We start from the raw sequence: 72089 nt of genomic DNA on the forward strand, positions 1-72089 counted from the left end.
AGCACAATCTACCTTCAAGGTAGTTGATACAAAACTCAGTAGATCTCTCTCTCTCTCTCTCTTTCTCTCTCTACCTGTCTATCTATCTATCTCTCTATCTATCTATCTGTTTGTGCTTGTGCGCATGTTTGTTTCTGTGATTGGCCTTTTTTGGTTGTCCATTTCTCATACATGTGTGATTCTTTATCTGTTTCTCATCTGGTCCATCCAGTGGAGGAAAAATTAAGGACAATACAACATAAACCCGGAAAATTTTCGCAGACAAGTGATATCAAGTGGTCTTCATCTTTATCGATTTCTTTTTTTCTGTTCTTTTTTGTTTTTACCAGGTGAGGAAGGAGAAACTAGGTGACAGAATAACAGCCCTCCACCAGCTAGTTTCTCCATTTGGGAAGGTATGACATCAAACTCTGCAGTCTGCAATATAATGTTTAGAATGTGTAAGAAATAGAGAATAATACAGAGTTTTTTTATGGTGAAGCCCATAAAGTTTTTTTTTTTTTTTTTTAAATCCTAAGCTCTCTTTCTCTTTATATTTATTGTTTTTTATTTCTCGTTTTTCCATTAAAGAGGCCCTGAAGAGGACTTGGGTTTTGGTTGTTTTTGTTTCTCCCTTTTGCAGACTGACACGGCTTCGGTCTTGTTAGAAGCTATTGGGTATATTAGATTCCTTCAGAGTCAAATTGAGGTGATCTCTCTCTCTCTCTCCCCCCTTTAAATTTGCGCAAACAACCATGAATCACTGTGAGGGCATGCAGTTAAAGCTTCATTTTTCTCTGCTCTTTGGCTTCTTTTAGTTATCGAAGTTTGTATACTCAGGTTCTTAAACATATTCCCTCAATTTCTCCCCCTCGAATGCAGGCTCTCAGCTCCCCGTACTTGGGTACTGGATCAGGAAACATGGGGCAACAGCAGTCTGTAAGTAACTGTATAATACTTCGTTTTCCAAAGCATTCTCCTCTCTCTCTCTCTCTCTCTCTCGTGTAACATGCACACACGTGTTTGAGAACGTGCACGTATGCTAGTGGTTCAAAAATTAAAACGTTGGTATATATGTCGTACGCCCATTATATTCGTGCTTGTCTTCATGGATTTGCTTTCATTAATTCTGTGTATTGCTTAATTATATATTGAATTAGTATTGCATAATTTCTTGTTTAGGTTCAAGGGGAGAGGAATTGCATATTTCCTGAAGACCCTGGTCAGGTATGCTTTATTGGGTCCATTACCTCCTCAAAATTAAAGCAAATTAAATTACATATACAAGCTTGAATTTGAAAAGCTAAAATTTTATGAATTGTTTTCTTCAACAAGAAAAGGGTATCCAATGAATAAAGTTTTCACCCAACTCAGCTTTATAAGCTTTAGAAAGGTTTTCTGAGTTTAGATTAATGATAAACAGTGAAAAATATAGCTATACTATGACGATTCTGATCGGTGGTATTTTAATTTTTTGCTATTATTTTTGTATAGTTGTTGAATGATAACTGCATAAAAAGAAGAGGAACTCCTGAGCAGGTAGGTGCTCCTGCTATTAATTACTTCATAGTAACTCTTACTTAAGCAATAATCCCATCTATCATCAACTGAACTGTGATATCAATAGTAATTATATTAACTCTGTGTTGATGATGATAATGTTACAGGATTCTGAGGATGAGCCGAAGAAAGACCTGAGGAGTAGAGGGCTGTGCCTCGTACCCATTTCTTGCACTTTGCATGTTGGGAGTGACAACGGGGCGGATTATTGGGCTCCGAGTCTCGGTGGGGGATTTCGATAGGTAGTTTTAATTTGGTCTCTGCAGCCAGCACACATTAGGGCTTCGTCGTGAGGTGATGATATACCATCATGAGCAGTCAATCTGCTCAATTTAAGGCTGATTGCTCATGATGCTATGCATTAATTCTAGATTTAGAAATGAGTGTGTTATAATTAATCCAGGGTCTCGCTGTTATCTTATTACTCAGATAAGGTTTGTTCATTTTCATTCTTCATCTTCTAGTTCAATGCTTTTAATTTTCTGTATATGTGCGCAATTCTAGTAGTATTGCTGCCGTCTTAATTGCAACAACTGATCATCGGGGAGTATATTAATTTTCTGTTTTTACTGATCTTTTTTTTTTTCTTCTGAAACATGGACCCAGATGGTGGGGATTGAGTTTATACATTTTAATTCAATTCCCTACTTAATATATGTATGTGGCTGATCAAATTTCATTACTAGGATCGATCATAAGCTTCGATTGAAAAATTCCATGAGCCAAATTATATTATTAGTACTATCTACATTATTAACAGCTTCCAAACATGAGGAGTAACATGTTTCATTCTCACAAAAGTATTCGAAACCTTTGGAGCTTTCATTTCCCCTCCCAATACCCAGATAGCTCTAGCTCGGACTTGGAGTTTTCATTTGATATCTGGTGTGCTTGCATCTTACTGATGAGGAATCGCAAGGAAGTGCTATCACAACAGATGAGAAATCAATTCTTTGACCAAGATTTTTCTTTTTTTCTTGAAGCCAAATGCATGGCTAACTGCATGGCTAACTTAGGCTGCGTTTGGAAGAGGTGTAAAACATCATCATTGTAAAAATACATCGATGACGTTTTACACTGAACCGTATATATAATGACCGTTGCATTTTGAAAATCAATGTAGTTTTGACATCGATTATCGATGTAAAACTTTAAAGGTGATGAGGTTTTACATCTATTGTTGACGTAAAATTATACTCCATCCAAATGCACACAGAATTGAACCGAAGTATAGTTTTACGTTGATAATAATTACACTCTTTTACCAAATGCATACAAAAGCAAATCAATGTAAATTTTACATCGGTTCTTGATTTACATCACATCCAAATGCAGCCTTAAGTTTGGGTGCTTTATATGCATACTTTTTTTTTTCTTTTGTCTCTCAAAAAAACTGCTTTATATGCAGACGTACATGGGCTCTCCCTCCTGCTGTATTTTTTTTATTTAACTATCTTTATCAACAAAAAAAAAACAACAAAATTAGTAGGGCTCAGTGCTTTTTTGCAATATTTTCTATCTCATGAGATTTTGTTCTCTAACTTGTCCAACTTGTGATTATTCGAGTTGTCGAAAGTCCAACTAAATCAAGAAATTTGAGTCTTAGAACACTGATGACCATTTTCTTTTTCCTAATTCTAATGATCATTTTCTTTTTTTTTTCTTCTTCTGGGAGATAGAAGAACACAGCAGACAGCTTCTATGTAGATGGAAGCAAGCCAAACAGCCATTATTTCTCTAACTCCAACCACTGTAACAAACATCCAAACATGTGACCCTCAGTTTTTGGTGTTTCTATTGTACTTATGAAATTGTCCTCAAGTGGCTTAGGCGATTCCCCTTATATATGTTTCTTTCTGCCATGTCACTGCTGCCACAATCATTATTATGCATCTTAAATGAGTGACACCACCCATTGATTTCCCCATTGTACTATTCCACATGACACATGGCAATCCCAAACATGACGTCAGCATTATGTAATGTGTCCTATCCTTACCGGCCAGAAAATTCTCAATACCACCCCCACGGTTTTGGCCATATGAAAATACGTCCCCTAGGGTTTATCTTTTAAACCTCTCACCATCACTATTTGTTTGGGGTTGACTTACTTATTCCACCCCTCCACTAACTTGTCATCAGTTTTGATGGACCAAAAGTGATCACATGATATTTATGGTTATTGTTCAAAACTCTCCTTCACTTTTAGCCATTTCTCTTAAATTTTCCAGCACCCTCTGTTAGATATATACCATTAGTATTTGTTAATAAATTTTATCATTAATAAAATTTTTATTATTCTTATTTATTATGGTTCATTAATAAAATTAATAATTTTTATCAATTACTTTCATCAGAATTTTATTTGAATTCTTGTTACCTTTGCAAGAATTAACTTCTATATGATAAATTATAAATCCAACTTCAGCTCCTTCCACTGCTAAAACACTTAATTGCTACAAAAAATATCATGTCTTGTCATCCAATGATGTGGGCTTTAAGGCAACAAAAATAAAAAATTAGCTCACCATATGATCAAGATCTGAACCAATGAAAATATGTTAAAAATATTTAAAAAAAAACAAGAAAATTGTTTAAAGAATAAATTGTTCATCCATTTACAAGTTGGAAATCTCTTCGTGATGGTTAATGTGGCCCAACATTGGGTATTGAGAATAGAAGATGTATTTTCAAGTTTTTTTTTAATTTAAATAAATTAAAGGGTAAATTGCTAAAACCTCTCGTAAAATTTTTTATTATATTAATAAACCCTCTTAAAGTTTGATAAATGCAATCACCTCCCATGAACCTTTTGAAACAGTTGCAAGTAGACTCTCTATTAGAATCTTCTAACAAAAAGAACAAAAATGTCCAAAATACCCATATACTTACTTTTGACTAAAATGTTTATTTTCCAATTTTTTTCTTCATATCAATCACTACCCCAATCCCTTTTAATCTCTTTTTCAGAATTGATGCATTTACCAAATTTGCTCTTCATATCAATTGCTCAAAGGTAAAATTGCAACTTTAAACTATGTTTTTCATACCTCTTGTTAGAGGATTTTATGAAGGGGGTCTACTTGTAATTGTGTCGAGAAGTTTATGGGAGGTGATTGCAATTACCAAACTTCAAGGGAGGTTTAGGCAACGGTTAAAAATTTCAAGGGAGGTTTTAGCAATTACCATGGTTTGTTTTCCAATTATTGAACAAAAAGAGTGATTTTTGTGTATTTTCCTTAACTAGCATTGAATGAGATGTTAAATAACATTTTTTTCCATTGGATTGTTTTACAATTATGAACAAAAAGAATGGAGTTTTGTGTAATTTTTGTAATAAGCATTAAATGAGAAAGAAGAGTCATTTTCTCATAAGCATTAAATGAGAAAACAAGCTTAAATACTTACCGTTGCTAATTCTCTTATTCAAACCTTGGAAATAGGGTATTTTAGTCTAGTGAAAATTCCAGAAGCCAACCACATCTATTCATACTTTTATGGATAATATAGACAGATATACCACCCTTCCCTTTGAGTTTGTCATGAATGAAAATTGTGCGATGACAAATTTATTATACTACCCTTCTATTTTAAATTTGGGGATTCATCTCTTCATCCAAGTGATGGGCTTGGGACATTTAGGTTGGAGGAGGACAAAAGAAGAAATATAATTTTTTTTTGGTTTTTTTACATTTTTTAAACAAATATTTAATAGGAGATCAGGGTTAATTTGATCATTAAAAATAATTAATGATCTATTTGGACAATTTCTATTAATGATCACTAATGGTGAGTTGGTCACTTGAGGGAAGTTAAGTTTTAGATAACAAAAATTATCTAACAAGATAGAGGTCATTGGAGGTTTTGAAAAGTTAGGGTAAGTTTAAGAGAAATGGAGAAAGTGAAGGGGGTTTTCTAATAACAACCATATTTAAAGCCTTTTAATTAGAGGTGCTCATAAAAAACTGAAAAACCAAAATGAATCAAGAAAATTGAACAAAAAATATGGTTAATTGAACTGATTTTTTTGGTATTTTTGAAAAACCGAAGGACCGGTCCAGTTTTTGGTTAACTTAAAAAAAAAATGGCAGTTAACTAAAATGACCATTTTAAATATTTTTGTGTATATTATATATATATATATATATATATATATATTTGTAATTATCTATTTGTAATATATAATATATAATATATTTATAGAACTTATAATATATATTTATTTATACTATATATTATAAATGTAAAAATAAAAAACTGAAGAAATGAATCGATCAAAAATTGAAACCAGTCAATCGGTGATATCAGTTCAATTTCAATTCAGGGGAATTGCAAAAACAGGTGGTACTGGTTCAGTTTAAAAAAAGAGCCCACGGTTTGGTTAACTGAACTATGAGCACCCCTCTAATAAGAGTTATCGTGGGTTTGGTCGAATCAGGCTTAGGCTAGGCTTTGGGCCTATATCTTTAAATACATAATATTTGATATATATATATATATATATATATATATATATATATATATATATATATATATATATTGATTTTGTATTCTACGAGACACACATAGACATCACGAGCTGGGCTAGGCTTGAGTCAGGCAACATAACCCAGGCCCTAGCATGGAGATTTGTGGGCCGAGCTTTTGTACTGGGCTAGAAATGATCACCCTACTTTTCAAAAGCCCATTTCACCTTGTAATAGTATCTTTTTTGTATATATACAAAACTACCCTCATTTAGACTTTTAGAGTTCTTGAAAGGACAAATATTTTTGCCATAAAATGATAAGGTTAAAGTGGGAATGAAAAGTTGAAAATAAGTTCAACAAATAAAATAAGAATTTAGATTATAAAACTACGTTTAGAATGTACTAGCATCTTATTGCATAAGAGTATTCATTTTTACTCTTTCATCTTTATTTTGACAAGTGCATAGCATGTACAATTACACTGGTTAGTAGTAGTATCTTCTAATCTATTGTTTCCTTTCATTTCTATAATGTGTAGAGGTGTAAAACGGCTGTAAAGTGCGGGTAGTGCTGTGACGGTCTTTGGGCCGTGCCGCCCTCTTCAGGATAATTTAGGGGCTGGCCCGATACTGCTCACAACTCAAGTCCGTGTGGGTCGATGCCGTGCCGTGTCATGGGCCTGTGTCAGGCAGGCTGAGCCATGGGTGAGGGCCGAACCAGGTCAGATTATTTTTTTGTTTTTTGTTTTATTTTTTCTTTCTTTGTTAAGTAAAGCTGAAATATTTAATTTTCCTTTGGGAACTATTTGAAAAAATAAGAAATCTAATAAAGAAATGAAAAAAAAAACTTAATCAAATAAGAAGTCAAAGAGACAAAGACTCAAAGTGAATAACAAATTGGAAGAAAAATAGGAATTTTATTTCATTTAAATTTGAATGATACAAAGCATACAATGATTGGATGAATGGAATATGAAAATTGGAAAATGGAATAAATTAATAAAATATGAAAAATACAATATAGTTACAAATTGAAAATAAAAAATTACGTTATTAAAAAATATCAAATAAATTAAATAAAATTAAAACAAAATTTATAATAATTTGAAAAAATGCTATACAACTATTGAGTATACAAAAAATATTGACTTCATCATTTTCTCCTATTGTTCTTGACTTTGATCATTTACTTCAGATGAAACATTAAGTATAGATGAAACATTAGTTGTTGAGAGGCATTTATGTCATTCTTTCTCTCCCCTAAAACCAAAATACATAAATATCCTCCTATATAGTTGTTGGGGGTATTTCTGTAAAAAAAACCACCCAAAAAGCTGAAAACTAGATGTTGGGGACATCGAACGGGCCGAGCGTGGCCCACTACGGGCCTACGGGGGCCATGTCGACCCGTGGACCTGGAACCCTGGGCCTAGCACGACATAGACCATCCTGCCATGCCATGCCAGGCCGGTCCAAATATGCGGCCCAACCCAATTTACACCTCTAATAATGTGGGTACTTAAATTGAAATATGGAACCATGAGAGTGAATGGGAGTTAATACCTTAAATGTGGGATTTAATGAAGGGATTGAATGCATTGAATAATAATATTTAATTTACATTTTTTGCCCTCACAATAAAGAGACTGTATTTAAAAAAAAAAGGTATTTTAGTTAAGATAAATTCCAGAAACTTTAAGACTTCATATTTTTTTATAGTAGGATAGATAAATGAGGTTACTTTGGTGAATTCTAAATGCATATTTCACAGGCAAAACTGATATTTTATTATTAAGGTATTTTGATAAAATACTTATGTTTTAATTCCTTCTTGATGAACCCCCTTGTTCATGGTCAAAGCGGCATATATATATATATATATATATATATATATGTATATAGATATACATAAATTAATAGGTAAACAGGCAATGAAGTTTTCAAAGGGTTGGCATTTTTGTAAATTGAATCTTATTGTCAAAGTACAATCCAGAGACTTTTGTTTCATACATGATACATGCATGGATATAAAACCTATCGTGTTCATGAGTCATGGCAGTGTGGTGCATGGAACTGTTTGCAGGAAATGAGAGTTCATCTTGCGTCCTGAAATCTTCTACTATCATGTCTAAGTGTCTCTCCACTGCCGGTTGGGCATATACCTAAGTGGTTAATTAAACCTGAAATGTTACTGAATTCAGCACTAGTTCGAGCGGTTATGCAGAACCGACGTTCGATGAATTGTCCAATCGGAATTTCGTGCCGCAGAAGAGAGAGAGAGAGGTGGGGGAATACATCATGCGTGTTTTTAAGCGTGGATCTCTTGCCCATAAGAATTTTACCCATGTACATTGGGAATGTTTTTCTATGCATAATAATATGTGGGAGGATGAGATATTCTCCATGTGTGGTTGCGATATTATATGGATAGATGTAAATAGAGTTTCTGTGGGCAGGAGATCAGGATTTAATTTAGGCTTCTTTCATAGATAGGCACCGGATTCCTGCCGGTGCCCACTACTCTCTACCCACACTCTACCCGCTTAAATTGCTGCCACACATTACCATCTTAAATTATGAGATGTGTGACTGCAATTTACGATGAATAAAAAAACGAGTAGGAAATTTGAGTTTGAATAGATGATTAAATTACGGAGATAATAGAATTACTGGATGAGATGTCTTAATTCCTTGTGTTTATAATTGTGAAAATACGGATTTACGCATAACATTTTATGGTGGGTAGCTCATGAGAGAAATCTTGTTCTTGAAATAATACCTTGTCTGGGTATCAGTATTATGATTATCATTGCCTCGGATGGCTTATATATATACAAGGGATGCTTGGTTAGACCATGAAGATGGAAATTGATGAGAGAACTAGGACATTTTTGGAGCAACATTTGTGGGAGTTGTATGTGGAATTGTAGATTATTTGATAATACTAGCTACGTGGCTGCAAGGAGTGAAATGTGGAGGCTTGGGACTTTAAGAGAGCTGTGCTTATAGTGGACATACGTGCCCGTGCTGATCTTGGCATGAGTTTTATACATGGTTTTGAAAATCGGATTGGACTGGTTGACTCAAAAATCGATCAAGCAATCAGTTCTGTTTTATCTTAAAACTGATTTTGGGTAAAAAAATTGTTGATTTGGTCAATGATTCATTAGTCTATTTGGTCTAACTATTGAACCTAATAACAATTTTTACTTATTTTTAAATCAAAATAAGCCATCCATTCGAACCAAATGATTAAACCATTTGACCCAAAATCTATCGCAAAAACAGTTTCGTGTTTGATCCATTTTTAAAACCTTAACTTTATAACAATGAAATGTGAAAACTGGGAAATAACAAGGTGGATGCATATTAAACGACTTACATCTAGAGGCTATAATTCGAGCATGCATATTAAATACACCACCACAAAAAATCCAATTTATGTAACATGGGAAAAACAACATCCATCAATTTCAGGGAAGAGTCACAGTATAACCGCTTTATAGATGGCCATCAACCAATCCAAATCTCCTCCCCACAAAGAATCTTATCCACACCACATTATAGTTATGCATTGGAATATCCCCATGAATCGTAATATATGCAAATATTAGAGAGACACACTTGGTTAATTAATTTATCAATACGCACTTGACCATCTCTAAAAATTATATCATTTCTGTCCATCTAGAAAACATAATTAAAGACACTACCCTCCAATACAGTGTTTTCAAGTTGTCATTGACCCGGTTGGTTTAATCATTTCAACCGTCACCCAGTCAAGATTCCAGGTCCAGTTTAGTTAAGACCCATCAAATGGTCAAAAATCATTGACTTGGTCAAGAACCATTCAATTTGGCCAATTCAACCATTGACCCATTCGATCCGATCACTGGGTTGTAGGTTGTACACTCAATGTATGCAAACTTTCGGAGGCCATAACTTTGCACTCCGATGTCCGATTGGGTATTTTTTTTTTATTTTGAATAATTTTTTGAGATCTATGTGTCTCAAGGGTCGTAGGTGCCTTGCCCCTCTATTTTTTCGAAAAAAAAACATTTTTTAACCTCAAATAACATATCTAAAACATAGTTATACATTATTTATTGATAAAATATATATATTTATACACACACACACATATATATATATATACCGGTTGAACCGATGACCCGTAACCCAGAGGCAAAAACAATACAGCCTCCGGGTCAGTTTTTAAAATATTGCTCATATCTATCTATTGTTTATCATATAAAAAGAAGGAGTTTAACGCTCTCCCTCTTTTTGTCAATGGTCAACTTTTTATTTCCTTAAAGAACCCTTCTATATTTGTTAATACCCACTTTGTTATCCTCCACATTTTTTTTGTGGAAAAACTTCATTAGCAATAGAAATAAGATCCAAACAAAGGTCCAAGGGACAACGAAAAGAAAGAAGCAAACACTACTGATTATCATCATTGAAGTTTGGTAATGGGAAAAGAACTGATGCTTCTGCTGCAAGTTTCTTTTTCATCCAAGATGGCGGAGCAAAAAGGAGGCCGACTTCTCTTGAATAAGCACGGGCAACTAGTTCATGGGCTACGGAGTTATTGAAATTCCTTGGCCGACCTTTCCTCATTCATCTCTTTTATTTCTCTTTCTACATACATGTGTATCCACATGCCACAACAATTCGAAATTTACAAGGGTTTTTTTTTAGGCTGCATTTGTTTTAGGTGTAAATTCAGTTTTACAACGATGAAAAATGTGAATTAGTTTATTTGTCGATAGAAATTGGGATTGGTAGGTTTTAAAAATTTACACCGATTATATTGGGTTGTCAAGATATAAATTCAGTGAAATGAGAGACCTACTGATGAAACCTGAGATGGGAGTTACTGTAGTCGATACAGAAGTAGGAGGGAAGCAGAGAAAGAAGAGGAGAAGAGAGAAAGAGAGAGTGAAATGCATTAGAATCTGGTCTCCATCCAATTGGTTATGGAGTCGGATTATGCATTAGAATCTGGCCTAACACTTACTAATCTTTTAATGAGACCCACAAATCTTTTGTATGGAATGCATAGATGCCTAGATACGATAATTGGATGGGTCCATTAATGCATTCATCTAATTATTAAACGTGTGATACATCTCAGTGTCCAGATTTTAGTTTATGTAATTTTCATGTATTTTGTAATCATTGTCTATCTCGCTCACACACATGTATTTTATTGATGCGGATTTAACTCCATCCAATTAAATTAAAATTTGAATTTGATTATATTATAATATATTGATTTATATATATATATATATAATTTATTTTTTCCCTACCTTTAAAAAATGAAGTGAAGTTAGATTAAATTTGAATTCGACTGGAGATTTTCATATCTTATTGGATTTCAGATGAGACTTAGATTTGAATTTTATTTTTCATTAATTGGATCCATGTGAACTAACTTTTTAATCTAGATTAGAAAATGAAAATTAATTTCCTACCTATTAGAAAATGTTCCTTCTTGATCCATTAGAATTCACCTAAATTTTGGACTTTAAGCAGTCCTCACATTGGGATTAATTATTGGTTAATAATCAATTTACTTTTCAAATATGAGAATCTTTTCTGCATTTTCTTTTGATGAAAAAAATAATAATTTTGTTTAATATTACATGAGAAGCTGGTTAAAACCTAGAATCTAAAAAGAGATAAATCCTCAAAATAAGGAATGCCAATGCTGCACAAAAACATTATTACTAGTATAGAACTCAAGACGATATCCATATATAGGGGGGTAGAGAATATATGTAGAGCATCCTCAACTAGATGATCACAAAAAACACATTTACTTAACATTAAAACCCCACCTATTCAAAACAGAGCTACCAACAACTAAATTCCAACTTGATAAAACATTTTCAGGAAAGCCTAAAACAGATTCCTCCAGGAAAAAGAATCACTAGACTTACAATAAGGAAATAAATGTTTATCCTCAAGATATCTTGCTTTTAGCAATTTAACCCACAAGGCATTAGAGGAATTTAAAAAAGCCAAACTAATTTTCATTCGAAAGCTTTATTAATTAACTCCCTTTTTCGTATCCAACTGATTGGACCAAGAGGCTAGATCTGACCATTGCCATTGGATTGTTAAGGCTCAGTTTGGAAAGAATATAAATATAAATATGTACGGTACAAATACATATAAAATACAAGGTTTAGCACTGTACATATTTTTATTTGTACTCCTTCCAAACTGAGCCTACACAAAGTACTTGGTGAGCCAATTAGGTGTAATGAAGAATTTATTTTGTCCTCGTGATGCCAAGCTTACAATGGAGATCGTAAGCCCTAAGATTAATGTGAGAGAGATTTATGTTAGGCGTTTCCAGTGCAATTTCATTTGAATTTGTGCAAAGTAAGGAAGTGAAAATGAGTTAGAGTCCAATTTTGGTTTAATTTTGTTATAGGTTTCGTTTTATTCTATTTGATTGTAGTGCAAGTAAAATGAAAACAAGAGCAGAATAATTTAAAACCTGAGGCAATAAATAAACCAAAATTTTTCAGTTAAAAATGAAAAATTGAACAAAAAATTTTGATGTCGATTTTTTTTTTATTTTAGGGAATTTTGGTATAGCTAATTTGGTTATTGGTTTTAGTTTTTAAAATAAAAAATTGGTTAATCAGCTTTTATATCAGAAAAAACTTGGAATCAATCAATTGGTATCATAAAAGAAGTGACCAATTAGGTGGTGTTCATCAAAATTCACAGAGTGCTTCTTCTGATACCAAGTCTTTCTAATATCATAGATTTTTTCCATTTCAAAATATCTATATCTATATATTAAAATGGAATATGACAAGCTGACACTTTCTGGTTTTTTGGTTATTTTTCAGAAGCACTTATCTTTTTTTCTATTTCTTTTTTAATTTTTCATTTTAAAACTGAACAAAATAACTCAAGTGGCCATTAAGTTTCAAGATTTTATCTTATCTCATTAATTCATCATTAACTCCCTCTCCTCTTTCTTATTAACTCTTTTAATTATCTCCTCATTAATTATGCCATTAACTCTCTCCTTCAATAACTCATGTCATTAATTCTGTCTCCTCTTTATTGATCCATTAAAATGCTTAAAATTCATTAACTTTATCTATATCTATATCCATTTCAATTTAAATATAATTTTATATACATTAGATATATTCATATTAAATTATAATTATCAATAAAAATAATTTTATTGGAATGGAGATATTCAATGATATATTATTAGGTTAAATAATCTACTTCAATTTAAAAGATAATTAATTTTTAATTATTTAATTCACTCAACAAATAAAACCAATGTTTTAAAAATCAACTTGGAAGCTGAATAGTTTTTGCTTTATGTCATGAGTTAATGGTTCAAATGCCTAGGTTGGACAAATCGGAAATTTAGTATATTAGGGTTCTATCTCCTTTTATGATAAAAGAGAGTGCTAAAGCTAGGTGGTTGTTGGCTAAGAAAAGAAGGAAAGAAAGAAATAAAGAAAGAAAGAAGAAAGGAGGGGATGTTCACATGCGACAATAACCTCTTTCTCCGATCTTAGATTTGAGGTCTCGTTGCTCTCTTTCTCTGATCTCATTAACTTTATCTATATCTATATCCATTTCAATTTAACTATAATTTTATATCCATTAGATATATTCATATTAAATTATAATTATCAATAAAAATAATTATATTGGAATGGAGATATTCAATGATATATTATTAGGTTAAATAATCTACTTCAATTTAAAAGAGAATTGATTTTTAATTATTTAATTCACTCAACAAATAAACCAATGTTTTAAAAATCAACTTGGAAGCTGAATAGTTTTTGCTTTAGGTCACGAGTTAATGGTTCAACTGCCTAGGTTGGACAAATTGGAAATTTAGTATATTAGGATTCTATCTCCTTTTATGATAAAAGAGAGAGCTAAAGCTAGGTGGTTGTTGGCTGAGAAAAGAAGGAAAGAAAGAAAGAAAGAAAGAAAGAAAGAAAGAAAGAAAGAAAGAAGAAAGGGGGACGTTCACATGTGACGATGACAACGATGGCGATGGCGACAATAATCTCTTTCTCCGATCTTAGATTTGAGGTCTTGTTTTTCTCTTTCTCTGATCTCATATATGAGATCTCACCTCTCTCTCTTTCTCTCTCCCTCCCTCCCTCCCTCCCTCCCTCCCTCTCTCTCTCTCTCTCTCTCTCACTCTCACACACACAGTTTAGTGATCTCAGATATGAGATTGTGTTTTGGTCTCTCCCCTATCTCTTAATATCTTTTTTTCTTCTTTGTTAATAATCTTTAAAAAAATAAATATTTTTTATTAAACTATAAATGGTTGATCGGGTTGAATGGTTTAGTGGTTTGCTTGTCTGGGTCAATGGTTCTTTGACTAATTCAATGTTTCTTTTTTCAAAAAAAAGTAGTATAGTCTAAAAACTAGCCTAGATATATGATTGGTTCCTAGGTCAAACGCTTCGATGGTTTAGTTTGGTTTATAAAGCAGTGCCAATGACTAGATCAAAAGGGTTAATTGTTCATCTACCTAGGTTGAACAAGTTTTAACAAAATCAACAGTTTTTGACAAAAATAATAGGTTTTAGGAAACCCAAAATTAGAAATAGGGTTGAGTGATGGTTAAAATGGTTTAACTGTTTGAGTCAATGATGAGTTGAAAACATTGAATAAGACACCATAAAATTATAATCCATTTGTGTTCCATTTAAAATAATAAAATTAATTAACCATAGTAAAAATAATTTATAAACTACTTAATTAAGATAAAAATAACTATTAATTATTATTATTGATAATTTTTTATTAATATAATAAAAACATAAAATAATAAAATGTATTAAGATAAAACTAATATCCATTTAAGAGTATTATAAAATTAATACAAAATTAACTAACAATTAATTTTTACTAATGAACTTAAATTCAATTGAAAAATAAAAATGTAATATAATTAATTAAGTTTATTAAGGATTAATAAAAAGAAAAAATAATAAATAATAAAAATTTAGTAACCTTAAATATAGTTTAATTAATTTAAAATCAACTCAAATTATATTAAAAATAGAAAAAAATTATAAAAACCTCATTGGGTTTTCTAACAATCCCATGAACCTCCCCTATACATGTTTTGACCTTAACAAAAGCCTCCCATATTGTTTTGAAAAAAAGGTGTAGATATTTTCCTTATGTTAGCATTGGAAATCGAAAATGTTGGTGTAATACATTAATTTTCTTTTAATACCAAATTTATCTTTAACAAACTTTATTCAGAAATAATTATAAACCAAAAAATATTTTTACCTAAAAATAATTTCAAACCATAAAATTCTAAAAAGTAATAAAAAATATAGTATTAAAATACAAAAAACAATATAGATTTATCTAGAGTATAGAAAATTAGCCACTCTCACTTAAATGGAACTTGAATTGTGATCGAATAAATTAAAGATAACCCAAAAACATGCTTGAATTGGACTCAATTAAGCACTGTTAAATTGAAAATGTCAGAAAACTTCTCTCTAAATTCTTAATAAAAATTCATGCGATGCACTGTACTAAGGAGTATCATATGAAATTATATTTTATTTAACAGAAAATCAAACCAATCTTTATTTCGATTTGTAATTGAATAAAGCGAATGCTCATTTGGTGATTGATCACAAAATGCACATTTTAGGGGATGTTTGGAACTGTGGTCGTTTTTCAAAGAAACGGTGCTACGTCGGATCCACACAGGCGCTTCAATAAACGTTCATATATCTCATTGTTTGGTTCAACCAATTATTAAAAAATGGGCATGTCTCGAAAATCGAGATCTCACCGATGGATAAAATGCCAAATTACCATTTCCCCTAACGGTTGACTGATCTGTATCCTATGTGATGTTTATCTGTCGGTACATACATAAAAAACGGTAATAAAAATCATCTTACCAGTGTTGTTCACCGCCTACTTGATAGAAGCGTCTTTTTTTTTTTTCTGAAAAACGGATCTTGAAAGCATTGCGTTTTTTCTTAAAAATCGGTCCTAAAAAGCGCAATAAAAATCATCTTACCAGTGTTGCTCACTACCCACATGATAGAAGCGTTTTTTTTTTTTTTTTTTTCTGAAAAACGAGTCTTGAAAGCATGGCGTTTTTTCTTGAAAATCGGTTCCAAAAAGCACAATAAAAATTATCTTACCAGTGTTGCTCACTACCTAGACGACAAAAGCGTTTTTATTTTTTTTTTTATTTTCTGAAAAACGGGTCTTGAAAGCATGACGTCCCAAAAAGCACCTACGCTTGAGGTGTCTGTCAAGGACATGCATTGTCAATCACTTCTTCACATATTCCCCGCCAAAGAAAACCAATACAGTCGTTGCAATCTCTTAGCCACCTGTCTGGAATTCACTGTCGCCATTGCTGCACGAATTCAAGCTCCCTTCTTTCTCCTTTGTCATTTTAATTGCTGTTATAACTTCCATTCTCATCGTCCATATCTTGATATATACAATACATTTATATCTCAATTTGCTCTCCTTCGTCTTCTTCGGCTTACGAGAGTGTGATTCTCAATGGAGCTTAACGTGACTACTCTGCGGAACAATCATAATGGATTTCATTTGATCCCGTCACGGTTAGGGTTTCAAGTGGCTATTTCGGATTCGATCTCTCTAAATCCTGCTGTGAAGAGAGTAAGACTTTCCCAGGTTCGGAATGATTCTTACTATGGAGCTCGGTTGTCTTCTTCGAAGTTAGGGTTTCGGACTAAGTATTGCGTTCTTGCTGCGGATTCGATGTCGTATGGAGAGAGTTACGGTTCTTCTTTGATGGAAGAAAAACAAGAAACAGAGAGTCGAGCTTCCTTGAATCCTGTTTATAAGCCGACGCCTCTTAACAGAGAGCTTCGAACTCCTCACAGCGGGTAATTCATCTTACCTGACTACTCAGAGTGCATAGGCGTAGATATTAAGTTAATATTACGAATGTTAGTGTGTTTCAGTTGTCTATAATTAACGATTTATGGGAATTGCTGGTTCTTTTTTTAGGTATCACTTTGATGGAAGCGCGAGGCGTTTTTTTGAAGGGTGGTACTTCAAGGTGTCGATTCCTGAACGAAGGCAAAGTTTCTGCTTTATGTATTCTGTGGAGAATCCTGCATTTCGTAAAAAACTGGGACCATTGGAAGAGGCTGCTTATGGCCGTCGATTTACTGGAGTTGGGGCTCAAATTCTTGGTGCAGATGATAAGTACATTTGCCAATACTCTCAAGAGTCCCAATACTTTTGGGGAAGTATGTTCTGAAATTATTGTCTTCGTTCTTTTGAAATTTGAACCCTGATTACCCAGACTTCACAGGTTTAGATGTAACCTTATTTTACTGAAATGCTGAAGCTTTCATGTGTTGATGGTTTGAAGTTCCTTGTTGAGCTGGCTTCTTGTGCAAATAGATAGTTTCATATTTTATCATAATAATGGAATCGCCATAGGAGTTCTGAGAGCTTATACACATCCAAACAAACACATGTACACACACGCATAATTATACAAAATGAGTAAGAAATTTCTTCTAGGTAGGATCATCTGCTCTCCTTCTACTGCCCCTTTATTCTTACCCCCTTGCTTAAAATGCTCCTTTGTTGTGCAACAAGACATCCAATTGTACAATAAAAGCCACGGAGACAACAAATTTATAGTTTAGGGTGTCACCATACTAACATAACCGTATATTATGCTTGTAATGCACATTTTTGGTTATCTTGGTCAGTAAGCATTTTACAATGGTTCTATAATAGGAACTAGTCTGGGGCATCGAGACAACTCAGCCAAGTCAGAATAGATTGTGCCTTCAAACATTTTATGTTATTTCATTTTCTTTTTAAACGTGACTGCATTTCTGTATTGGACATTTTAAGTTAGCACTGATTTTCTATTTTCTTTACTTGCATGTTTTTGTAAGATTATCATGTAATATCATTCTCTTCTTACACAATGAGCATAAAATTAGAAGATCTGCAATTCACATTTTTCTGTTCCTTCTAGGATTTTTCATAATTCTTATTCGCTCAACCTAGAGTTCCACCAGAATCAAATTAATTTGTTGGATCCATTTATTCTACTTCTATTCAGTTAGCTTACCTATATATGGTGGAAGAGATTTATTGGAGATATCCTGCCCTTCTTTGGAGAAACAATTCTTAGTTTTCTTTTCATATTCAATTTTATGTGATGCAAATGCTTATTTTTTGATAAATTCTTTTGTATTTAAAGAATATATTTTTCAAATTTTTTGACGAATTATGTCTCAATGCATAGGTAGGCATGAGCTAATGTTGGGCAACACCTTTACAGTGGGGAAAAACTTGCCCCCTCCAAATAAGGAGACTCCTCCTCAGGTCCATGTGCTTTCTTTGGATTAAAACCATTTAGCATATAAAATACTGTAATAATTTTGATAATGGTTCATATAAAAGGGTAACTTCGACTTACAATAGTTGCTGCATATTTTCCACCTTTCGTTGCTTGGATTCCATGTTACTGAAACAAATTTGCATTGATGTACCTATTGCTAGTGCAAGCGGGCAACACCAATAATGCCCAACTGATTTGCACAAATTAACTTTAGTGTCTGTACCTGTAGGATGTTGCAGTCATTTTTTTTTCTCTGCATGTTACTATATTGGCCTGTATAGGCATTTCCAAGATTGCCAGTGGCTACTCACTTTTCTTCAATTTCCTATTGTTTCTCGAAGACTGTCCTGAATTCCATACTTGATTTTGAAATGTCTTGCAAAAAGTTGAATTATACTCTTTATGTGATATTGAATGCTGTAATCTTAACAAAACATGTTCTCTTTCCCAAGGAATTTCATGGGCGTGTGTTGGAAGGATTCCAAGTTACACCACTTTGGCATCAAGGGTTCATTCGTGATGATGGCAGGTACATGTTTTATTCCATTATTTTCAGGATCTATGATCTGATATAACTGGACATAAACAGATAAGATCAATATGTTTGATGTTCTTTGCTTCTTCAGTAAGTTAAATATTTACAAAATTACAGTTAATGGTTTGCAAAGGATTCAACTAATACAATAATAAGTACATTACTGAACTTTTCTATTACATATATAACAGGGAAAAAAGTTGATCTAATTGTAAACAGTTCATGAAAGTGATTATGCAGAGGCCCCAACAGAAAGGACAACCATTCTACATAATAATTGACTACAAAGGAGAGTTGCTACATAATTAGGGGTGTCAATTGGACTGGATTCGGTCCAATCCGCTCAAGTCCAATGTGAGTCCAGTACAAATGGACCGGGTCCAATCCAATCCAATGAATATTTTGGACCATTGTGGGCCGGTCCAATTCAATGTCTGGACTGTCCAATCTTCTCAATTTTGTTTTAATTTAGATTGCTTCCAACCCAAACCTGCTCCATTGATGTTCTTATCTTCTATCAATGGACCAGATATTGGTTCGATCCAACCCAATCCAATATAAATTCATTACAGATGGACCAGGTCCAATCAAATCCAATAATTACTTTGGACCATTAAGTCTGGACTGGTCCAATTCAATGTGTCTTGTTGGTCCATCCAATCCGTCCAAATTGATTTTGGTTTGGATGGGTCCAACCCAAAATTGGCCCGTTGACATCCCTATACATAATTTTTTGAGAAAAGGTAAAGTATAACTGCATTAATCAAAAGATCCTTTGTACAGTGAGAAGCTGTACAAAAACTAAACATAAGGACCTCAAAAAAGTACAACCAGACATTCATATACATAATGATATTTGTTCAACAACTGGCCTTCTAGAATAGAAGGATAGAGACAAAGCTGATTAGATCACATATAAATAGAAAAAAACCCAGTTGTCTAACTGACGTCTTAATTGGCGTCTAAACTTAGTGTTGCTTATGCGGTGCATAATGATATTAACTGTCATTCCATATGGCCTCTTCTTTTAACTGATTATCTTAGGCATTTGAGGAGTATGTCTATAAACATGTAATGTATCTCCATTCTCCAATTCTTGATGTTATTTTGCATTGGCTCAAAGAGTCAACAAAATTCTCAATATTGAGCTTTTGTCTTTTTAATGGGCTAGAAACTTCAGAATCAAAAAAAATTGTTTGGAATTGAGATTCCTTGTGCTAAGGATTTGTTTTTTATGTTTAATGGTGAAGGCTGCACTGTTAGTATACTTTCAATATGGCAAAAGGTGTAATTTAAGGAAATTTGGTTTTCTTTTCTTTATTATTGTATTGTTATGCTTTTCCTATAAAATGTTGAAATCTTTACTTTCATACCACTAGAAATTATACTTGGCCTGATCATTCCTTCATCAACAACTTGACTTAGTTTTGGATGACAGATCAACTTATGTGCAGACAGTAACAACTGCACGTTGGGAGTACAGTACTCGTCCTGTTTATGGCTGGGGTGACGTTGGCTCTAAACAGAACTCCACAGCAGGCTGGCTTGCAGCTTTCCCTGTATTTGAACCCCACTGGCAAATATGCATGGCAGGTGGACTGTCAACAGGTATATGCCATCTTCCTTGCTTTCTGCAGTAATACATTAGTTTGAGTGGTGAAGTATTTGCTTTCCTGGATGCCATTATGTGAGATTGGGTATACTGTTGTTGAACTTGAATCTATTATCTCTTACATTAAAGTCTTTCTGGGTTAAAATCATTATCCTGATTGTCCTCCTCCTCCTCATTATCATCCAAGTCTTATCCCAACTATATGGGGTCGTCTACATGAATCCTGTTTCACCATTCTGTTCTGTTTAATTGTATATCGATTGTTAAATTGTTATCCTGATTGTCCTGCTTGTTTTACTTTGTCATGCCATTTTTTAGCTACAGCAGCATCCAGTATCATATTCTGTAGAGGTATTCAAAAGGATAGAACTGTATATGCTTATCATTAAAATGCTAAAGTGATATAGGAAAGCATTATTTCCACTATGTTGTCTGCATTCATGCCTGGACAAAGCTTTCCAAACAGAACTTCAATTGTATGGAGTGCAAGTAATATATTGAGGTAAGCGTAAAGGTCTGCAGAACACAAGCAATGTGGTGCAAAAGAACCCTTGAACTGACACCCCTGAATAAAAATTTATATTATTGCTGGCAGAATGTTATGTATACTTAATTTAATTTATTATTGTTTTGATCAGCAACAGAAATTAGTTTCATTAGTTGAGAATTTAAATTGTCACATATGATATTGGAGATTAATCCAACAACCCATTCACTGTATCTAGCAAGGATCAAAATATTGATATGACCAATACCCAAAGTTGGGCATTGGTGCGTATCGATATCATCGATACTCTATACTTTTTTTTTTTTTTTTAAATTTTATAACGCTTAGAGGGGTGCCTTTGATACTTGGGACATTTTAATTTTTTTTTGTATCGGTGTATCCATGTATATTGGAGTCCACTGATACAGATACAATAGGGGGCGTATGGTGTATCGTATCACCATTTTAATCCTTGGTATCTAGTCCATTACAATTCTGCTGAAAAAGTTGTTCCCTATAACCCCTTGCTTCGCTAGGATATCAGCCAAAATATTTGCTGTTCTTTTCACCGATTGGAAGGTAGCTTCCACCTCGTTAGCTAATCTTTTCATCTCCTTTTAAGTTTGCCTAAACATCCAAGCATGCAGGTTGTTGCATCTCATCCAAGAGATGGCTAGCTTTGAGTCCCCTTCAACCTCTACCTGCTTCAGTCCAAGCTATTTAGCTGACTTCTGCCATTGCAAGAGAGATAAAACCTCAGCTTTTAGTGAGTCCCCATGTTCAATTGGTCCTGAGTATATTGCTACCACCACACTTTCATTTCTAAAGACTCCCCCAATTCCTGAAGGTCCAGGGTTACCTACAGAGCTTCCATAAAAATTCAGGGCCCATTTGGTTTGCAGTCGGAATTGGAAACATAATGGTTTATTCCTCTCCACCTGTTTTGTTCAGACGGGAATTGGAAGCAGCTGGAATGGATTCTCATTCCCAAGGGAGGGAAGCGAATGGCCATTCCCTCAAATGAAGGAATGGGAATGGAATTCCAATTCTGTCCAACCAAACGGTTGGGATCAGAATGGACCATTCCAATTCTGATTCCAGACCCTATTCCAATGAACCAAATGGATCCTCAGTTTTACATTGTTATGTGAAGGAGGTTTCCACTCCGACACAACTATGTCTTTCACAATTCTGGATTTTGTCACCACTTCCCATGATCTCAGGATGTCATTCACCTAGAAGGCTTTGAAAGCTTCCAATGTTCTTACCCAATGTGCCACCTTATACTGTTTATTATGTCTTCTCTTGTGCTGTATCTCTCCTTTAATATCCGCTTATTCCTTTCTTCCAAGATAGTCCACACCAAAACTGCTCTCATTGCCCTCTACATTAGTCTTCCTCTCTTTTAGGTTGTCTCATGAAGCCAGGGCTGAATGGAGTGGCCACATCTTGAGGAGGTTCCCACCTGCAACCAAAGTGGGAGCAAAAGTACCTCCAAAAACAACTCACAAAAGGACAGGAGATTATTATTAATATAAGAGTTATGTGTTTCTAATTTGACATGGATCTATAACAGAGAACTTGATCTAACCATCTGTGATAAAATATGCAGAACACTAATAAAATTAAATTTGATAGCTCTGTTACAATGTTTGATTAGATGACCAGATTATTAATGTTTTATCAAGATATTCAATTAATTATTAACTGAAACTACTATTTATGCAACAATAGATGTCCAAGGAGGCATATTACTCAAAACACAGTCATTTATGCAGAATTTGCTAAATTATTTTAAATACCATATGCAAATAAGACACAAGTAGCAGACACATGTTGGGTTATAATCTCTGTTTGACTACTAATGCATACAAATATAAGTAGTTCATTATAACAAGTTTTCTAAATAATATAAATCAAAACCTGACATAAAGGAAAATAAATTAATTAATCTGGTACAATTTACCTTAATTATCCTTCCTGCTTGGAAGCAACAGTGGCCATAGACAGAATAGTAAATACGTGAATGTTGTAAAGAATTTCAAGATTCTGGACATGGTATCTCAGCCAGTATATGTCCACACTGCTTGATCTTGCTTTATAAAAAGGCATTTTGTACACATTATTTAAAAAGCCATATGTTTTGCCTTTTATTAGGGGCCATTTGACAGCTGAAGTGGCTGAACTGAAAAGCTTATTGCTTTGTCTTTTAGTGAATAAGATTTTAAGGAGGTTGGGGTCTCCTTAATGGCTACCCTTGAATATTTTATCCACTAAAAGACAAAGCAATAAGTCATTCAGTTCAGAAACTTCAGCTGAACTGAAGTATTATTGGCTGTTAAAGGTTTTAATATTTTTAATGTTCAACATGCCTCATAAATATGTTTTGTTTTGGCTATGTGGAAAACGTTTTCTGAGCTCAAATTTTCCCTGTTGGTAGAGGATAGCTAGAGGAACCTATGGGGCCATGTTTAGCCCTAGATCAATTTGCCATGTGGAAAATTCCTTGGTCATTCAGATTTCTTCACTAACGACTCAACTCAACTAGCAGACCCTCTCCCATATATAAATGTGCATGCACGTGAAATTCTTTTTCTTTCACTTCAATTATATCTATTTCATCTAGAATTCCATGTACTCATTTTAAATATGGAAGCCTAAAAAATTTTGTATATATTCCCAAGTTGTACATAGCTCCTCAAACTTTGAATTTATTCCCAGGTTGGATAGAGTGGGATGGGGAACGATTTGAATTTGAAAATGCACCTTCTTACTCTGAAAAGAATTGGGGTGCAGCCTTTCCAAGGAAATGGTTTTGGGTAAGGATTTTTTTGTCTTATGGAATACAATTTTTTTTCATTAATTGGAAATTGGTTGGGTTGTGTAGACATTTCGTTCCTGTGGTGTATATAAACTTACTCTTCATAGCTGCTTTATATTTGTTTTTGGGTTTTGTCTTCTCAAAATTGTTCTACAGCTTCTGTTTCTTAAAGGAGCTGATAAAATTGACTTTAATGTTTGAAATTTGTTTGTTCACAGGCTTGTCTTGGTTATTTGTTACTATTAGCAGTATTACTTTTCTTTCTTTTTATGCCCATAACAAGTAGAAAACTAGTAACACCAAAACCAAAAATCCTCCATTATCAGTTTCTGTATTACATGTATTTACAGTCACAAAGGTGCAAAAAGTGCCTGATTTTAGTTTGGGATGCCTTTTTCATCATTTTCATCATATGCAGGTAATCTATTGGTAAGCATCTAAACTGGTATAGGGCCAACAGAAAACACCAAGAAAAATAATATGAAAATATAACCTGTGGCATTATGGACCGAGGTTATTTAGTTCTTTTTCACAATGTCTTGTCACTCTTCCCTAACTAAATTATATATTGCCACTTTTATATGGATATACTAAAGCAAGATTATGCTGGTTGCAAGGATTTCAGCATCATTTATACTGACTTATAAGCTTGGAAGCAAGATGAGTATCCTTTCTTTTCGCTACATAATGATTATTTGTTTTATGATACCCACTTATGTCTACCAAATACCTCTTTACGAGACTTTGTTATTTGGGAGTTACATGCTAGAGGTATAACAGGTTTTTGGTAGAGATAACTGATAAGATTGTTGCTATGGTGGAAGATGGGTTTTATTAGCCTAATTTGAAGAATGATGTTGCTTATATAATAAAGTAATGCAGGACATGCCAATTTGCCTAAGGTCAAAAGTAGAACACAGGGCTATATACACCCCTACTTATTCCTCATGAACCATGGCAAGATTTATCCTTGGATTTTGTCCTTGGATTGCCCAAGACTACTAGGGGTCACGATACAATCTATTTGTGGTGGATCGTTTCTCCAAGATGGCTCATTTCTTACCTTGCAAGAAAACACATCACATATTGCTACTATATTTTTTAAAGAAGTGGTTTGACTTCTTGGAGTGGCCTTCTACTATTGTATCAAATTGGGACACCAAGTGTATGAGTTATGTTTGGAAGACACTAGAAATTACTCAATACTCAGCTGCAATTCTCTACATTGTTTCACCCCTAAATAGATGGTCAAACTGAGGTAGTGAATAGAAGCTTGGGAGATCTTTTATGGTGTCTAGTTAGTGATCTTACTTCTAGATGGGAACTAGTGCTTCCAATAGCTGAGTTTGTTTATAACAGCTCAGTAAATAGATCCACAGGAAGAAGTCCATTTGAAGTGGTGATTGTATTCAGCCTAAGCGACCAATTGACTTAGTTACCTTACCACTAGATACACGTACTAGCATTGAAGCAGAAGCATTTGCTCGGCACATAAGAGAGATACATGGTGATGTTAGGAGAAAAATTGCATTGAGCAATGATTTATACAAGGCTAGAGTTGATATTCATTGAGCAAATTATCAAGAGGGAGACTTGGTTATGGTACATTTACGACCAGAGCATTTTCCTAAAGATGTGTATAAAAAGCTCCACTCCAAGAGTGCAGGTCCTTACAAAATCATCAAGAAGATAAGTTCTAATACCTATGTTCTAGAGTTGCCGGATGATATGGGAATTAGTCTTATCTTCAATGTTGAGGAATTGACTCCTTACCATGGACATGTGGATTCTTTTAAGACTCCTATACCTAAGTTTCCAACTATTGCATCTCCAAATGGCATTCTAGAGGATCACTGTTGAAGACCTTCATCGTCTCAACCCAGATCTTTATGAAAGATACCATGCTTTTAGCTTGCCGGGGTCGAGTTCTTTCAAGCTAGGGAGAGATGATAGGAATCGATCAGCACTCTTGAAGACTTATTCTAGAAAGAAGAAGGCCTTACAACAGGTCCTGATATGGCATAGTGATGGTACTTGGGATTTGGACTGAATTGGACACCAAGGGTATTTTTGTTATTTTATAATTTTTTTGTAGGGTCCAATTATAGGGTTTGATCGTCTATTTATAGCTTGCTTATGTTTAAAATTTCAGAGTCATTGCATAGGTAGGATTAGAGTTATTGAGCCTTCTTTGAATTGAAACAGGATATGGCAGCTTAGTTTGAGTCCTACTAGTATTATTGAGTTTAACATTTTGACTCCTAGGATTATTATGAGTTTAGAGTCTATAAATATGTATGAACGCTTTACACAAAGAGAATGAAGTTTATTGATTTTTCTTCAGCTTATGCTAATTATGGTGAGTGATTCTAATGCCCTAGAGTGATTCCAGGCACCTCGTGAGTGATTCCGGGTACTTTCTCTTTTCTTTCTATTCCTCTTTTCTTTCTTATTCCTTCAAGAAGTCATTACATCCATCAACAACCATAAATTTCTGATCAAAGAAGACCATTCAACATTCTCTAAGGACTAGAATTGAGCTGGTCCTACATTAGTGTGGAAGACTATCCCTGCTGCGGTAATTGAATCTATTTGGGCAGAGAGAAACTACAGACTATTTGTAATAGGAGGAACTCTGAAGATCTTATCTGATTTGTAGTGGGTAAATTGGGTCTTGGCCTCCTGGGTTTTGGTCAAAAAGGAGTTTAAGCATCAGAATAATTTTCTGTCACAAAGGATTTGTAGTGTGGCTCCTTTCCTGGGGTGGGGTTTGTGTGTGTATGCTCCTGCCATTTGGGCCTGTTGTGCCTGTTGTGCCTTGTTGTTCTTGTTCTTGCAATAAATTTTTTACCTTACCAGTGGAGTTTTCGGTCTTTTCATCATTCCTCTTTTGGTTAATAAGGTTGCAGTAACAATGTCATAAGAGTCTTACTGTAGTTTGCAGATATTAGTATTTTTTCACAAAATTTACAATTGGTAACAATACTAGGTGATGATGATAATTTGCTTAAGGAGATCAACAAGTGCATGTATTGAAATAGTGGATGGAGTACTTATATTTGTATCATTTTACACTATGCAAAACAAACAAATGCACTCATGTTCTGTTAATTATTTATATGTTGGCAATGAAGGCTATGCATGTTTTAGCTGCGTGTTTGTCTGTTAAGTCTTTAAGCCTTTTCATTAACCTTTTTTTGTCATGAAAGCCTTTCTATTAAACTTGTAACTGGGAGTTAATAGTTGGGAGATTATTTCAGGTTCAATGTAATGTTTTTCAAGGTGCAAGTGGAGAAGTTGCTCTAACTGCTGCTGGTGGGCTGAGAGAACTCCCTGGATTGGCTGATACCTTTGAAAATGCTGCATTGGTATGCTCTCTACCATAACTACATTTTTGTTTATCAATAACAGAAATTTTCATTAGAAATATTTAAAAAATTACAAGATAGGGGGAGGTATACTTTCTTAACTCTTCATAGACAAAAAAAAAAAGAAAAAAAAACTATTACAATTGAGCCCAAAACAAACTGGTTCCTCCCCACCCCTTGTTTTACTAAGACATCATCAAAACCACTTGCTACCTGTTGGAATGTTTACTTTACATTTACGTTTTCATTCTGCTTAGTTAGGGTCAGTTTGGTCTGGTTAAAATAGCTTTTTTTTTTTTTTATCTCTGTTTATGTACTTTAACTACAGCAGTGGCATAAGGGTCTTTTCCCTTTTAATTATGGTTGCCCTATATATAATAACGTAAGCTGGCACCGCTAGACAGATTAGAACTCTCCAAACACTTCTTCTTCTCCTCTCCCTTCTTTCTTCTCTCTCTCTCTCTTCTCTTCTTCCTTATTTCTCCATTTTTTCTTTGCTAATATGGTATCAGAGCGGTTCTACTGGGTTAGAGAGCAGATTGAACAAGTTCTTTCTTCTTTATCTTGCTGTCTTCTCCAAACTGAGATCAGAGAAGTTGACCTACGACTAGTACAAGTTTATTTTACCTTTTTTTTTTTTTTTCTTTTCTCTTGGTCATATACCAAGAAAAACCTTATGAAACAAGACTGCTGAAGGCTGTTAGAGGAATTGTGAGGTACAAACCTCTTTTCTGTGGATCGTGTGATCCTGTACCTGAGAACGGGATACCTGTAGGTCACGAATGACCTATTTTTCCCTGTTTTTGGTGTGACTACACAGTTTTATGATCTCTCCTGGTAGTTGGTGTGTTTAGATGGTCTTGAAATTGGTGGACTGTGACTGTTAAACCTGTGTAGTGCTGAAATCAACCTTTTTTTTGGAGAATTGGAGCTGGTCTATGTTCAGATTGTGTCTAGACCGGAGTGTGTGCATGTGGACTGCATCTCTGGTGTGTTTCTGGGACTTTTGTGGGGTGTCATGAGGGATCTTAAGGTGTGTGTTGAAACTAAATAGTGTTTTGAATCATGTCCTCTGAGAATTCTGCAACTTCTGGGGTTTTAGGAGGTCAAAACGGAATGAGTGGGGGGATGGATATGAGTTTCTCCATGGCTGTAATTCCCTTTGATGGACTAAACTACCTTGAACGGTCTAGGGGAATTAAACTCTACATTACTGCTAGGGGGAAATAGGGTATATTAATGATAAAGTGAAGGAACCAAAGACTAGAAGTGCTGAATATGATAGGTGGAACCAAGAAAATAGTATGGTGATGTCGTGACTCTTGGTTTCCATGCTGCCACAAGTAAGAAAGACCTTTGTGTGGGCTGAAACAACTTGTGAAATATGGGAATAAGCAAAATCTACTTATTCGGAGCAGAGACATTATGCAAAGGTATACCAATTGCAAGCTGAATCCTTCACTTGCAAGCAGGGGGAGAGAAGTCTCTCAGTGTACTACTCAGATCTGACATCAATCTAGAAGGAACTGGATCATTATCAAAATGTGAATTGGAAGTGTGATGAAGATGCAAAGGCCTATAAATCACTTGTCTCCCAACAATGAGTATTTGCTTTTCTTTTGGGGCTGAATCCTACATATGAGTCTATTAGGGTACAAATCTTGGGAAGTAAGGACTTTCCTTCAGTTCAAGAGGTTTATGCCTTAGTTTAGTTTGAGGAGAGTAGAAGAAGTGTGATTATTGTGCAGAGGGGGAGCAGGTTGCACTAGCAGTTCGAGGAGGTACAAATTCAAATGTCGGAGGTTCTTTTAAGAAGGGTGATTCACAAAAGAGAGTGGACGACAAAGACAAGCTTTGGTGCACTCACTGTTAGAAGTCCAGGCACACTAGAGACACATGTTGGGACCTCCATGGCAAGCCTAAATGGACTCAAGAATTGAGTAAGAAATCAGCATTTGATCAGAGTATAAATCCAGCCCAGCAAAATCAAAAGAAATATAACTCAGCAAATGTGGCATCTCAAGAGACTAGTCCCATGGTACCTTGGGAGCGACACTGGTTCTGATCCCAAGGAAGAGATTATCAACTCTTTTTGTGACCATTTGGAGTTATATGGTAGAACACTTCGCCAAATGGATTCTGGTGGCCCTACTCCTACCTTCTTTGCGTCTATATTAGGTAACACTACCACTGCTTTCCATGTGTCATCTCATACACCTGACTCCTCCTGGATAATTGACTCTAGAGCCTCAAACCACATGACTAGTAAGTCAACTTTATTTCAGGCATATAACCTCCTCTCTGGAGAGATAAGGTGAGACTGGCTAATGGATCATTCTCCACCATAGCCAGTCAAGAAACCATCTCCCTTCCTTTTGGTCTTACCCTTTCTAATGTGTTGCATGTTCCTAAATTACCTATCAATTTACTTTCCATTAGCAGTATTACTCACTCCTTCAATTGTTTAGTGACCTTCTTTCATTCTTTGCGTGTGTTTCAGGATTTGGCCTTGGGGAAGGAGATTGGTAGGGGAAAAATGGTGGATGGTTTCTACGTGTTAGAGAATAAAACCGGTCTTATGGCTATAGAGTCTTTAAGTTCATCTAGTGAGAGCCACGCCTACTTATGGCATAGTCGTCTTGGTCATCTTTCTTTTGAGTCATTAAAACTTATGTTTCCAGAGTTATTTAAGTCTGTCTATTAGTGAGTTACAATTCCGACATGTCAATTGAGCAAACATTGTAGAAATTCTTTCCCTTTAAGAAATAAAATATTTGAATTTCTATTTCATATTGTCTATTCTGATGTTTGGGGCCTTGTTACTCTACCTTTTGAGATTTGATATAAGTATTTCATTACTTTGATTGGTGACTACTCTAGATATACATGGGTTTATCCTATGTGATCTAGAGATGAAGTGCCAAAGATTGTGAAAGATTTTCAATGCATTATTTTTACTCAATTCCAAATTGAGGTTCATATTTTCCAGTCGGACAATGCAAATGAGTACTTCCATAGTAATTTCACGGAGTTCTTTGCTTCGTGTGGATCTCTTCATCGAAGCACTTGCGGTAGGATACCCTAGCAAAATGGTGTCGTTGAAAGAAAAAATCATCTTCTTGAAGTGGCTCGTGGTTTATTACTCCATATGCATGTTCTGAAACACTTTTGTATGGATGTCGTTGTGTGTGTTGCATATATCATCAACCATATACCATCTCGGTTACTAGAGTATAAGGCCCCACATCAACTGTTGTTTCCTATGATTGTTCTATCCCCTATTCCAATGCGTGTCTTTGGGTGTCGTTGCTTTGTTTATGACTTGTCTCCTACTTGCAGTAAGCTCGATCCTCGTGCCATTCCTTGTGTTTTTCTTAGTTACCCTTCATCTCAAAAGGGCTATTGATGCTATGATCCTGTTTCACGCTAGTATTATGTCTCCATGGATATGTCCTTTGAGAGTCAACATTTTTTCTCGGTTTCTCTTCAGGGGGAGAGTGGTGTTGAGGAGAAACACACCAAAGTTCAATTACCTCATCTTCCCGATCCTCCTCCATTTCGTGTCTTTCTTTGTCGCCATAAGATCCAATAAAATTCAAGAGCTGTGGATATTTGTTCCAGTTAACTGGTATAGTGATTCTAACACCCTTTCCTTCATGAATCCAATAAAATTCAAGATATGTGTAGTTATTTGTTCCAGTTATAGTAGTGTCAGTTTGTTAATTCAGTTATTTATTTCAGCTTTTATTTACTTTATTTATTATGTAAGTACTAAGGGCAGATGTGTCTTTTCCATTATGTACTAAACATAACCTATAAATAATAAGAAAGTGGCGGCGGCAGATCAGTAAGAATCTGTCCCTCCTTTCAATCACTTGTGTTCTCCTGTTTCTCTTCTATTCTCTCTCCTTTTCTCTCACTTTTCTTCTGTTTTGTAAACCTAAAACCTATTAGGATTCAAGACTGATTACAATCTTGATCTTCTACTTGGTATCAGAGCCTATCTAGGGCTTCTCATGTGTGTCTAGTCCAACCGACCACATGAGGACTAGCTAGGGCTGGAAGCTTTGAAGAAGTATTCGGTGGCTGAATCTTGGAGATTACCAGGAGAGGTTCGCAGTAGTTGAAGACTTGCCGCGGCTTGCAGAGAGTTGGTAATCAGGAAGAAGCAGCGAAGGTTAGGGTTCAGGTAACCCTAGAAGACAGTAAAAGGTTAGGGTTCAGGTAACCCTAGAAGACAGTAAACCGAGGTACATAAGTAAGTTTTTTTTTTATTTTTTTATTTTTTTTATTGAGTTTCAGAGACTGCAATCAGTCGAGATAGGTTGGACCTATCTAGAAGTAGGGGCCGAACTATGTTCAAGTTTGTTTCTAGGGTTTGACTTGTTAAGTCTGTTTCTAGGGTTTGACTGTTGGGCCGAACCCCTTCCCTCTCAGAGGTGACTAGTTTTTAGGGTTTCATATTGCCCTACGACAAGTCCCACTTGTGCGGACTGCTTGGAGAGTGCAACTGAGCATTTATTTCAGACCCACAGTTGAAACCCTAATTTTGCTCTCGCAGTAGTGGGCCCCACAGTAGTGATTTCAGAAAATAGCATCTCAGATTGACAGGCTGCCTGGTACTGTGCATGCCGATTGATTTCAGATCAGATTTGAGTTGTTTCCTTGCCTATACTGTGATAGGCGATTGAGTTTAGATCAGTTTTGGGTTGGTTTCAGATCAGATTTCGGATCAGATCAGATTTCAGATCAGATCAGATTTGTGTTGGTTTCGGATCAGTTTTCAGACCTGCTTGTTTGACTCTGTTTTCTGGTATAGTGATTCTAACAGTTTGTAGCCACTAAATCTTGATCAAAGATGGAGTTTAAGGGTCAGGGAGAAAGTAGTTTTGGAAACCACAGTTATGGTAGTGTATCTGAAACCGGGTTTTAGATTACAACTATGAGATTTGATGGGTCAAATTATTTGGAGTGGGCTCAATCAGCCATGATGGCTATTGGAGGAAGGGGAAAACTGGGTTACCTCTTGGGAGATGTGAAAGAACCTTCCAAGGAGGACCCAACATACACCAAGTGGGTTCAAGAGAACTATTTGGTTATGGCGTGGCTGTGTAATTCTATGCAGCCACATATCAACCGAAATTACTTGTGGGCAAAGATAGCCAAAGAGATATGAGATGTTGTGAAAGAAACCTATTCCCAACCCCTTAATGTTGCTAGAGCCTATGAACTGAAGTGTGAGGTGAACAACCTTAAACAAGGAGAGAAGCCAGTTTCTGTCTACTTCTCTACCTTGAAATCCTTGTGGCATGAGATTGACCATCTAGAGACCCTTGAGTGGGAGAGTCCCAAAGATGCACAAACTCACAGAAAACAAGTCGAGACGAATAAGGTATTTGAATTTCTGGCTGGTTTGAATTCAAAATATGACATTGTGCGACAACAGATATTGACAAGAGATATACTCCCTGGTGCATAGTGAAGAGACCAGGAGGAAAGTCATGATGCAACCTCAGCCCTCTTTCCCAGCCTTGACAGCTATTAAACTTAAGCCAGGGGGTGACTTAGAAAGGGACCGGAAGAAGGAAGATAAACGGGATCTGGTATGTGAACATTGCAAGAAACCCAAGCACACAAAAGATATTTGTTGGAAGCTACATCCTCACTTGGTCCCAACAAAACTAAGAAATAAGAAGGGTAATGCTCGTGTAGCCGTGAACACTGATTCAGCATCCTCATCAGGCACATCCCTAGAGACTTTAGCTGCTGTTCGGGCTGCCCTCATACAGTTGGAAAAGGAAGTTGGGAGTTCAGCTCAGCCATCTCAGTCACCATCAGCTCCTGCCACATCTACATTTGCACATTCAGGTACTCGAGCCTCAGCTTACCATGCTTCAGCTCCAGGTAATACTGACCACTACTGGGTAATAGATTCAGGTGCATCTGACCATATGACTAGCTTGCCATCTTTGTTCACTTCTTATCACTTGTCCTTTGGCCGAGATAGAGTATCCATTGCTGATGGCTCTCTTGTTCCCATTTCGGGCAAGGGGGACATCAAGCTATCGGATACTATCTCTTTATCGTCTGTCTTGCATGTTCCTAAGCTTGATACTAACCTGCTTTCAGTTAGTAGTATTACCAAACACATGAACTGTTCAGTAACCTTTTTCCCTGACTGATGTGTTTTTCAGGATTTGGAGACGAGGAAGGTGATTGGGATTGGCCGTGAGATGAACGGGATCTATCTGCTTGGAGAGAGTTCTCGTCGGGAGGAGTCAGTGGATAAGAAGTCTTTTGTTTCCCAATCTGTGGGTTCGGTTATGCTTTGGCATAACCGATTAGGTCATTTGTCTTTTAAGTCTTTGAAGAGTTTGGTTCCTGCTTTATTTGAGTCTGTTGAGTTATCAAAGTTGAGGTGTGAGAGTTGTGAGTTTGCCAAACATTGTAGAACCTCTTATTCTTTAAGTAATAAAAAGAGTAATTCCTCTTTTGATATTGTGCATACTGATGTTTGGGGGCCATATCATACCTCTTCTATGGGTGGGTACAGATATTTTCTACTGTTTGTTGATGACCATACCCGTTTTTCTTGGGTCTATCTTATGCGTTTTAGGGATGAGGTTCCTGCTCTGACCCAAAACTTCCATCAGGTGGTTCTCACTCAGTTTGGGATCAAAATCAAAGTCCTTAGATCTGATAATGCAAAGGAATACTTTGCTCAGCCATCGACCTCTTACCTTCTTAGCCATGGAGTTATTCACCAGAGCACTTGCCCTTGTACACCATAGCAGAACGGTGTTGCCGAAAGGAAGAATAGGCATATCTTGGAGGTGGCTAGAAGCATTATGTTTACCTCCAATGTACCTATTCGCTTCTGGGTGATGCTATCCTCACGGCAGTTTATCTCATTAATCGAGTTCCTTCCCGGGTTCTTGATATGAGAACCCCCTTTTCCCTTCTATACCCAGATGAGGAGTTGTTCATTGTTCCCCTTAAAACCTTTGGTTGTACCTGTTTCGTTCAGCTTCTCGGGCCTCATCATTCCAAGTTTGAACCTAAGGCCTCCAAATGCATTTTCCTTGGTTATGCACAAACTTAGAAGGGTTATTGTTGCTATGATCCGGTTTTAGGGAAACGGTTTGTCTCCATGGATGTCACCTTGTTTGAGGAGACACCCTATTATCCTAGGGTTTCTCCTCAGGGGGAGAGCAGTGAGAGTGGGGCTGTTTTGAGTTTCTTTCCTCAGGGGGAGAGCAGTGAGAGTGGAAGTGGGGTTGTTCCTTTACCTATTCCACTAGATAATGAAGGTGGTAGTGGTGAGGGTGGTCAGAGGGAGCCGGAGTTGCGAGTCCATCACAAGCGATGCAGGCAGGTTGATCCTAGTCATCGGCAGTCCCGGCCAGCTCCAGTTCCTTCTGCGGCTCCAGATCCAGAGCCTACTGAGATACCTCTCACTGTTGCCACTTCCCCTCTTGTGGATGACCTTGATCTCCCTATTGCCATTCGCAAAGGAAAACGACATTGCACCACTTCTATAGCTCACCGCATCTCACAGTTCTTATCCTATGATCGTTTGTCTCCATCTTACCGGTCCTATCTCACTTCCATTGCCGATGTCCCTATTCCAAGAACAGTGCAAGAAGCCTTATCAGTTCCAGAATGGAAAGATGCAATGCAAGTCGAAATGGATGCCCTGTTGAAGAATAATACTTGGGCACTGGTTGACCCACCAAAAGGAAAGAAACCAGTGGGATGCAGATGGGTGTTCACTGTGAAGCATAATGCTAATGGCTTTATTGAAAGGTACAAAGCCCGGCTAGTTGCAAAGGGGTTCACTCAGACTTATGGTATAGACTACTTGGAGACCTTTGCCCCAGTAGCCAAGATGACCACCATCCGAGTTCTGTTATCCCTTGCAACAAATCATTCTTGGCCCCTGTTTCAGATGGATGTTAAAAATGCCTTTCTGAATGGAGACTTACAGGAAGAGGTTTACATGCAGTTGCCTCCTGGATTCTATGATACAGAGACAGGTAAGAAGGTTTGTCGACTGAACAAGGCATTGTATGGTTTGAAGCAGTCACCTAGAGCCTGGTTTGATAGGTTCAGATTAGCCCTTGGAAAGTTTGGTTATGTACAGGCCCAGTCAGATCATACACTATTCATCAAGAGGGTGGAGTCCTCTCTGACACTAGTTGCAGTATATGTTGATGATATTGTGGTGACAGGAAATGATAGTCATGAGATTGAGTCCCTCAAACTCCTTCATCAAGAGTTTGAGGTGAAAGATCTTGGTGCACTACGGTACTTTTTGGGTATTGAGGTTGCTAGATCCAAGCAGGGGATTTTTATCTCTCAGAGAAAATATGTTCTAGATCTGTTGGCGGAAACTGAAAAGTTGGGTGTTAAGTTGGCTGATACACCCATCGAACAAAATCACAAGATTAGTGCAGAGGGCGGGGAGCCTCTTGAAGACAAAGTTATGTTCCAACGGTTGGTTGGAAAGCTTCTATATCTCTTTCTCACTCGGCCGGATATCAGCTATGCAGTTAGTGTTGTTAGCCAATACATGCACTCCCCTAGCCTTCTCATCTTCTTGCGGCAGAGAGAATATTAGCATACTTGAAGAGATGCCCGGGTAGAGGTATACTGCTCAAGAACAATAATCACATGAGGGTGGAAGTCTATACAGATGCCGATTGGGCTGGGAGTGTTGATGACAGAATGTCTACCTCTGGATATTGTGCCCTTGTGGGAGGTAACCTTGTCTCTTGGAGGAATAAGAAGCAGAGTGTTGTTTCCCGCTCCAGTGCTGAAGCGGAATACAGGTCAATGGCTAATGAAGTGGCTGAAATCTTATGGCTGAGGTCACTACTTGAAGAGTTGGGTATTGACTATGAAAAGCCCTTAATGCTGTGTTGTGATAATCAGGCAGCTATTAATATAGCCCACAACCTAGTGCAGCATGACAGAACTAAACATATCGAAGTTGATCGACATTTTGTGCGAGAAAGGGTCACATCACAAGAAGTGTGTCTACCGTACATCACATCTAATATGCAGCTTGCGGATATCCTCACCAAGGCCGTACCAAGGCAGAAGTTAGAGACAGACCTATCTAAGTTGGGAATGATAGATATCTACTCCCAACTTGAGGGGGAGTGTAGAGAACACTGATGTGGGCCCCACTATGTTCGTAGGACAGCATGTGTAGTTATTTGTTCCAGTTATAGTAGTGTCAGTTTGTTAATTCAGTTGTTATTTATTTCAGCTTTTATTTACTTTATTTATTATGTAAGTACTAAGGGCAGATGTGTCCTTTCCATTATGTACTAAACATAACCTATAAATAATAAGAAAGTGGCGGCGGCAGATCAATAAGAATCTGTCCCTCCTTTCAACCACTTGTGTTCTCCTGTTTCTCTTCTATTCTCTCTCCTTTTCTCTCACTTTTCTTCTGTTTTGTAAACCTAAAACCTATTAGGATTCAAGACTGATTACAGTCTTGATCTTCTACTACAGTTAAGCATAGGGCTGATGGTACGATAGAAAGGTACAAAGCCAGGTTGGTGGCCATTATACAGGTATATGGAGTAGACTATGCAGAGACCTTTGCTCCAGTAGCCAAGATGAATTCTATCAAAATCCTCCTTTCACTGACAACTAATCTTGACTGAGAACTTCACCAGTTGGACATAAAAAATGCATTCTTGAATGGTGACCTAGAGGAGGTGTACATGACTCAACCTCTGGGTTTTTGTGCCAAAGGTAGTGAGCAGAAGGTGTGTAGGTCAAAAAAATCATTATATGGGTTGAAACAATCACATTGGGCCTGGTTTGGTAAGATTCACTTAGTTGTACACCAAATGGGGTTCAGACAATGCCAATCAAATAATACTCTGTTTGTGAAGAAGGGTGAAGGAAAGATTGTAGCTTTAATTGTGTATGTTGATGACATAGTGATCATAGGAGATTGGAAGATTGTAATATAGAAACTGAACAAATTCTTAGCCACTCAATTCAAGATGAAAGATCTAGGTCCCTTACGTTATTTCCTTGGGATTGAAGTCGCCCGCTCTCAAATGGGCTTATTTATTTCTCAAAGGAAATATGTACTAGATCTATTAGAGGATACAAGCAAGTTAGGGGTGAAGTCAATTGATTCACCCATTGAACCTAACCATCAATTGGGAGACAGTCAGGGGGAGGTTTTGAAAGATGTGAAGAAGTTCCAAAGACTTGTAGGGAGACTCTTATATTTGTCTATGACCAGGCTTGATATTGCCTATGTAGTGGGTTAGTCAGTTCATGCATAATCCTAAGACAACTCACTTTGAAGTTGCAGAAAAGATCCTTAGATACCTTGAGAAGTTCCCAAGAGCTAGTTTGCTATTCTAGAAACATGGGCATTTGAAGGTTGAAGTGTATACAAATGCTGACTGGGCAGGGGCAGTCAATGACAGAAAGTCTACCAATGGGTATTGTACCTTTGTAGGAGGAAACTTGGTCACTTGAAGACGGAAGAAGCAAAGTGTGGTGGCTAGGTCTAGTGTTGAAGCGGAATACAAAGCTATGTCTCATAGGGTTGTTGAAATCATGTGGATAAAAAACCTGTTAGGTGAACTGGGTCTTGTAGTTAACAAACCTTGGGGTGAGCATTCGGTTTTTTCGGTTCAAAACCGAACCGAAAAAACCAAAATTTTAAAAACTGATCTAGTGAAATGAAAAACTGAAACCGAAACCGAAATGTACTAAAACCGATTAAACCGAACCAAATTTTTTTATCGGTTATTCCGGATATTTCAGTTAAAACCGAAATAATGGACATGAGCATGAAGCACTTATGTGCTATGTGAAACTGATAGAGGTATCAAAATTCAAAATCACTTAAAAGTTAAAACCAAAATTGTCACTGTAATGTTATCAAAAGCTCCACCACTTCTATCCTCGGATTTCTAAACACAAATAAAAAGTCCGTTACAAAGAAACTTTGCAATCAAAAAGTTAAAACTGACGGGCTCTGCTGAGATACTCTTGACCTATACTAATATTACAAATCATTTGAAAAGAAAATACTGAGTTCTAGCCTTCTAGGTTCTATCAAAAACAGAGAAGAAGAAGATTTATTTACCTGTAACCAAATATGAACACAACAATAAGTCCTGAAAGTGAAGTATGGACTCTGGAGTTTGGACTGAAGTCTGAAATCGATAGGAGTGAGTTTAGTGACGAACTAACGATTGGACTAACAGTCTATCTCTACCACACTGGGGACTGTGCACTTGGAGTCTTGGACAATAGGACTAAAGTCTGGATTTGAACTCTGGACTGAAGTTGTCGGCTCATTGCTGGCTCGCTGCCTCTCTGTCTCTCTGGAGTCTCTGAAATCCTAAGTCTCAAAGGCCAAAGGTAAACTCAGAAATCAAAAGTCACAAAGTTCAGAACAGTAAAACTAGAAGGAAGAAGTGAAGAAGAAGAACTACTGTTTTGCTGATTGGTTTCTACGAAAAGGGAGGGAGGGCTGCAGGCTGCCTATTCGTATTCCCTCTTTTATTGGATTTATTTAATTGTTTAATAAATTTGGGCTTTTGGAAAACATAGATGCAACAGGGACCACAATTGTATTGTGTCCCATCGAATGACCCAATGATATAGTGTTTCAAAACTAAATCGGTTTTTTCGGTTAACATAAGCTGGTGCTGCTAGACAGATTAGAACTCTCCAAACACATCCTCTTCTCTTCTCCCTTCTTTCTTCTCTCTCTCTCTCTCTCTCTCTCTTCTCTTCTTCCTTATTTCTCCTTTTTTTCTCTGCTAATATAACCCAACTGAACTACACTTCCATATCTTGAGTCATTCACTTGAATCTCTTTCTTTCATTATTGAAAGTCCATAAACCTTTATCTTCCTTTTGCAACCACTCCAATACCAGCTTTGAACCACCTTCTACAATTTAGCTTTCTCACATTCAGATCTTTTGCCTTTTGCAGTCCTTCCATGACAGCCATAACTTCAGCCCTTAGGGAGTCACCTATTCCAATTGGGCCTGAATATAGACCAATGATCTTGCCTTCACTGTCCCTAAACACCCCTCCAGTATCAGATTGGCCTGGATTCCCTACACTACTCTCATAACGCATAAGGGAATGGTAACCATGGTTTTATTTAAAATAAAAAACCAAGTCTTGGCTAGGTCCCTAAATTTATATACCATTCAGCATGCTTATTAATTGAAAGAATGACAATTCTCTTTATTGGAAACATTAAATTTTCTCTAAAAACGTGGAAAAGATAAAAATTATTTTAAACATATTAATTTCAATATTTCAAAAATAATACTAATATAATAAGTATTTAATAGAGCAATTTCATATTCATTAGCAACAAAAGAAGGATATAATTTTATATGATAAAAATTTAAGATAGAAAGATTATTATCAAATTTTAGAGTTTAATCCTTGATCTGAAAGGTAATCATGGTGGGGGATAAGGAAACAAACAACCAAATAGAAAAAGAAGGTAAGGGAATGGAGTTCGTGCAGGCAGGTCAGTGGAGGAGATCCTTGAAGATAGAAGCAAAAAATTTCCTGTTCAAAGAGATGAGAATCAAGGGGAAGGTAAGCTTGAAGGTAAGGGAAGCGAAAAAGGGTACAATATTGCTGGAAGGATTAGAAGTAATCGAGTGGCTAAGAGAGTTCATAGCTGGAGCCTGTTCAAATGGTAAGCAGATAAACTGGCAGGATTTTAGTACATTAGAAGGGAGAAGATATATTGAATGTAAGAGGAATGGAAACGACTTCTTCATTGCTTTGCCTGAATTTTTTGGTAAGGGACGAAGGCAACTGGTGTGTCTACCAGCAGGAAAACAGAGGCAAGGATGGGGGGAAGTTGACTGGTTGCTCAAAGAGTAGCAAATGATAAAAAAGCCTCCATAAGGGAGGAGAAGGCATATCTCAGCAACAACAATGTAGAACAAGGGCCAGTGGTCATGGCAAAAACAAAAGGCCAATGCAGAATGGTGGGAGGTCTAGAGAGAGAAAAGTGGGATAGTAAGTTTGTGATACAAGCCAAGGAAAAGGTTAATGATTGGAGGAGGGTAGCTGACTTATTGGCAACCAGGTTGAAGCTGAAGAGTGTCTTATAGTAACCCCCTTCGATAACTGTAAAGCCCTCCTAGATCCAGTAGAGAATGAATTGGAAATATCTGAAAGAATGGTAGGATCCATCTAATGGACGCCATAAAGGTTGCGGAATGGGTGGGGCGAATTTCAAAAATTTCCTACCTTCTCCCAACTGGGAATCATATTCCCTGAATTTAGAATACAATATTCAAGGATCTACTTGAACCCTAATCAAACCAGATCTGTACCAAAAGATAAATGGGAAGATTATACCTGATCCGGAGAAGCAGTATCTCCCAAAGTTGGTGTTCACGCCCAAAGAATGCTCCAAGATCTGTCCCTGCTGAAGATGACACAGCTGTGGATGGAACAGAACCAGCAGGGTGCGTCCTACACACTGGATCCTTCACAAGAATCCCCTGGATGTACTAAACACTGAATTCTTTCAGTCTTTCTTGCAAGACTGATGTCAAGAACTGGTTTCTTGACTTTCTTTTCTGCAAAGATCGAATCTTGCAACAATGCAGATGGCGGCGGCAGGAGGAGATTTTCCAGAAACGAAAAGGCTGAACTGTTTTCTTTTCTGGAGAGAATGAGATCTAATCTCAATTCGCAGGAACCTTTCTTGCTTACCAGAACCTCTTGGATCGAAATCTGATTTCCCTCTCTTGGTTCATTCGAAAATCTCCTCTCTTTTCTTCTTGATTAAGAAATCTCCTAATTAGGAGTTATCCCAATCCAAATCAGTATTTGGATAGGGGATAATCTTAATCCCTTTCCCAGATAGAGTTAGCTTACTCCTGATCTTATCAGGAGGTTACCAGATTCAAATCTGATTTGAATTTGGTCTCTAAGAGTGGATAAGGCTAAGAGCCCAATCCTTTTTGCTAACTTCAATCTCAAATTCGCCCCATTGATGGGTGATCATATCAGCCCACTTCGAAATGGGCTTTTGGCCCATTAAGTATTCAGTGTTTAATTAGTTTCCAATCTTCTGCCCAGTTGGGCTTCTTTGTATGGCGTGGGACCCAAGCATTGATCTACACACCAGCCACATGGGTTCGGCCCAGCCTTTAATACAAGGCCCAACCAAATTCACTGAAAATCTCAATGAACCCCTTGAGTCCATCGTATGAACCCTATGGGCCCAACACTTACATTAAGTGGTCCCTGGGCCAAGCCATCTTATAAAAACCCAGGGACTGTGGGCAGGTGCAAGATTAGCCCATCAGGTATTATCCTAAATGGTCTTACACTTAACCTCTCAGCCCTTAATGATCAAGCACTGCCCGACAAGAGAGGACCTCTCCCTCGGCTGCAAGGAACAGTGCCGCACTCTCCTCTCACATGGATCCCGGGAATTAAAACCATTTGCAAACATTTTGAAACCGTACATATATATGTAAATATATTAATTTTGCAAAAACAAAATTCCAACGATTGAAATCAACTGCCGGCAGTTTGGTTTCCATCAGAGAGAGTGCATTCCCGATCATTACCCTTTGTCCGACAAAGTGGCCGATTCTGTCACTATGACCACCCACTCAGATGAATTCTCAAACTGCCCCAACATACCCAGGTTTTGATCCCCACTAAGGATCTCACTGATTGGCATATCAAAGGCAGCCTGATCCAGCACCTAGTGAAGTGTCATAATCGAGTCTAGGGGTCAGGTGTAACTTTCCAGTTTTGCCCATCTATCTCCAAGGTCCAGGGCAAGACTGGAAATCTGGTCCGGTTCAAGGATTCAAGTAATCCCATGCTGTATGTGCCTCGGGTCTTACCCTGATGGCTGAGACAGGCCATCCCAACACTTGGTGGCACACCAGTATCAGCCTTGGCAGGATAAATCTCCCCAGACTTATCCAACGGCTGTGAACATTTAAAACTAACATGAGTCTCTAAAAATGTCCAGTTTTAGGGTTTTACACAGAATTAAACCAAACAACATGAATCAAACATGCACTTTATTTATTTCCACTAAATAACAAAAGTACATCAAAATGATTGAAGCTAAGGGCATACAAAACTGTCTAACAATATCAGCTATCAATATTCAGGCTGATTTCGGATCAGTCACAGTCTTTAAATGGAATCCAACATCCAACTCCAATGATTTCTTTGTCGAAGAAGGTGTGGTGGTGTGTGTAATAGCTGATGTGATTAGTAGGATCATTACTAAGGATGACAGTGAAGATGCCATTAGGGGTTGGAGAATAGGGAGACACCAAGTCCCCGTCACCCACTTTTCAGTTTGCAGATGACCTAATGATCTTTTGTGAAGGAGGTTTTAGCGAAAAGGTAGCAAACCTAAAGGAGCTAATCAAAGGATTTGAAAGTATTTCTAATTTGAGAATAAATTTGGAAAAGAGCTGCATAGCGGGTATAAATTTGGAGGTAGGGGAGGTTGAGGCTATTGCGGAGTGTCTTGAGTGTTCCACCTCTGCTTGGCCTATGTCTTACTTAGGGCTTCTTTTAGGGGCAAATCCTAGGGAGAGTAGATTTTGGACCCTAGTGATAGAAAAGTTTGAGAAGAGATTAGCCTCATGGAAGAGGAATTGTCTCTTTAGGAGGGAGAATTACCCTAATAAGAGCTACCTTGGCTAACTTACCTACCTATTTTTTGTCTGTACTTGGGATACCAATTAGGGAAGCTAGGAAACTGGAGAAGTTGATGAGAGATTTCTTATGGGAGTCGGGAGAAAAAAAAAAGATCACTTGGTTTATTGGGAAATTGTGTGCAAAAGTAAAGAAGAGGGGGGGTTGGGACTTGGGAGGGTAACTGGAAAAAATCAAGCTCTGTTGGGGAAATGGTTGTGGCAATGTCCATTGGAAAGAGAGAGATTGTGGCATGAGGTGGTGGGAAGCATTCATGGGAGGTTAGAGAATGGATGGGATGCTGGTGTATCAAGGAAGGCTAACCTAGCAGCACCTTGGAAGGCCATTCACAACACCCTTCCTCAATTCCTCAATTTTATCAGGTATGAAGTTTGTTCTGGCAACGTTGTTCATTTTTGGGAGGATATTTGGGTAGGAGACACACCTTTAAAGGATCTGTTCCCTTTACTATTTTCTGTTTCTTTGTTCAAAGAAGAGGTGGTCCCAAAATTTGTCTCACCTTTGGGAACACTCTTAGATCTTACTTGGGATTTTGGGTTTCGTAGAGGACTTAGGGATGATGAAATTGAATATCTTTCTGTCTTGCTTGGTTGTCTTAATCAGGTTTGTTTGGATCCCTCCAAGCCAGATAAGAGGGTATGGACTCCTAGACCCAATGGAACCTTCACTTGTGCTTCTTTCTTCAGGCCCATCTCTCAACTTTCTACTCACCAATCCTTTCCGTCAAAAGAAATTTGGTGCAGGTCAGTTCCCCCAAAAATTATGGTGTTTTGTTGGAAAGTATTCCATAGGAAAGTAAACACTCTAGATAACCTACAAAAGAGAAGACCTTTTCTTTGTATTTCTCCTAATTGGTGTATCCTCCGTAGAGCTCACAGTGAGGATTGTTACCACCTATTAATATCTTGTCCCTTTTTTTGCAGACCTTTGGGCTTGGCTACTTTCGTTGTTTGGGAGTAGTTGGAGTCTACCGGCAGAAGTTCACATGCTCTTCAACCATTCTACCTTTTATTGGCCTACAAAAATAGGGAGAATTATGTGGGGATGTGCTCGTGCTGCCTTGATTTGGACTCTTTGGGAAGAAAGGAATGCTAGAATTTTTCAAGAAAAGGAAAGGAGCAGTCAGGAGTTGAAAGACTGTGTACTGAATAGGACAATACCTTGGCTGAAGACCTTGGAAATCTTTTATCAATTCTCCTTTAATGACCTTTGGAGAAATTGGTCAGCAGTAGCGAGGTGTTCATCCCTAAAGGACAAATCAATGACAAGCTGGTCTCCTCCATTTGAAGGCTCATTGAAGTTGAACTTTGATGGAAGTAGCATGGGTAATCCAGGATTATCCGGAATGGGGGGTGCTTTGAGAAATGAGAAGGGAGAGATTTTATTGCTCTACTTAGGTTCCTTAGGAATTGGGGACTCCATCAGGGCAGAACTATAGCTGTTGTACAAGGGGTGCAATTTGCAAACCAGCTGGGGGTACAATACCTAACAATCGAGGGGGATTCCAAAGTGGTGGTGGGTTGGTTGAAAAATCCTGAAGAGGCTATGTGGCGTTACAAGAATGAAATGAAGAAATTTAGTTGGTTGACAAGGAATATGTTGGTCACTGTACAGTGGGTGGGGAGATCAGTAAATACTTTGTCAGATGTGTTAGCCTAGCAAGGGGTAAATAGGGAAGAATTGTTTTGGGCTCAGTTGTGATTCTTGCTTTTCTTTCCTAGTTTACTTGTAAGATTCAAGGAGGGGCTGCAGCTCGCGCCTCTCCCTGGGATGTTGTATGAATTCACTCTAAATCTGCTTATGAATTAATAAATTTATTATCATTCATCAAAAAAAAAAAAATTAAGATAGAAAGTATTCTGTATATAGCATATAATAGAATGTGTTATGAATGATATTATAACAACACACCCACCTTGTCATTTTTGTCATCTAGGTGGGTGCCTAGCCACACTTAGGTGATGCCTTGACAACTATGATGCTAACATTCCTGCACTAAAGAGGAAGTTAGCAACAACCCCATTTTCAGGATAAAAATGCACAATGTTTTCCCTTTCCTTTTTCTTTGAAAGAAGTAAGGTATTATATTTCATTATAATATGGAAAAAGTGATTAGAGAAAGATCAGCACCCGTGTACACCAAGGTATCATACAATGAGAATGTACAAGATTAATAAACATTATATATCTGGAATTACAATTCATGAACAGATTATCTTTGTCAAAAAATGAGTCATAGGGCATCCCTCTAAATATTTGATTAACTAAAAGCCAAGATCATAAGAGTGCCATTGCTGCCTTTTCTATTACATCAATTGCACCAGTTCTTATTTCTCAAACACCCCCGAATGGTCCGAAAGACCACAGAAGGAATCATGTTCAATATGAATTTTCCTATCTTACTAAACCCTTTAAGATGCCAACTATGGAAAAAAGCCTCAGTTGTAGCTGGGAAAAATCCTTTCACTCTGACCGATCAAAAAATTCCTTTTCCAAGGTACTTTGCTCACTAATGATTGGACAGATTGCAAAAGATGAAATTATTTGCTGACTCCATACATGCCCAGGCATAGAACACATTGCTTTGAGTCCATTATCATTACTCTCCTACTTGAGCTTTCCTTGGTTGGGCATTTTCCTAGATTAATGTCGACATCAAAAACACTGTGTTGGAGAGAACATACAGAATTCATACTTGGATCTAGGAATCTGCATGGTTCACCATGATCAAGCTGTTTGAAAAAGGATTGGGTCAATGATCCTGACATGTCATGTCTCATATCAAAACTCTCCTGTCTGCTTGGTTTGGACAAATGTTTTTAACTTGCCATTGACCTAGACAGCTGAACCGTTCTGACCATCACCTGGCCCTATTTCCAGTTGCAGTTTTCCTAAAACCCACTATTTTTCAAAAAAAAAAAAAAACTGTTCACATGGTCAGAGACCCATTGACCCAGGTGGTTGAACTATTGACCCGCTTGACCTGGTCACTAGGTCATGGGTTACAAATTACAATGTATTGAGAACTTCCAAAGACCATAATTTTGCGTTCGGTTGTCGGATGTGGTATCTTTGTTTTTTTTGGCAACTTATCACAATCTATGCATCCCAAGGTGCTTTGCCCTACTATTTTTTTTTTTCCAAAAAAATGCCTTTTTTGGCCCCAAATTTCAAATTTTAGCTTTTTTGTTTATAAAAAGCAAAACTGAAATAAAAAATATAGATTAGACCTAAAATAAGATATATATACACACACACACACATGCGCACACTACATTTAGAATGCCATTATATATTAATTATTCTGTAATACACATATGTGTGTGTACATGATGATGTGTCATGGTCTGACCCATCCGACCTGGACGGTTGAACTGCTTAGTCGTGGCTCGGAGGGAAAAACAGTTCAGCCTATGGGTTGGTTTTTAAAACATTGGGTTGGACACAGCTTCTCCTTGATGCTTCCATGCATTTTTATTGTTAGCTGCCACCAGGCCATGGATCCATCCAAAACCACATCTGTGAACCATTTCCAATCATGTATTGAATACCTATCATGAATTTTTTATTGGTAATTTCCATATTTAATAATTATGAGAGAAAGACTAATATAGCAGTAGGGGCTTGTGTAGAAAACCCTGAAAGGTATTGATTATGATTTGCACGCCTCTATTTCATTTTCATATTTCTATTATATCTCCCGGTTTGTGATCCCTCAATAGAATTGACTACTATTTACATCCTGTCTAGCTAAAGGATTTGCTAGACCATTGACTGATCTTTAACGAAAGGACTCAGATGGACTAAACAGAACTCTGACTCCCAGACCATAAATGAAAAGAATATCAAGGTAATAAAGAGGTTCATCTGTCCTAACAATAACATACCAATAACATGAACAAGGCCTTGGTATGCTAGGTTAGCTAAGGGATACCATGTAGATACTGCTTTTTAGCAAAATAAAAGCTCTACCTCTCCACTATTGTCCTTTTATCCGCACCTATTTCTAGATACAAAGAGGAAGAATATCTCATTCTTTCCATTCTGCAAAAACCTGGTTATTTAACTGCAATTTAGTTGCATTGTAGAGGGATTTGTAGGGGCCATTTCTTGGTGTAATGGCCATATCTAGGGCTGGCAAGTGTGAAGCACAGGTTCAAGTCTGAGAGCCGCCACTATGTGCAAAAAAATGCCAAAAGGCCGGACCATATCTAGTCTACCCCTCCTAACCCCTGATAGATGGGACCTATGTTGTGTAATGGCCTTTACATGATAGCTTTTCTATAATAATCGTCATGTCCATCTGTGTTCGTTCCTCTCTGTGACTGCTAGTGGGGAGACGGTGCAAATTAAAATATGTGGTTATAAATTTATAATTTTAAAAAAAGTAATTTTGCTTCTCTTATGGTTGTTTTTGTATACTTTCATTTCTTCCAGCATTGGGTAGTCTTAAAGTCCCTATGTGTCAGGAGATTGGAATCTCCTATTTGATAAAATGATTTCAAATTGAAGGTTGTTTTCTGGTAGGGTTGAAGAATTTTATGGCTGAAAACTTCTCATGATTATAATGTATCATAGTACGTGAATCTGCTCATTAATTTAGAAGGTTGGTAGTGGGTTAACATTTTAAAAATCTCTTAATAAAAAAGCCACCTTTCGTATTTCCATTTTTCTGTAATTGAAATGTTTCTGAAGATGTTGGTTGATTTAATGTTCCCATGGATATGATGGATGTATGCTATTATGCTTATCCATGTAGGTTGGAATTCACTACAGTGGAAAGTTCTATGAGTTTGTTCCATGGAATGGTGTCGTTAATTGGGAAATTGCTCCATGGGGTTATTGGCAGATGTCTGCAGAGAATGAAACACATAAGGTGATTTTATTTGTTAATTTTGTTTTGTTTCCATGCATGCAGGTGCAGCTGATATTAAGTGACAATTTTCTTTTTCTTCTGCCTCTTCCCTTGATCATCACAATTTGCAATCCTCAAAAAGATTTTATTGAAGCACAAAAGCCACCTGAGGTCCTGTATGACATACCTCCCTTTCACACTCATACAAGGGGTAGAACTCCTAGAACCGTGTGCTAGCAACTCTAATGATTGTGAACTCAAGCAAGCCACATCAAAGAGAGAAGAAAAAGGAACCATTGGGGCACATAGAAGGCTAGAAACAAGTGATTAATTGATTCCTCTTCCTCTTTGCACATTGTTCATCTATCAGAACCTGCTGATCCATGTGATTAAGGTGATCAACCATAAGCAGCTTATCCAAGAAAACCAATGACATAGAAGTCTCTACCGTAGGAGGGATTTAGGCTCCCTGGTGCAAATCATGCCAACCTCCCCAAGACCTTACCAAGGGAAATATAGAAATACATAACTGATAACTTTCCTATAGGATTCCATGTTATCATTATCACTATTGGGCCAAAAAGAATTCCTCAATGATGCTACCAACTTGCAAAGAGTCCTTGTGAAGACTAGGACTGGTGTTACCAATGCGATGAAGTGATAGATTGTTGTTTTGGTGTGTAGTCAATGCGATGACTCGTCAGTGCCTAGGAGGTGTTTAAGATATTGATGCAATCTTGTAAATAAGTTATTATTAGATTAAGTGTGCCATGAAAGAATGGTATTGATCATTTAGTTTACAATCATTGTTTTGCAAACACAACAAGGTTAGCCTGGATAGGCTTAGATAGGGAATTATAGCCTTTGTTTTCCTAAGAAAGAGTGCAACCATAACTACTAAGTATGCCCTTTGTGGAAAGTACCAGCAGTACACTACTGAAATAAAACTTAAAAAATTCCTCTATTTCCTGTTTTATTTTATATGCCACCAACCAATCATTTTCCATCACAAATATTTAAAGCAACAGCATGAACATGGGTGACTTTGTGAAAGTATTTGTGATGACAAATATTTTCTATGACCTCTAGAATTCTGCACCTTCAACATGGGGCAAAAGTGAACTGGAAGGCTTGCTAGAGTGCTTTCAGTAAGGGTAATACACCCACCAAAGGAAAGAAAACATCTTTTCCATCCCATGAATCTCTGATCAAATAAAAGGCATGGCCAGGAAACCATGTTACAATAAAAAATATTTGCTCGATTTGAAGAGTAGTCTATATGAAAGAAAGGAACATACAAATTACAAACTGATCATCAACATTAATTTGTAAATAGATAAAAGTAGTAACTACAACAAAGTTTTTATTACTAATATCCATTTACAATAAATTTATGGTATATATTTTGAAGCTTTAATTATAAATTAAGGGAATTGCTTTTGCTTGACAGGTTGAGTTAGAAGCAACTACAAAAGATCCAGGTACTACATTGCGTGCTCCTACAAAAGAAGCTGGTCTTGCTCCAGCATGTAAAGATACTTGTTTTGGTGACTTGAGATTACGGATGTCTGAAAAAAGACATGATGGCAGTGAGGGCAAGGTCTATTCCATTCCTTGTGCTTAAACATTCATTTCATAAATTAAAGTCACTCTTTCACTATAATGTGGTTGGTTTATAGTCGAAGACATGAATGCATGTTGAACAAAATAACATGCTAATCTTAAGTGAGTCTTAAGGGATTATATGGTATGGTAACTTTATGGCTTTACATACACAGATACGCCAAGTTCTGTAAGTTCAGGGATTTCCAAACCTCTTTTTTTTTGTTGGTGCTGGCTATCCAGGGTCTTGGGAGGGGTAGAGTGGATACTGATCTTACCTTTGGCATTTTTATATGAAGTGGCCATTCTCAGGCTCAAACCCGTGTTCATGCTTGTCAGCCTGAGGTTTTACCATTGCAGCAAGCAGTGGCCCTATCGTTGACTCATTAGGATTTAATACTTGTTATTATTAGATTTATCTCTAAACCCCTCCAAGCTATTGCTTGGCGTTTATTTGAATGCATCTTTACACTTTTATCCTGCTTCCTTGACAGATTATTCTGGATGTTACAAGCAATATGGCAGCACTTGAAGTTGGTGGAGGACCATGGTTCAACACGTGGAAAGGTAAGACATCTACTCCAGAGATTCTGAGCCAAGCTCTCAGAGTGCCAGTTGATGTCGAGGGTATTCTTGGTTTTGTTCCAATTATTAGACCCCCTGGTCTTTAGACAATTAATTGATGTCTACTCCTAGTGTTGGAGGGAATTTATTGTAAAACCATTAGGAGTTTAAAAGAAGCCCAAGTATGGTGTAGTATTTCAGTCTGGATCTTGTAACTTAAAAAGTACCAACTGATTTTACTTTAAGACGGAAATTGATCCTTTCTTTTATTTGTTCTTTATTATTATTGGATGTCGTGGTAGGCAAATCTATGATGCCAGAACCCCTCCCGGGTGTATATTTTGATGAATACCAGCTGATTAGTTACCAAATTACCACTTGTATGATCGGTTCTCAGTTGTTTAGGTATCAATCGTAGTGGACTCGGCTAGTTGCTTCTAATTGGGCACTGAGATGGCTGCAGATGTATTAATCTAAATCGTGGCTATATATGATCTCGTGCTTATGTCTGATACTTGGGCGGGTCCAAGTAGGGGTGTCAGTTGAACTGGATTTGGTTCAATCCAATTCAATCCAATGTGAGTCCATTATAAATGGATCAGGTCCAATCTAATCCAATGAATATTTTGGACCGGTCCAATTCAATGTCTGGATTGCCCAATGTGTCAAATTTGTTTTAATTTAGATTGGTTTTCATCCAAACATGGTCCATTGACACTTATATTCTTATCTTTTATTAATGGACCAGATATTATCTCAATCCAACCAAATCCAATATAAATTCATTACGGATGAATCAGGTTCAATCCAATTTAATAAATACTTTGGACCATTAAGTCTAGATTGGTTCAATTCAATGTCTTGTTGGTCCAGTCCATCCAATTCATCTAAATTGATTTTGGTTTGGATGGAGTCCAATTCAAAACTGGTCTATTGACATCCTAGGTCCAAGTGCCCAACTTGAGCAGTTGAGCCCAACCCGAGTTTTGGGCAGCACAGGTTGGGTTTGAGTTAAATAAAACAAAAACCCAAGGTTCAATTATGATGCTGGAAAGACATGATTCCGGAAAGACTTGTAACCAAGCAACAGGATCATAAAGGTAGTAATCAATCAGGTGGGTTCTAATCAAAATTCATGGAGGGTTTTGATTGGTCAAAGCCTTTCCAGCATAGATTTTTCCAACTTAAGATAACATCTTTTCTAATTGTATATATGTATTTATTAATGCCATCTCTGCACAACATCATAGATTTATCCAACTTAAAAAACATTTTTTAATTGCATATATGTACTTATTAATGCCATCTCTGCATACTAGTCCTAATAGAAGATTGATGTGCAGTGTTTTTAAACTCTGCCAACTCGGACTTGCCCAACCTGACCAATCCACCCGAGTCCGACCCCGCCCGAGTTATATTAAGTTAAGCTCGGGTTGGGTCAGGCCTGAGCCCAAGAATTGAGTATGTAGGATTGGGCTTGGGTTGACTCTCTACCTGCCCAATAGCCCGAGTTGCATCCCTGTGCTTAAAGACAGACTCGATTCCCTGTCTCCCACTCCGGGCACAAGAAGAGGGAGAGAGAGAGAGAAGAAGAAGAAGAAGAAGAAGAAGAAGAAGAAGATTGTTGGTTAGACACAAAATGATCAGCCACAACTGCTATTACTCCATCGAAAATAATATGCCCAAAGACAAGAAGAAGAAGAAAACAACCAAGGTTGTTTATGTACAACTTAGGTGTTCGGTGGTGGATGGTTGCTTATAGTATGGAATACCCCTTCCAGTTTTAATTTCGTCCGCACCAGAATGTTTTATGTTTATTCTGTTTATAACTAAATAGATATGTAACTAAATTAAATCCATCTGGTAGTATTTTCATTTTTGGGTTCTATGGAGCTACATAATCAGGATTCGACCATCCCAACTTTGGTGCAGGCAGGATTCAATCCCAAGTCTCCGCTACAACCAGTCAAAGACCTATTCAATCAATCAATCAGTTGGCATCTTGGTATTGTTGTAAATGTGTTTTCTGTTTCTAAAACTGAAACCAAAAACATGTCCTCAAGTTTCTGGTTTGAAAAATGTGTTCTTTTTATTTTAAATCATATAAAATATCTTATCATTTTCCGTGAAATCACAAAATATTTGTACTCAACATTGTTTTTACTTTAAAAACCATCATTTTGATGGTTTTAAAAATATGAATTGTTTTTTGAAACAAAACCAACAGGGGGTAGTCCATCCCCTTTCCCTTAACCCCCCCAACCCCCGGTGGCAGTGGGATTTGATACCAGGTCTCTACTCCGATGAGTCAGAGAACCTACCAACTGAGCAAATCAATTTATTTTTCTACTTCTCAAAACAAAAATACAGCTTGAGAACCTGTATTTGTTGTTTGATTTGGCAATTTCAAAAACAAAGGAAAACAAAAACACCCACCTTTGTAGTGTGATTGCACCTCTACAAGAAAGTATTAAATAGTTGGAGTAAAATTCTTGCATGTTTATGGATCTTTTGCAAAATAAATGATAGGTATTTTTGAATTGACAAATCTGGTGTTGTTTACAAAATAATGTTTGATTCTGTGAGCGGAAAAAGATTCCAATATTTTTCTGACCAAATTGTTCCTAAACTAAGTTTTTCACATTCTTCCTCCATCTATCTTTTGACACTCTTGTCTTCTCGTAAAAGGAGCTCATGTAATTGTTATAATGATGTCCTCCACACTAGAGTCAAAGAAGATCAGATTCAAAAAAACAAGAAAACCAGGATAAGGAAATGTATTTTAATACCCAATAGATCTCTAAGCTCGACTCCTCCGTTCCCCTTAACCCTAGATTTCACCTTTCTTCTCAAACTCATTCTTCAATTTCCCTTCAAAATGTGGATAAATAGATCAAATTCAACCAAGGTTCAAAGTATCGACATGTATCGACCCATATCGGCTGATAAGTATTGTTCCGGGACCCCTCCGATATGCCTCTACAGTGGGTGTATTGGAGGTCTGACCGGTTCAGGGGGTAGAGGAGACCTAAACCGTCCCCCCTGAACCGGTTGCGGAAATAAAATAAAAAAAGGCCTAAAAAACTGTACTGATTAGCCCGTTACACCCATTCCGGCATATCAGGTGTATCGATATTTTGAACCTTGAATTCAACAATTAACCAGTTCTAGAGAAGAAATCCTTTATGGTGCCCCACAAGAGAGCTCTTCCTTGGTCTAACTCTAAGGCTTGTATAGAAGATGAACTACAACCAAGGCTCAGTTTGGAAGGAATACAAATACAAATTTGTACAGTGTAAATACATACAAAATAATACAAAATGTAAGGTTTTGCACTCTACATATATTTGCATTTCTTCCAAAACTGAGCAAATATGTAGAGTGCAAAACTATGTATTTTGTATGTAATCAATCACATGTAAATTTATAAATTTTAAGTACTAAAATAATTATTTTATTATTAATATTTTATTTGTGTAATTTTTTTGAGATTAAAATCATCTTTTTGTTTAGTGTGGATTTGATAAATTACTTATTCTATTAGTTTATGAAAATACTAATTTTAAATATTATTCTTCCTAATTTATAGTTGGAATTATTACACATAAATATGCATTATTTATTTGAATTACATATAGATACTAAAATTAATAAAGTTATTTTATTTTATTTATTATAAAAGAACTAAGATGGATTAGTGGTTTAAAACTGTATTTAAGACTTGAATGCATTTTGGGCCATTTGGGCTAGCTTCAAAGGAGTTACATTTTTTTTTTCTTTTTTGATAAAATAAAAAGGGGCTAGACAAGATGGGGGCAGCACGTTCCCAAAAATCAGTAAAGCAAATAAAATTAAGAGGCCAGACACCCATCAATAATGTTCTTCAGTCTCCAAAGTAGGTCAATTTTCCTCCCCAAATAGTCTGTGACGAGCTTCGAATCACTTTTGAAGATAATGGGTTTTCTTTGAAATTGAGAGCAATGTTATGGCCTTCCCAGGCTTCAAAAAAGATTAATAAAAGAGAACCCAATACTAAACACTTTCAAAACAAGGACAGATCCAAGATGGTCCTAATCATGCAACCTATAGAGCACCATCCATCAGATTTGTAAATGACACATCAAAGTTAGTTTTACTATAACCCATATGGGGCATCTCCAAAAGAAAGGAACCAAGATTTACCCTCAATAGGTTCCAAATCAATACATAGCTAGTTTGATCTCCATAAAATAATTCAAGGATGTCTCATACCAAATGGGCAGGGGATTTTGTTATTAAAATGCTTTTCATTTCTGTTTTTCCAAAGATCATACATTCTTCCTCTCCAAAGGGGATCATCATCCACTCCATTCAAAATCAATAAGGCCGCCCAATAGCAAACCAAACTTGTTTTGCAAAAGGGAAAATCTATGATATCAAAAAGACATGGTATCGAAAGAGTTTTGATCAATCAAAGCATTCCCGTGAATTTTGATGAACACCACCTGATCGGTCATCTCTTTTATGATACCAATTGATTGACCTGACCGCAACTTGTTTCCGATATCATGTCTTTTCGGTATCATAGTCGAACACTTTGCAAAATCACAATTCTTAAAAGGAGTTGTGTAGTGTTCTCTCAGAAAGACGCACTTCCAACTGTTATCAAAAATAAATAAATAAGACAGTTTTCATGCCTTAATTAGTGGAGTTTGAAGCATTCCTTTTTTCATTTAAGAGGGCGTTCAATAGCGTGGTCTATACAAGGCATGGTGTGTTTGATCCAAGGTTTTTAAAATCGAACTGGATAGGGAACTGTTCTGGGTTTGGTTTCTGGGTCGAACGGTCTGACCATCCAGTCTGAATGGATAGCCTGTTCTAACAAAAAATTAAAAAAATTAAAAAAATAAAAGCAACTAAAAACCATTGTTTGGGTTGACGGTTCGACTGCCTGAGTCAATGGTTTGCTCATCAAATCAATGATTTTTGGCCAAAAAGTGGTTTTGGGGTAAAACAGAACAAGTCAAGTGACTAGTTCCCTATTTTTCCGGTCTGGTCCGATTTTAGAAACACTGGTTTGATGTATTAAGTCTACTTGGTGTGGATGAAATTACATGGATTGAACTAGGCAGCATTTTTACAAGATGTTTTGCATTGTAGTATGGATAATGATACTTGGTCCATATATTTTTAAATAAAACATTTTGGGAGAATGATGGTTCAGCCCAGGGTCAAAATTTGTAGGCCTAAAGTACTGTTGGAGTAGGTGCCAGTTCGGAATTGATGCCAATTTATGAGTGGGCATTGGTGTATAGAATGTGGATTATTGACATTTTGAATGTTTATAGCTCTCCAGTGAAAATCAGAAATCTGCATTAGGCTTATCCGTACTTTTCCGAAATATTTTCTGAGGGAATAAAAAAGGGGTAATTTGAATTCAGTCCACCTCAGAATTCATAAAGCGATCGGACCGTAAAAACTAAAAAGGCCTAAACAAACCTTAGCTGGCGGTCTGTTCGTTTGTGAAGAGTGAAATGAAAGCCAAATGACAATGATCCCCACTAAAAGAGTGAAGTGCAAGGAAGGTTGTTGGTTTGAGAGGAGCGAAATAGAAAGTAAAATGATTTGGTCCTGGTGCAATTAAAACAGTCCCCACTTTACTGGAAAGAGTCGTGAGATAGTGAGGTAATAGGAAGCTGGGGCAAATTTTGCTATTAGATTTTCATATGCAAAATTTATACTATGAATTAATGCATATGGGATAAAAAGTACAAAATTTACTGTTTGCTTGCAATATAAATGTTGAACTGGGGTATTTATGTACACTGGTTCGTGTTTGCGAGTATTTGGTTGATATGTAAAAAAGTAATGATTATCAGATCAAAAATGTATTTTCTAATACTTTTGTATTTTAAGAAAGCATTATTATACCTATTATTTGGATATAATTTTATGTTCTTTTGATAATTAACATTTTTATCAAAGTTAAGGCATTGGAGCATTTAATGATGGGCCCACACTTTGCACCATTTTCAAACAAACAAAATGAGTGCAAAAAGGATTTAAAATATGAATCGTGTTTGCATTCATAAACTGAAAAAGGATAAATATGCAATGTACATATTGACATTTGCATTACAACTAAACCCAACCTAAATTACAAATCTGAACCAAATTCAAAATTTGCATCCCGTTTAGATTTGTGATACAATATTTGCAAAGTGCAAACAAAGTGGATTCTCTTTTTTGGAAAGTCAAACAAACAGACCTTCCTGAAATGGGCTGTCTTGATAACGACTTATAGAACTAGAAGACATTGAATTCCAAGTTCCAACTTCCAAGGAGTCCCGTGACAAGGACATTGTGGGATATCTAGATTACATCCTGACAGGTCCAACTGAATCATGGGCCTCACCGCTGGATTTAAGCCCATTACAAAACTATGCCTATATCTATGACCAATTCACCATTCCACGTTCAGATTCAGAGGGTGCATTGAATTCAGATCTGGACCATGACTGGATTCCTGAAACCTCAAAAATCAAAATGACTTTGGGGAACTCTAAAAGAGGTTATCGAAATGCAAAACCAGATCATCTGACACCATTTATCATAGAAATCCAACGTTTTCAAAACCCACATCAAAATAATCCCACCTAGAAAGTTGTAAGGTTTCCTGATATCTAATCATATAAGGGTGCAAATGGATCGGATCATGATCCAATTCAATTTGGTTGAATTCGGATCACCTCTGATTGGATCTTCTGGTCGGATTCGGATTATTTCCTTATCCAATCTGAAAAGATCCAACCCGATGTATTATATATTTAATTATTTATAAATATATATATATATATAATACATATATTTTTATTTATTTATTTATAAATATATTATTTTTATTGTATTTTTATAAATTTATTTTTCATAATATATATATATATATATATATATATGATGATGATAAAAATAATTAAAAAATACTTATATTTTTTATTTTTTCTTTATTTAAATTAGTATATTTTATTTTTTTAATAACTTATTAATTTTTAAAGAAAATAAGTAAGATCAAAACAGATCCAAGATCAAATCCTATCAGATCCTATATCTAATGTGACTGCACCTTCCCGCAATAAATACAATACACCCTAGAAATAAGAAACACATTTATACCGAAGGGATTTCAGCCTATCTTGGTTGCAATTTTGTACAGACCACTGCAAATGACTATAACCAGACATAATCCATTAATTCAGATCCCTTTGATCCCAGATCGGCTTCAGTCAATGCAAGACCCGTTCCAACAAGCTTTACGGCCTTGCATTGGAATTATTTACCTATAAAATAAAGTACATAATACAGAAATATTTTTAATGCAAGGCTATAAAAGCTGTTCGAATATTGTTTGAAGGGGCTTTGTACTGACTGAAGCCGATCTCCATCCCTTTTGGGCTTTGGCCATGTGGTATATGGGATGGACACAGAAAAGTCGCAAATGGAAGCGTCAATTCTGATTTCTGACCATGGACCTTATGGGCCGATCTGTCAGACCTTATCTTATGGGACAACCCACAAAAATTTTATCCACACCTACTCATAGAACGTTACAACTGTACATTGGGATCATCTTGTTATAGGGGAGATGTTCTTAATGTACGGTGTACAGCTGTAGTGTTCTATGGGTAGGTATACAATGTACAACTGTAGTGTTCTGTGAGGTAGGTGTGGGCAGTAGATCGAATTCATCTTTATTTTATGGGCCATTATTGTGATGACTCAGATTAGAATTTTATAGCCCTATAGTACAGGGGGAATGCATCATGATCGTGAAGTGATGCTAAATCCACGGGCAGGATGTAGTTTATAGGGAGAGGGGTAGTAGTAGGGGGGGGGGAATGGAATTCAGAATTCTGCATCGGGTGTTCCCCTACTTCTCCGTTATTTTTATTAATGACTTGCCAAAAAGTCAGAGATAAAATGGTAAGCGGTTTCCCCTACTCAACCCTCCAAACACCGTCGTATTGAGATCCAGTCAGCGTTTATATCCTTTCTCACTGGTCAAAGCCGGAGAGCTCTAAGCAATCCCGAACGTGCAGGCAAGCCCAACCCAACCCAGACCCAGGTTTCCAAAACGACGACTGAATTACTTTAAATAGTTCAAACTACGTCACTCTCTGGACTCTGGCCCTTCTTCTGTTAGTGTTCCCTCCCTCTCCCCCTCCCTCTCTCTGGTGTGCTAAACGCTTGAAAGTTGAAACGCTTCAGAGAGATCTGGGTTTAGCTAGAGAGAAGGATGGCCGCCTATCCACTGAAGCAGCTGCTGCTGCTGCTGGGTTTTCTTCTCTTGGTGGGAATAAGCAGTAGAGTTGATGGTGCAACAACTAAGAAGGTCATGAAAAAGATCACTGCAATAAATAAGAAAGGCCCCTACTTGGGTGTTGTGGTGCCAAATTCCTTTGAGATGAATCCTCTTCTGCAATCCGGCAGCTTTGTAGTTGATGAGAAGTTTCCTTACCTGGATTTTTCAGGTAAGAGAAAGATGAACCATTCACCAGAGAACTGAAATATCTTCTTCCCTTTTTTTTTCACTTGATATTTCGAAAACTTTTATGGGTGTGTTGGATTTGTGAACTGTGATACAACTGGGCTAAGTTTCGATTGCTCTTTTCTTCTTTCTTTTATTTTTCCTTTCTTTGGTTACTATTTTTCATATGGAATTAAGGATTTATAGCTCCTGTTCTTCTATATAGGAAGAAGATTTCGTGTTGGAAAGTTGGAAGGAGAGAAGGTTATTGTTGTCATGACAGGATTGAGCATGGTATGTCAAAGAAATTTTCAGCTTTTCTTTATGTTTATTCCAATTAATATAATATATTATAATACTGTAAATCATGTATAAAGAGGTTTTAGAGCGTTTTAATTATTTTCTTGTTTTGCATTAGCTTAATGCAGGCATTACCACACAGCTGCTGTTGAGTCTATTTAGGGTGAAAGGGGTTGTGCACTTTGGAATTGCAGGAAACGCAAACCCAGAACTTCAAATTGGAGATGTCACTATTCCTCAATATTGGGCTCATACTGGACTTTGGAATTGGCAGGTATGGAATTTATTTATTTATTTGTCTTTGTTTGGTAAATATTTAATTAATTGTTTTTTTTTTCTAATTTAGGGTAAACCCTTTAGTTACTACTTTTGTTTTACAACAAAGATCCTCCTGAAATTTGGGATTCTAGTACTTTGCTTCCACCATTAACATTCCATCAGTTAGCTCTATGGAATATTCTGTTAAAACATTTCATGAGACTATTTTGTCCTTTTAATTTAGTTATTTTTAGTACTAACTCTCTCATGTTTTTCTCAACTATCCTTCAACAAAGTTTATCTTAGAATGCCTTGAGAACGACTTATATGCTTTAGAATGGTTATTTTCATCATTTTGATGTTTATTTCTGTAAGCCCATAAAATCTTGAATGTGCAAAAGTGTTATCACCCCCTAAATACGGTGTGGCTATATGCAATTTACCCTTTAATTATAAATGTGAATGTCTTAAGAGTTGAGAATTAATCAAGTAGGAACAACTCTGGTCTACTCTTAAAACTGGTGGGGTTAAACATGAAACTTTATTACAGCCCAAACCCTTTAAGGAGTCAGTTTTGTTTTTCTGTTTTCACTTGAAGCTACAAGTAGCACTTTTATGCTAGTTTCTTAGCGTTTCCCACTCTATCAACTTGAGCAGAGGTTTGGAGATGGTCCTGATGATGAACTAGCTTTGGAGTCTAGTGGAGATTACACAAGAAAAATTGGGTACCTCAAATTTTCTGATTACAACAATGATACAGAAAAGGGCAAGTCTTCAGAAAACCTCCTCAATAGTGTGTGGTATCAACCTGAAGAGATCTTTCCCGTGGATGGAATTCCAGAAGTAAGACAGCATTCCTTTTGGGTTCCTGTTAGCAATCACTACTTCTCAGTTGTAAAGAAACTTGAGGTATGTTTTTCTCTCTACTCTCTCTCAATCTCTTATTACAAGATAGGGTTAGCTGAATGCAACAGCTGTACAGCAGGCTGTAGAACCAATGATAATGCCCCCCACCAGTCCACAGCTGGCTAAACAGCTGTTGCATCCAGCCAATCCAAATTAATAATTGTGGTCCCATGTATTTTATGACTGGCATGAAGCATTATCATTGGTTCCACAGCCCACTACACAGCCATTGCATTCAGCAATCTGCATTAATAATGTATACACTTTTCGCATTTTCTTTATATCACTTTAAAAGCACCAATAGTCTCAAGAATACTTTTGAAAATTTTCTAAGGAAGAAATAATGCTTTCTATTTGGGGATCCACCAATGGATAATCCATTGGTAACAGATCTAGAGTGATCAATACATGTTTGGATGAGGTGTGTGAAACTTGGGTTGGGTTGGGCTCTATATTTGTTATAGTTGAATGGGTCTGAACCTTAGCCCAAGCCCAATGTAATTGAAATTCTTCAAATTGGGTTTCTTTCACCATCATTGAAATATTATGGGTTTGTTTGGCCTCAGGGTATGGAGTTGGAGGGCTGCATCAATTCTACTTGTTTGCCAAGGACACCTAGAGTGATTAGAGTGGAGAGGGGAGCCAGTGCCAATACATTTGTTGATAATGCGGCTTATAGGCAATTCCTCAACTCCAAATTCAATGTAACTGCAATCGATATGGAAAGCGCTGCAGTTGCTCTCATCTGTCTTCAACAAAGGACTCCTTTCATTGCTATTAGGGCTCTCTCTGATTTAGCTGGTGGTGGTTCTTCTTTGTCCAATGAAGCCGGAATGTTTGCTCCATTAGCGGCTCAAAACGCAGTTAGTGTTTTGCTTAGATTTGTAGCTTTATTGTTTTCGTAGAAAGAGAGGCATCCTGTCCTCAGCAAAATATTTCTCCTTCAATCACATTTGTATCTTTTATTCATCATAATATGATTTAAAATAAGGACATGTTTGTCAAACCAAAAATTAAAAACACGTTTCATGTTTTTGATTTAAGAAATCATTTGTTTTCAAACTAGATGGTTTTAATTTGTTTTTGGAACTCACAAGAAGAAAGATGACTCACATTGAAGAGTACCCCCTTAAAATTCTGCTTGTTTGTAGTGTAAATCTGAACTGGATACAAATTATGCACCCGATTCAGTTTTGCATCCACAATTTTGTTATTATAATATGTCCTCCTAATTGGTGCAAAACTTGCACTTATTTCATTTACACACGTTGATGTGATGGCATAAATTTTGCATTCTAAAAACTGATACAAAATTTACATCACCTTCCTCCTACCTTGGTTCCCCATCATATAATCACTTCCTACCTTATTTCTCCAAAACAAATTACTTTCTCCCTATTTCCATTCTCTTTTCATATAAAGTGGGGACAAAATCAAATCTGAAGAGCTATCTAAAGTAAACCACCATTTGCACTCTCATGCATATACACCAAAGCAAATGAAATTTGCACCAAGCTTCCATCAACCCCACGTGAAAAAGACATTAAAACCCTTTCCCAATGTGCAATGTTCCTGATGTGCTGCTATGAGGTTAGCATGGGGAATGCCTTGTGGGGAACCAATTCCCATTCAATCACAATGGTTGAAGTCCAGATTTGCTATCTATAAAGACAAATCCATTTCTACTGACCACGATACATTGGCCAGAAGACCCTACAGCCGCACATCAACCTCTCTCGTACTTGTATGTTGTAATTTATGGGAGATGTTCTTGATGTGCGGTTGTAGCATCTTGTGACTAGCTTGTGGCCAATGGTAACATACAAGTACAAAACATATTCTACATGTGTGGCTATAAAATGCGGCCAACTGGAAACAAATTATGTACCCCCTTTAGCCTTGAGTTGGGATATGCTCCGCACAGTGACCTCACAGCTACACCCACAGTATATATGAAACCATGATTTTTAAAACTGACCTGGTTACCAGGTCGAACGATCTGATCGTTCGAACCAAATGTTTGGCCCGTTTTGATAAAAAAATAAAAAAAAAACGATCATAACCGTTCGAACGATTCAAATGGTTCAAACAGTTAATCGCCCGGTTCAATGATTCACTGACCAAAATCAATGGTTTTTGGGGAAAATGGAACCAATCACCTGACCGATTCCTAGTTTTTCCGATCCGACTATCCGGTCCGATCCGATCCGATTTTAAAAACCATGTCTGAAACATCTCCAATGAATAATAATATAGACATACGGAAAATGTTCCCAATGTGCAATACTTGAACATCTTGAGAGATCGGTGTGAGAAGCACTCTCTAAAAGAGCAGATCGATACTCTTTAGCCTTTCGCATGGAACTAACTCGTAAACCCAGGAGAGGAGGAGCAGGATGCATGATACATTGTTTATCATATATAACATCACGAATGCAAGTGTACAAGTTCCACACAAACAAGTGCACAGATCTCGGATTTGTTCAAACCAGACCACCCCTTTTGGTCCTTCCTCATGGAACTCTTAAACCCGCGACAGGTGTTGGACACATGCCACATTGTGTGGATCCGTTTGGTAATGGCTGAACTTAATGACCTTATCAAGCATTTAATGTAATAATAAAATATTTCAAGGGTCACAGTTAACTTAAAATATATCATTCAACCATTAACAACTATTATAAAACAATTATAAGGTAAAATACTTGAGTGGACGTTTTTTTGGGTAGATAGCACAAGGTTAGACACCAATGTTTTCAACCCGTCGTTAACGCGACCGACCAAATCATTCAAATCATCATCCAGTTAGGATTCTGGTCCAGTTTATTTAAGATCCGTCAAATGGTCAAAAATTGTTGATTTGGTCAAAAATCGTTTGATCAAATCGGTTCAACCATTGATCCATTCGGTGACTGGGTCACGGGTTATGCATTCAATGCATGCAAAATTTTCAGAGGCCATAACTTTAAACTCTAATGTTTGATTGGGGTGATTTTTTTTATTTTGGGTGACTTTTCAAGATCTATGTGCTCCAAGGGGCCATAGCTGCCTTGCCCCTCTATTTTCGCAAAAAAAAAAACCCTAAACCCTTCCTTGACCTCAAATTGCAATTTTTAATATTTTTATAAATAAAATAATTAAAAACTGAATTAAAAAACATAAATTAAATATAAAATAATACATATAGCATATCTAAAACATACTTATACATTATTTATTGCTAAAATATATATTTATACACATATATATGCATATACATATATATAATATGTATATAATATATATTATATTATATACAAATTATATATTATATATAATAATTATATATATAATTTTATTTCAATTTTATTATATTATTTCATTTTATTATTGCATATATAAATAATTGTATACATTAAAATTCATATAAAATAAAATGTTAAGATCTTTTTTAATTTGTTGTATGTATTTTTTAATTTATGTTAAAATTTTCATTATTTTTTCAAAAATTAAAAAAAAACATGGCTTGGCCCGGTTTGGCCCAATGCTCGACCCACGAACCATTCCAGCTTGTGGCATGGCACAGGCCCATGCGAGCTCGGGTCGTGGGTCGTGCTAGTCCGACTCCCCAAAATATCCCAGGGGAGGGAAGCATGGCTTGACTCAGCTTGTAGGCCGACACAACATGGCCCGCACTTTGCATGGGCCGCGTGCCGGCCATGCTGTGCCGACCCAGCACGGCCTGATTTACACCTCTAGGGGTTCCTAAAATAACATCTTGCCTTAAGTTCCTTACCATAAGGAATGTGGTCTTTAGGCAGGTGCCTTGATTAAAAATATGAGTTGTAGGGATTTAGTGATTTTGGGCAAATTTTTTATAGTATATTAATAGTTTTTATGGTTGCCTGGCCTAACCTGACCCACACCTCAAGTGTAATAATATTTTTTTGGGCCTAGGACATGGACAAGTATGCCCGTGTTAATTATAAAATTATAATTTTTTACAATTTAAATTTTATTTAATTTTAGTCTATTTAAAAAATATATAGCATTTTCATATATAAATAGATATTTATGTAAATTTTGTTATTTATATAATATTTATCATATATGCATATAACTTCTAAGTTGAGCTTAGGGGTTGCTTAGCATAGGCCCTATCCTCTTGGGTCGTCATTGGACTCTAAAAGTATGATACCCAGTTAGACTTCGAATGATATTATCCCAAATTTGGATGTTAGAACTTGCATCTTATTAATAACTCAATTGGATGTGGATTTAACCCCATCCAATTTGATTAAAATCCACGTCTAACAAAATTATTATTTTATATATATGTAGTATAATTATGTATACATATAGATATTATGTGTAATTATATAAAATTTATAATTATTAAATATAATATTTTATATTTATATGCATTTATTATACACATATAATTTATTATTTGAAATCCAACATAATAATAATAAGATGTGGATGTAGATCTAGAAATTTCTTAATCGGATGTTGATGCGAATGTAGCTGGATATGATTTTAGTCCAATCCATTTACAGCAATATTGCACACATTATGTGCGGGCTTGGTGTAGATTTGAGCTAGACCTAGCTCAAAAGAAAATAGTTGCTTGAGCCTAAAAATTTATAGGTCTAGTTGGGTTGGGCTAAGTTATTAATGATTTGTTACTTTTTATTATTAATTTTAATTATATTATCAATACTAATGTTTATTAATTTCTTAATTTTTTTTATTAATCGCATATTCCTATTGCTTGCATTATGTTATGTGTGGGATTGGTGTACATCCGTGCTAGACTTAGCTTAGAAGAAAATAGTTGTTAGTCCAAAATATGTAGGTTTAGCTAGGTTCGGCTAAGTTATAAATGATCATCCCTAAGTAGAAGGAGCCTTATGACATTTCTAATTGGGTTATTATTAGTTTTATTATTTGAATTCATTTTTACATTTTATATGGAAAGTAAATGGTTTATTTTATTATTTTTCATAATTTTTCTACTTTTTATTATTAATTTTTATTATCTTATTAATATTAATTATCTTTAAATAGAATTAAATTGTTTTTTAGTTTTTTAATTTATGAACTAATTTTTATTAGTTTTTTAGATTTTAATAGTTACTAAATAAAAAGAATAAACAAAACAAAATATGACATTAGAACACAGGTTATATGTGCAATATATCGAATCCATGTTTAAATCATAATATTATTAAAACTATCAATTAATATTTCTTGTATTTATATTTCTTATTTTTATTAGTATTTATTAAGCTTAATTTTTAAGTGGAATTGCAAATTTTTAATTAACATTTTAAGGAAACCAAAGATAAACGTATTTTAATTTTTACTAAGTTTTGTTAATAGTTATTGTTTTTAAGTGGAGGTTTAGTGGATTTCCAAATTAATATTTTTTTAAATAATATTTTATTTTTGTCGTTTTATGTTTGATTGTTTAAGTTCAACCTATTTATATTATTTGATTTATTAATGTTTTACTTTATTATGTTGAATTACTATTCCCACTCTCTTTCTCTCTCTCTCTTAAATGTAATAATAATATGCATAGAAATAAGAGGTCTTGGAAAACCCAAAGGTCTCTCTCTCTCTCTCTCTCTCTAATAGTGTACATCTTTATTGATCCAATCAAAATTGGCAGTGATTGCTTTTTATATTTTTAAAACAAACGAAAATAAGAAAATACAAAAAGGAGAAAATAGATAAATAGCTTCCCTAAAAGTATAGGCATGCTGGCATGGCATGTCTTATATATATATTAAAAACACAAAATATCATACATTAAAGGATAATAAATATTCTAAATCATATGCCACACATCAAACATGTAATAAATAATCTAAATCATATGACATTCATGTTATTGTTCTTAGATAATTTTTGGTAATTACTGATATTTCTAGCAAATTTTTGGTAATTTCTACTATTTTTTAAAAGTATTTGGTAATTTTCTATTAATGTTTGACATTTTTTGGAAATATTATTGGATGATTTTTGGTAATTTATCATATTTTATGGAAACACAAGTAATTTATTTTTGGTAATTTCTAATAATTATTGACCTTTTTGGCATTTGTTAGTAATTTTCAACAAACAATTGCTCTTATTATTATTATTATTATTATTATTATTGTTATTATTATTATTATTAATTGTTGCTGTTGTTGTTATTATTATGTAATCTAAATTATATATTATTTTAGATTTTCTAAGAAAATTGCAACAACAAATTGGAAATAACATAAGAAAATTTAATCATATATCAAACACATAAATAACATAAATAATCTAAATATTTTCAAGTGTAAAGTTCTTTAAGTATCCCCTGACTAACTATATCCTTAAATTTTTTAACAATTCTCTAAAACCTCCTGTACTGTTAATTTTCCGTTAGACTCTGTTACACGTGACACCACGTAACTGATATATGTTTTGAAAATTCTTAAAATACCCTTTTACCTCTAATCAGTTGATTGTTTTCCGTTCCATGTACATGAGTTCGTATTGTTCAGCTTTACACCCTTGAGAAAAGGAGCTTGTTTTCTGATATTCGCCGAGCAAATGAATATCTGAGCCAATCTATATTTCCTCGGATATTCCCCTTCTCTGTTTTCTCGATTCCTTATTCTAGTGGATTTGGAGCTGATTTCTTTCCAACCCTTATTGCTGAAACAAGTGCAGATCAAATATTACTACCTGAAAGAATTCCCTGATTGGATTCGGTACAAATCAAACAGAACAGCATAACTGGGCAGAAAAAGGAATTCCGTCCAAGTCAAAATCCATTTAGATGGATTGAACGGACCAATAAGACATATTGAATTTAGACGAACTGGATAGACCAATATGATATATTGGATTGGACCTGGTCCGTTCATAATAAATTTATATTGGATTGAGCCAATATCTAATCTATTGATAGAAAATAAAAACATAGGCATCAATGGACAAGATTTGAGTTGAAACCAATCTAAATTAGCAGGAATTTGAACAGTCTCTTAACCGGTCCAAAATATTCATTAGACTGGATTGGACCAGATTCATTTGTAATTGACTCACATTGGACTGGACCAGATTGGACCAAATCCAGTCCAATTGACACCCCTCATTGCTGTTCCGGATCGAAGGAAATGCACCAGATACCAATTATCCTTTCTTTTCATGGGCGATTACATAGGTGTCAGTTATTACACCTTCCCTCATTATTTCACACTTTTCATTTTACTTGATTTAATTTGCAGTTTGAGTTTTGGTTGACGAGGGAGCAATGTTTATTTGCAATTTTTATTTTCATTGATAAGCATTGCCCTCGGTCAATTTACGGTGAATTAAATGGATTTTGTAAAGTGAGTTTATAAATAAAAGCTTACTCCTTTTAAAAAGTAAACTAGTGAATGACCCCGTGTTAAGTACGGGGAAGTTAATTATATATATATAAACATTCATGATTTTTATCACCATTTTTTTTATTATTTATAAACTGCAATTATTTTAGTATATATTTACTAAAATTTTACGGGTTTGTAATTATTTAAATATTTACTTAAAATATTTTTTCCAATCGAGTATAATTATTATATAACAGATTTGTTAATTCATATTTTTTCATTTAAAAATAAACATTAATGATTTGGCTTAACAATTTTAATGACTGTTAATAAATATTGATTCTTATTTAAGGTTTGATTACTATATTCGGTAATTATTATGGGGCATGCTTTAAATAAACATTAATGATAATTGATGATTGTTATTTCGTTTTTTATTGTTTACTTAATTAAGTTTGATGATTGTTATTATTATTAATTATTTCTATAAATAATTGAGTGTTATTATTATTTACTTAATTCAGTAATTTTCAGCAAGTAATTATTTGATTTAATTTGAATTATTTCATTTTTTAATTATTTATAATAGACATTTAGGGTAGGCTCTTTATTTGATTTAAGAGACTTACCATGTTTTATCTAGACAATGACCCCATACTAAGTAAGGGGCAATTACAATATCATTTAATTTGAAATTTACTATTTACAAATAAAAAATCAATGTCCTATTGAGCAACCCACCCCCAAAAAAGTATCAATAACTTTGAAATCATTAATCTATTTATAAAATAGTAAAATTAGATGGATGTTTACAACCATATCACCAATACTGCTTAATATTAGGGACATATGAATGGATAAAAAGCGCTTAAATGATAACCATTCAAAGAGGCAAAGAAGGAAGAAAATCATTCAAAAAACTGCTAAGAAAAACAATCCATGCCAAACAACATTTGCAAATGCATCCATCCTCTGAAGTAAAGATGAAAAATATATGACTACAATCAAATCATCATCATGTATGGCTACAATCAACTGATAATATAATCAGGACTCCAAAACTCATCCAATAGAATAAACATGAAAGAAAGGAGAATAATGGGACCATCCTGAGTATGGAAGTCACCTCCAAGTTAGGTGGCAACACTTCTTTTGGTCAATCATGATTGTGGATTTTAAGTCTAAGCTCCCCACGGTGCACATAGATTTGCTAGAATTTATCTTTAGGAAAAAGGTAGGGAAACTTGTACATAACCTAATGGTATGCTTGAATTACGGGAATCAGGAAATAGAAATAGAAAATGTAGGTTGAAATTATAATTTTGGGCCTGTCGATGTGGCAAATTCAAGTAAATTAGAATATTCAGATATTTAGTTCATTCATTTAGTGGTAAATTGAATATTTTTTTTATTCCATGTCTTTATTGAGTAATATAGATTAATAATATATTAATAATTATGAAATCATTAATAATAATAAGTATATTATTATTACTATTATTTACTAATATTATATTCTTATTATGTGTGTATTGATTTTGAAATAAGTAATATTAAATTATTATTACTTTTTATTTTTATTATGAAGTAATTAATTTGTTATAATTATAATTTTTAGTTAATTCCTGAAATAGTAATTTCTTTTATAATTCTTTTAGTTTAACAATAATGAATAATTGAAAGTTTATAATTTAACTTTCACTAAATGAAATATTTACCGAAGAATAATAATAGTATTAATTATAATTACTTATAATAATAATAATGTAAATAAGTAACATTAATTATATATTTATAAAATAATCAATATGAATTAATATAAATATAAAATGATTATATCCCAATTGATAGTTAACATTATTAAAATACTTATTAATTATCATTAATTAATTAACATTCCGAAGTAATAATTGTCATTGTTATAAATAAGGAATTAATTATCAGTAAGTAATTATAATCAGTAATTAATTTTTATCAGAAATCATTATTATTAGTAATAATGAATTATAATTATTGATAATAATATAATTATATCAATTAATATAAGTATTAATTATAATTATTGATAATAATAATAATAATTAATTAATTAATTATTTCATATAAATGTATGAATTATAATTTCTGATAATAATTCTAATATAAATAATTAACATTAAATATTTATTTTCAAAATAACTAATATGAGTTAATATAAATATAAAATAATTTTTTCCGAATTATTAAATACCATTATGAAAATCATTATTAATTATCATTCCGAATTAGTAATGAGAAAAATTATCAGTAATTAGTTAATATCAGCAATTAAGCATTAGCAGTAATTATTATCAGTAATTAATTATTATCAGTGAGTTCTTATTATTAATAATTAATAGCTGAAACCTGAAATTAATTAATTAGAAGTCATTATTTATTATTAGTACCCCACTCTTTCAAAAAGTTGAGTCATCATCATCATCATCATCAAAGACAACAACTTGATAAATACATAATTTGTTAAAAATAGGTAAAAATCATTAATTTATTTTTTATCTTTTGGAAAACTGAATAAGAGAAAAATAAAATGGTTAGCATTGCAAATGAAAAAAATTATTTGGATTTTTGCAAAAAAATTATTCAGTAAATAATTAATTATCGCAAAAAAAATTATTGAACATAAAAAACCAATTATTCAAAAATAAGGTCGTTAAATCAAAGATTAATTAAAATTATTCAGTAAATAATAATTCTGAGAAATTAAAATTAATAATTAATTATCTGCCTGAATTAAAATGGGCAATTTCAGCAAATAATTTTAAGTAATTAAATTTTGCTATTAATATTTTTTAATAATAATTAGTATTATTAATAGATTAATAATATATTAACAATTAAGAAATCAGTAATAATAATAAGTATATTATTATTATTAACTAATAATATATTCTTATTATGTGTGTATTGGTTTTGAAATCAATAATATTAAATTATTATTATTATTACTACTACTATTATTATTATTATTTTATTTTGATTAAGTAATTAATTTGTTATAATTATGATTTCTAGTTAATTCATAAAATAATATTTTCTTTTATAATCTTTTAAGTTTAACAATATTGAATAATTGAAATTTTTATAATTTAACTTTCAGTAAATAAAGTATTTATGGGAGAATAATAATAGTATTAATTATAATTACTTGTAATAATAATAATAATGTAAATAAGTAACACAAATTATATATTTATAAAATATTTAATATGAATTAATATTAATATAAAATGATTATATCCCAATTAATATTTAACATTATTAAAATGCTTATTAATTATCAATAATTAATTAACATTCCAAAGTAATAATTATCATCATTAGTATTAGTAATAATTAATTATAGTTATTGATAATAATAATAATAATCTAATTATATTAATTAATATAATATTATTAATCATAATTAATTATAATAATATTATTAATTATTTCATATAAATGTATGAATTATAATTTCTGATAATGATTATAATATAAATAATTAACATTAAATATTTATTTTCAAAATAATTAATATAAGCTAATATAAATATAAAATGATTATTTCCGAATTATTAATTAGCATTATGAAAATATTTATTAATTATCATTTTGAATTAATAATGAGTGATATTGTCAGTAATAAATTATCAGTAATTAAGTATTAATAGTAATTATTATAAGAAATTATTTTCTGAATTAATAATGAGCAATATTATCACTAATTAATTATTATCAGCAATTAAGTGATAGCAGTAATTATTATAAGAAATTATTATCAGTGAGTAATTATTATCAGTAATTAATAGCTGGAATTAATTAATTATAAGTAGTTAGCATTAATTAATTAGTAAATAATAATAATTATTTATTAATAATTAATAGCTGTAATTAATTAATTAGAAGTAGTTAATAGTAATTATTTTTAGTAATCAATAGCTGGAATTAATTAATTAGTTTAGTAGTTACAGTAATTAATAGCATAACTTCCTTTTTTTTAGGAAAGGATTGAAAGTGTGAGCTTCTCACTTCTCATAACTTTGCATGGTGGCGGGCTCTACTCTGCATGTTAGTGGGCTCTTTTCTTGAACTAGCACTAATCAGAATTTGACACATGTCTAGTGGGCTCTGTTCTTGAACTACCACTAATTAGAATTTGACACGTGTCCATTTTGTTTAAATCTTTGGAATGATAGGTGTCTGAATGTAGATGGACCACATGTTTGACTGTAGGGGGCTTTGGCCTGAAATCATTCATTTAATATATATTAGATATGATTTTTTGGGTGAACGAGGGATCTAAAATAGATAACGGAACAAGCCAAGCCGTCTCACATGGATCTTGACTGGCAGATTGAACATCTAATGGAACGTAAACCTCTACCAGAGGCGGAGGTGAAGGCTTTGTGCGAGCAGGCATGGACTATCCTCATTGAGGAATGGAACATACAGCTGGTTAAGTGCCCGATCACCCATTGTGGAGACATTCATGGGCAGTTCTTTGATTTCATTGAGCTGTGTGCTGCGTTGTCGATAGGTTTTATGTCTCCCAAACAACATCTTCCTGAAATTTTTCATTACTTTGGTTTTTTTTTCAAAAAATTGCTTATCAATCGAGAGCAATTTTGACATTTTGTACTTTTTTGTTACGTTTAACACAACGTTAATTATCAAAAAACTTAGGAGTATTTTAAGATAACATATAAATAATAAGGGTAGAGTTAGTTAATTTTATTATTATTATTAGGGA

The 72089-nt window shown here is 35.1% G+C and overlaps 3 protein-coding genes across 4 annotated transcripts in view; all 3 read left to right on the forward strand.

The window, feature by feature from the left end:
* LOC104595146 (transcription factor bHLH68-like) overlaps positions 1–2114 on the forward strand; it is a 3418-nt gene extending 1304 nt beyond the window's left edge. Inside the window, exons 3-9 of the mRNA XM_010255746.3 lie at positions 1–19; positions 330–395; positions 623–688; positions 862–918; positions 1162–1206; positions 1474–1518; positions 1647–2114. The exon at positions 1–19 is cut by the window's left edge and continues 56 nt beyond it. Of these exons, the coding sequence (XP_010254048.1) occupies positions 1–19; positions 330–395; positions 623–688; positions 862–918; positions 1162–1206; positions 1474–1518; positions 1647–1781 (433 nt within the window). The 3' untranslated portion in view covers positions 1782–2114. The remainder of the gene's footprint in view (positions 20–329; positions 396–622; positions 689–861; positions 919–1161; positions 1207–1473; positions 1519–1646) is intronic.
* Positions 2115–16315: 14201 nt separating this feature from the next.
* VTE1 (tocopherol cyclase, chloroplast / vitamin E deficient 1 (VTE1) / sucrose export defective 1 (SXD1)) lies at positions 16316–50294 on the forward strand. 2 transcript variants are annotated; one of them, XM_010255747.3, is made up of 10 exons: positions 16316–16938; positions 17063–17307; positions 18330–18409; positions 18878–18954; positions 20399–20568; positions 23781–23878; positions 27141–27248; positions 47750–47866; positions 49296–49445; positions 49942–50294. In XM_010255747.3, the coding sequence occupies exons 1-10, from the start codon at positions 16589–16591 to the stop codon at positions 50116–50118; spliced, it is 1572 nt and encodes a 523-aa protein (XP_010254049.1). In that variant the 5' UTR covers positions 16316–16588; the 3' UTR covers positions 50119–50294. The 2 variants fall into 2 exon arrangements, with proteins under 2 accessions (XP_010254049.1, XP_010254050.1); XM_010255748.3 differs by lacking the exon at positions 47750–47866 and having other exon boundaries at positions 16319–16938.
* Positions 50295–58155: 7861 nt separating this feature from the next.
* LOC104595148 (Phosphorylase superfamily protein) lies at positions 58156–60973 on the forward strand. Its single transcript, XM_010255749.3, has 5 exons — positions 58156–58518; positions 58741–58808; positions 58933–59088; positions 59730–59981; positions 60545–60973. Exons 1-5 carry the CDS (start codon positions 58284–58286, stop codon positions 60881–60883), a joined length of 1050 nt encoding a protein of 349 aa, XP_010254051.1. The 5' UTR covers positions 58156–58283; the 3' UTR covers positions 60884–60973.
* The last annotated feature ends 11116 nt before the right edge of the window (positions 60974–72089 follow it).

Source organism: Nelumbo nucifera, chromosome 2 (assembly GCF_055504915.1).
Source record: "Nelumbo nucifera cultivar China Antique chromosome 2, China Antique-T2T, whole genome shotgun sequence".
Taxonomy (NCBI): Eukaryota; Viridiplantae; Streptophyta; class Magnoliopsida; order Proteales; family Nelumbonaceae; genus Nelumbo; species Nelumbo nucifera.

Bases quoted from the DNA above. Each gene is read 5' to 3' on its own strand.
- VTE1 (XM_010255747.3), top strand. From the start codon at position 16,589: ATGGAGCTTAACGTGACTACTCTGCGGAACAATCATAATGGATTTCAT. The intron at 23,879-27,140 runs GTAAGGATTTTT...AGATTATTTCAG, and splicing joins TTCCAAGGAAATGGTTTTGG to GTTCAATGTAATGTTTTTCA. The intron at 49,446-49,941 runs GTCTATTCCATT...CTTCCTTGACAG, and splicing joins ATGATGGCAGTGAGGGCAAG to ATTATTCTGGATGTTACAAG.
- LOC104595148 (XM_010255749.3), top strand. From the start codon at position 58,284: ATGGCCGCCTATCCACTGAAGCAGCTGCTGCTGCTGCTGGGTTTTCTT. The intron at 59,089-59,729 runs GTATGGAATTTA...CAACTTGAGCAG, and splicing joins CTGGACTTTGGAATTGGCAG to AGGTTTGGAGATGGTCCTGA. The intron at 59,982-60,544 runs GTATGTTTTTCT...GTTTGGCCTCAG, and splicing joins CAGTTGTAAAGAAACTTGAG to GGTATGGAGTTGGAGGGCTG.